This window comes from Lynx rufus, unplaced genomic scaffold (assembly GCF_022079265.1).
Source record: "Lynx rufus isolate CCGP_SWC_20201006 ecotype Redwood Valley unplaced genomic scaffold, mLynRuf1.p SCAF_44, whole genome shotgun sequence".
Taxonomy (NCBI): domain Eukaryota; kingdom Metazoa; phylum Chordata; class Mammalia; order Carnivora; family Felidae; genus Lynx; species Lynx rufus.
Window position 1 is genome coordinate 192,594 of NW_025814861.1, and position 58,434 is coordinate 251,027.

The following is a 58,434-nucleotide window of genomic DNA, read 5'->3' on the forward strand; positions in this document are numbered from 1 at the left end:
GTGATGAAAAAGTTTTGGAACTAGATATGGTGACAGTTGCACAACAGTGTGACCGGCGCTAACATCACTGAATTGTACTCTTCAAAGTAGTTAAATTGGCATATTTTATGTTGTATACATTTTATGCCGATTTTCAAAGAGCGACATTTGCAAAGACCACTTCCTGACCCAGGACGGTGGCTGCCCTTCTACGGTTTTGGAGGAAGAGGGAATATTTTCTGCTTGTTCTATTGGGGTTTCTGTTGACCACCAGTTAGGAACTTACGGATTTCAGGGTTAAATTTGAATTCCATCAGCGCTAAGCGGTGGCGGTGGGGGTGGGGGTGGTTGTAAGCAGATCAAAAATTTGCAATAGGAGTGTATTAGCCAGTGGCCTATGGTCAGACACCTCTCTCTAGGGGCCCGTGGTCAGCCCTTTACCTGGACTGAATTCTTCCTGGGATCCTCGCCTCTGTCCTTCGATTTCCTCCTCCTGCTTGCTTTGAATCTGGGGGAAAGATTTGTAATGCCGCCTGAAGGCTACAGCCGAGCCTTGTTCTGTAAGCATTTCCGCTACCTATGAGCTAGGATTTTCAGCCTCCCTGCAACCCTACATATAACTGATTTTGCCCAGAAACACGCTAAAAATCCCCACCCCACCCCACCCCCCACCTCTCCCTGCCGGGCTCACGGTGGCTGCCCATCCTGGCTGGGGTCTGATGACTCCCGGCTGAATGCTGGTGGGGATAAGCGTCCTGCCGGTGAAAGACCACCACACCCCCCACCCCTGGCCAAGACGAATTCTGGAGCCATGGGGGTCTGAGGTCCAGTATCGGGCCATCGCCAGCATAGAGAGAGACTCAGTCGTGTTGATGCCAAATTGTCCTAAAGGGTAGGTAGGCCAGAGCCCTGAGAGCTCGAAACGCCCTGGATGGCTGGGTTGGTTCTCTGTCCACGTCCGTGCTTTGCTTTGTCAGGGAGGAGATGGGTGCATTGAACCTTTCCTGCGGGGACGGTAGAAAGAGGGCCGCACCTCCGGTAATCATAGTTGACCGTTGAATAGCACGGGTCTGAACGTGCGGGCCCAATTCCTCACAGCTTTTTTTTTCCAATACACAATAGTACTGTGAACGTATTTTCTCTTCTTTACGATTTTCCTTTTTTTTTTTTTTTTTAATGTTTATTCATTTTTGAGAGACAGGCGGAACATGAGCGGGGGAGGGGCAGAGAGAGAGGGAGACACAGAATCCGAAGCAGGCTCCGGGCTCCGAGCTGTCCACACAGAGCCCGACGCGGGGCTTGAACTCACGGACCGCAGGATCACGACCTGAGCCGAAGTCGGACACTCAACCGACGGAGCCACCAGGCACCCCAGGAGACCATTTGAAATACCTATACAAAATACGTGTTAATCGATGACTTACACTATCGGTGAGGCTTCTGGTCGACAGTAAGGCTGTTAAGTTTTGGGCGAGTCAAAAGTTCTATATGGGGGGTCGGCACCCCTAACCCCCACGTTGGTCAAGGGTCAGCTGTACTTTCAACTTCATCCTCTGGATACCGCCTGTAAAGGCAAAAGCCAGATGAATTGTGGGATGACCTTGAGTTGTCACCGACAACTGCAGGTATCACCCAGACATAGTGCAAGGCCGGCCTCTGCCGGAAAGGTCTTCTCCGCCCGGACCTGGACCCCGATGCCCCCACCACTCTGACACGGCCTGGCCATTCAGGGATGCGATTTCCTGAATGACAGGCAGGCACAACTATGCTTCCCCTCCCCCCGCCCCCCACAAACAAGGGCGGGAAGTGCCACATCCCAGGGCCAGTCCAGGGCCGGTCAAAGGCACTGGGGTCCAACGGGTTTCTCCTACTGTGTCAGGAGGCTCCTGAAAGCAGACCCAGCAGGTACAACCACATAGGGAAAGTTGTGTGTGTGCTAATGTGGTGGAGAGACACGTTGTTGTTGCATTCTTGAGTTTCCATTGGCCAAGAGCAGGGACAGTCACCAGTAGAGGCCACAGGGCTGCGAGGGTCGCTCCCCTCAGTCTTGGACGAAGAATCCCCTCTTCACACCTGAGAGCCCTCCACCAAGCCAGAAGCCCAGGGTAGCCAAGGTGGCCACAGGCCGGCCCGAGTGCCCCCTGCTCCTTGACGGGGGACACAGGTTCGCCCCCTGTCCAGCTCAGCCACGTGGGGCCCAGGCCTCAGTCTTCAATCTGTGACTAGAGAGGGAAAGAGTGGCTGGCTGGTCCCCGTGTGCTGCTGTCCCCAGTCCCACCAGGCAGAGCCATCCAGGACTCCAGAATCCGCTCTCCTGTGAGCCCTCACCACCTCCCCACAGAGAAAAGAATGGGTGAGGGGTGGGGAGGCTCCCCAATATCGTCTCAAGCACTAGCTTTGGGGTTCCTGGATTTGAGTCTTTGATGACCTGGGGCACGTGTCCCCCTCTCGGTGCCCACCTCGTGCGGCCATGGTGAGGTCAGGCTACTTAAGCTCTTGGGCACTTGGCACGATGCCCGGGCCCAGACGCCCACATGTGGGAATGGCCCTGACCTCTGCCTCCCGCCCCCCTCCCCCCCTGTCCCCAACCAGCTCTGCCAGAGCCACCCAGGGCCCAGTCCTCTTACACCCTCTTCCTTCTGACCTTCCAGTGTGATGCTTTCTTCCCCTCGACTTGCATCCGGCTGCAAGCAGAGCCGGTTTCTATCCCCGGGCCAGTTCCCCAGACCCCGGCTACAACCCAGGGGTCACTGCCCATGCCCCAGAGGGCTTGGCGTGGCTGGACTCCACCGGTCCGGGGTGGGGGGGCACCGTCTGCAGAGCCCAGCTCCTCTCTCAGCCTCGGCCACCGCCGGCCCTGCCCCCTGGGAACCAGCGGCCCAGGGCAGAGGGACCTGCGCCTGAAGCCCGGTCCTGGCTCTGACATTTCACTTCTTCAAACCCGTGTCCTCCTCTCTCGAGCGAGGGTGGCCCTCCGGACTTCCTGGGGCTTCAGGACTGAGGGAGACCATGGGGAAAGGCGGTGGGCCCAGAGCCTGGGGCTACCACATAACTGAGAGCCCTGCGTTCTGCAGTGGGGACCAAGAGAGCAAAGGAAGATACCAGACAGAGACGGATGAGGCTTTATTCAGGAAGAGCTCTGGAGGGGAGTGGGCCGCTGGGGTCTCACCCTACGGCTTCTTGGAGCCGAAGACATTAGAAGCCAGTGACTGCAGGCATTTGAACCCCTTCAGAGTCGCCCGAGGGGGGCGCGGGGGGCGGCATCGGAGTCCCCGGAGGGGGGCGCGGGGGCGGCATCAGAGTCGCCCGAGGGGGGCGCGGGGGCGCCGTCGGAGTCCCCGGAGGGTGGAGCGGGGGCGGCATCCGAGTCCCCGGAGGGGGGCGCGGGGGCGGCGTCGGAGTCCCCGGAGGGGGGCGCGGGGGCGGCGTCAGAGTCGCCCGAGGGGGGCGCGGGGGCGGCATCCGAGTCCCCGGAGGGTGGAGCGGGGGCGGCGTCGGAGTCCCCGGAGGGGGGCGCGGGGGCGGCATCCGAGTCCCCGGAGGGGGGTGCCGGGGCGGCCCCGTCTCCGGTCATCGTGGGCAGCGCCTGGTAGGTCAGGGTCCAGTAGCGCAGGTAATTCGTCCTCAGGTGCTGCTTCATGGAGCGGCCATCCATCTTCCTGTTGATCTCCAGGTAGTTGTCACTTTCCACAGTGTAGGGATCCCAGTGTGTGGGCACAGCTGAGTGGCCCATGTTGGGGTTCCTGCAGGGAGGAGAAAGGCTGGGTTGGGGGGCTGGGGGCTCACAGGAGTCTGGAGACCTGTGTCCCTAGCCCACCTGGGCCCCGGCTTGCCTGACAGTCCTCTACCCTCTGCACGGACCCCACCATCAGGGTGTACGTTCCTACGTCCTGGGCACTGCTGGGCGTGAGCCCCAAGAGGCACAGGTCTCGGGGCCTAGCAGTACCTCTATCCACACATACGACAGAGGCACCGAGGCTCGGGGAGGTTAAGTGAGGGCACAGGAACCCAGGCCTGCAGGGCAAGGGGGCAGGAGGCCCTGGGCTCAGCCCCGACCCCGCCTTCCTTACCCGCTTCTGGCAAAGTTGGTCCAGTAGGCGATCATGGCCTTGGAGACGGTCCTGTCTTGGGACCGGTAGCCCAGGGGCGTGGCAAAGGGCTTCCCAAAGACGTACTGGATGTCATCGGCGTGGTCAGCCCCCACCCACTTGGGGTAGGTGGGCATCCGAGAGGGGTGTGAAAACAGGTAGGTGTAGGTTTTGGCGCTCCTGAGGAAGGGAGGGGAGACCGGCCGAGTTGCAAGGGGCTCACCCAGAGCCTCAGCCCAGAGATGAGGCCTGGGGGGGGGGGGCTGGGGCAGCAGGGAAGGATCTGGGGAGTCCCCCCAAGATTCATGAAGAATCCTGATCCCTGGGGAAGGGAAAGCCGGGGGCCAAACCCGTGGATCCGTGGGTTCTACGATTTCGGTTGTATTTATAATTCACCTCCACAAAACAAACTGAGGCATCTTCCTGTAATTCGCTATCAAGAAAGATTTCTTTTTTCTCTGCAGGTGAACTTGTATCTTGATGTAACTGGACAAGGTGTATGCCCTTGGATGTTTTCCTTTTTTGCCTTGACTGCCAGGAAGCTCGGAGGTACATTTATCGCTTAATTGCTGCAAAGCTTTGGTTCTAGATTCTAGGTATAATATTATCTTCTTACTTTTGAAACCTTCCTCACTTATTTTTTATTTTCATTGGGTATTATTCTACGGAGGTTTTTTTTTGTTTTTGTTTTTGTTTTTTTTTTTTAATGCGGCCACAGTCTTAAGTTACTTTGAAAGTTGGTAAAGCTGAAACCCATAACAGAGATCCTCACCGCCCCGTGTTCTTTCTTTCTCCACAGCACGAGGGAGGCAGGGGAGACTCAAAGAACTTTTTAGCAGGAAGGACTGTGGGGTGAGGGAGGGCACGCAGCACTGGGCTGGACAGAGGACCGCGGGAGGGTTTGGTAAAGCCCCCCGAGGCTGGGAGGCGAGGAGGGGCTCTCTCAGTTCTTGTCGGGTCCGGGCAAAGAGGTGGTGCGGGCACGGCCTTCCCAGGCCTCACAGACACCCGTGAGCCACCCAGCAGAGAGGCCTCAGGGCGAAGGTGCGTGATTCCCAGGTGGCCCTCCCCAGGGAGCCTCCCTGCCCAGGTCCTCACTTGGCATTGGCTCTGTGCTGGGCCAGGGCAATCTTGGTGGGCATCAGGAAGAGGATGTCCGTCTCAAAGTCCACCACGGTCTTCTTCCTGGTCTCCTGGGACGCGTCGAGGGCCCAGGGCTCGGTGTAGATGCCAAAGGTGGTGTTGGCTCCCCTGAGCCCCTTGGTGATGGTGAGCCCGCTGACCAGCTTGTAGAAATCCTCGCTGCGGGGACCACACCAGCACTGGACCCGCCACCCGGTGCCGGTGGGAGGGTGTCTGTGCCCCCATGGACTGTCCCCCCCCCCCCGCCCCCACTACCTCGGCGGCCCCTGGGCACTGCCCCCCGGGGGCCCCACACCCACTGCTTACTCGGTGACCTCCTGTTTCTGCTTGTTGATGGCTGGCATGTCGATGCTGGCAAAGATGTGGCCGTCCATGTTGTTGGTACCTGCTAGGTAGTCGATGTCGGCCGTGTTGACGTACAGGTTGACGGGGTCATCGGGGAGGAAGTCGCCGTCGACGACGGGGAGAAAGCCCAGGTAGTGCAACATGGGATCTGGGGGGGGAGAGGCAGGATCACACAACTCCGGTACCCACAGGCCCCTCCCCTCAGCCTCTGGGGCAGAGTCAGCTCCGTCCCAGCGAGGCTGCGGTGTAGACCCCTGCCCCCTCTGATCTACACCAGGCTCCCTCGGGTCCAGCACCACCGGCATTTAGGGCCGGATCGTTCTACGTCACGGGGAGGCGGGGCGGCCAGCGCCCTTCGGGACGTTTAACAGCATCCCTGACCCCAAGCCACGGGATACCAGTGTGACAACCAAAACTGTCTCCGAGACTCTGCCGCACGTGCCCTGGGGCCACAACACCCAGAGGGAGAACCACTGATCTAGAGGCCAAGGCTGTCCTCCCACCAGCCTCACTTCTCACTGGGCCTAAATCAGGAAGGGGGAGGATCTGGAATTGAGGGGACCGATGGACAAAGAGGCACCCCTCTCCGGGCTGGGTTCCGGTGTGCCCGCCAGAGACGGTGCCAGGTCCGCATGGTCCCCCAGATCCCTGAACTGGCCCCGAAGGGACTGGAGAGCCGGCTCGGGGCAGGTGGAGGCCCCGGCCTTCAGGAGGCCCAGCCTAGCCTGTTTTCCCTCCAGTTCGTGCCGGAGGAAACAGCTGGTTTGCATTTGGGGCCACGTGTTTGCTTGGCTTTCGGGTTTGCTTAGCACTTACGGTTTTATTTCACGTCCAGCAAAGGTGCAAAGTGAGGGGGTCTCTTACTCAGCATCAAAGGATGAGCGAGAGCGAATGCCAGCCCCCTGGGCTGGGGGGCCCCCCGGCACTCCGGCGACGCTGTGCCGCGGGGGTTCACTGAGCGTTGAATGGGGGGGGGGGGAAGGAACCAGTCGTCTGGTACAGAGGCACTCGGTCTTGGGTCCGTGCATCCCCCCTAAAACCGTGTGCACCGTGGGGGCTGGGACCCAAATGCTCATCAGCTTCTCAAAGGGGTCAGGACCCAGGAGGATAAGAAGAAATCGTGGCCGCCTCCTCCTACAGCCGGGGCCACCCGGCCCGCAGGGGTGGCCGCAAGCTGCCTAGGGATGCCAGCAATCTGGTGACGGGGCCACGCCTCGGACCTGGTAGTTGCTCTCTTCTCCAGGAGCATCGCCCTCCCCCGTCCGGCAGCCCCCACTCACACTCCATGCCTGCCAGGGGCATTTTATAGGCCAGCGTCAGGGCGCGGGGGTCGGTGACCTTCAGACATCTGGCCATCCTGGCGGTGTCGTCCAACGGGCAGCCCACCTTCTCGGCGATCTGGGGGTGGGGGGGGGCAGGCAGGCAGGTGAGGCCAGTGCTCCAGGCAGAGGAGGACGGAGTCAGGACGGAGTGGGAAGGAGGGAGGCCCCTTCCCTGCCTACCACGGCCCCTCTTTACCCTTTTGGCCCAGAAGAGGGGGTTCTTCTGGATGGCCCAGGGGCATAGTGCCACTCCACTCTGGCTGATGGCTCGCCGGATGAGGCCCTTGTTGTAAGGAGAGAGGGTCTGCAACACACAGAGGCCCTGTCACTGAGGCCTCGCCCCCCCCCTGCCCAGCCCGGGCTCAGCCAAGGACGCCCCATGCATCAGTTCCGGCCCCCTCCTCCCTGCCCCCAGAGGCTCCCTCTCACACCGTGGGGGGCGGGTCCCCCCTCCAGGCGTCTCCCGGACCTGCAGAGAAACGCTAGCACCTCCGGCTGACTCTCCAAAGATGGTGATGTTGTCGGGGTCCCCCCCGAAGGCTGCGATGTTCCTTTTCACCCAGGCGATGGCCATGTGCTGATCCCGGAGGCCATAATTACCTGGGGGCAGGGTGGGGGGTGGGCCTTCATCGGGGACCCTTGGCCGGGGCTGGGGGTGCCAGGGCCTGGCCCACACGAGGTGTACGATCCACGTGGGTGGGATGAGAGCGGCCTCGGCAGCAGAGACCCTGGCTGAGCCCCAGGATGTTGAATGGTCCCCCCGGGAGCTGGTCGGGTCAGGTGCCGGGGCAGAGGTGGGGCTCAGGCTGGGGGAGGGCCGGCCTGCTCACTTCTCTCTCCCCCTGCCACAACCCCCCGTGTCTGTCTATCCTGCAGCTTCTGTGTCGCCACCTCGATGTCCTCTCTTCTGTCTCTTTCACTGGCCTCCGTGTCCCTGGCTCCTCTGGGCCTCTCCGGGTCCCACCCTGCCTGTCTGTCTCTCTGTCCGGCAGTCTCTTTCCTTTCACTGCAGCTGCCGAGGGGCTCCCGCATCTCACGGCCCGTTTCCAGCCCCCTGGCTCTGCAAATCGGATTTCCCGGGGGACTGTCAGGAGTTGCTCGAGCACGAGGGGCGTCGAGGGGCATCCCCGCGGGGCTCAGAGCTCACGGGGTCAGGCGCACTTCCTTCCCCTCCCCGTGCCCAAGACGTGTAGCAGACCTGGCAGGTTGGCGTCCCCGGTGCTGAGGAAGCCCAGGGGGCCGACGCGATAGTTGAAGGTGACCACGATGACGTTGCCCCGAGTGGCGATCTCCTCCCCGTCGTACAGGTAGTTGCTGAGGAAGTTGGCCCCGTGGCCGGCCCCCATGAGGAAGGCGCCTCCGTAGATCCAGATCATGACGGGCAGGTTCCTGGAGACTAAGGCGGTGTAGAGCGGGCCCGGTGACCCCGCGTGCCCCCCTCTGGCTCCCCTCCGCGCCCTGTGCTGCTCTCGGGGGCCTCCTGCAGGGTTCGGGGAGGGCGAGCCCACCTTCCTTCTTGCCCTGGGGGACCCAGATGTTGAGGTAGAGGCAGTCCTCCGCCCCGTAGGTGTTGTCCTGGGTGATGGTGGCCTGCAGACAGCGCTTCTTGAAGTCCTTGGCCTTCAGGGTTCCTGTGGGCGGCCGGCGGGGCCCGCGTGAGCACGGCAGCCGCCCCCACCGGCACCCCCGGCGCGGGGCCTCGCCAGCACCTGCCCGCTCCCACCTTGCCAGCCGGGGTGCCGCTCCGGGTTCTCCAGGGGCCTGGGGACGGCGGCGAAGGGGATGCCTCTGAAGACGTCCACATAGTTGCCGAAGAGGCTGAGCTTCTTGTTGACGCCTTCCACGAAGCCTCCTTCCGTGTACACGGCGCCCAGCTGGGGGTGAGGGCCGAGGCTCAGGTGGGCTCGGGCCGCTCTGCCTCCCGAGGGGGGGTGGGGGCCACCTGAGCCGCCCCAGGGTGTCCGGAGGCTCCCGGGAGACAGCTTCGGGGAGGGGCCCGTCCGCACCCGAGACCGAGGCCCCTGCCGCCTGCCCTCGTTCCCCGAGGGGGTCCCGCTCCCACCCTGGGAAGCCTTCCGAGTAGGCCAGGACAGGCGGGTTTGGATCCCGGCTCCGGCCACCTGGCTGTGACCATGAGCCTCCGTTTCCCCATCTCTAAGATTAGACAGCAGCACGGCCCCCCTTGTGCCCCCCACCCCAGTGTCCAGCCGGCCTGGAGTCTGTGGCCCCGTGCCGCGTTCCCACCGCTGGGAAAGACCTCTGCCCCCCCGGGGCCATCGGAACCACTGCTGTGTCCCCAGCCCTGGCACTGAGCCTGCCCCCGCGCGGCCAATGCATCCAATCCTCGCTAGGTGGGGTCCTGGGGGCTGGTGTTCATCTCCCCGTTGTCCCAGGAGGAAACGGAGACTTTCCTGCTGGAAGTCATCCTGAGGGAAACAGCTGTCCGACCTCAAAGCCGGGCTCTCATCCCCTCCTAGGGCCGCCTCCCCATCCGTCTGGTCCGGTGGCAGGTCTCCGCTTCCTGGCTCTCACCTGCACTAGGTTCCTGGTGGGCGAGGGCGGGGCAGCCCCGCAAGCCCAGGCGGGGACCCAGCACCTTGTAAGGTCTAGGCTAACAGGGGAGTGGGGAGGCGGGAGCTGCATTCAGAGGCCGGAGTTCCTGCCCGGTGCCTCGGGTGGGGCAAGGGACCCAGAGGCAGGTGCAGGTCTGCTCCCGGCCCTGTCTCTCCATCTCAGGATAAGCAGCCTTGTTTCAGGCCTCCAGGCATTTGTCCCGGCCGGCTTCGGGCTACTGGGGCACCGAGGTGGGCCAGGTCAGTGCCTGGGGACTGGGAAGTCACTTCTCAGAACGGAGATTGGCCTGAGGCTCCCGGGTGAGGGGTGAGGGCCAGGGCCCCTCGCCGTGGTGGCAAGGTGGGAGGGTGGTGCTGGCTGCTGGAGCGCTGAGGGGCAGTCCCGGTCCTTTCTGCCCTCAGACAAGCCCCTGCCTCCCCCCCCCCCCCCACCAAAAAGACAGCAGCATCCCCTCGGGGCAGCACCTGAACCTCCAAGTCCCGAGGCAGTGGGGACGGGGACGGAAGGGCAGGATAGGGGTGAGAATGACACGGGGGCTGCGTGTCTGGGGGGTTTCGTCCCAAAGCACTTTCCCCGCCTCATTCCTCAGGCTGCAGCAGGGCGGTCTCCCGCGCCCCCCCCCCCACCCGCCCCCTCAAGGAGATCTCCGGACTTTCCCAACTTCCTCTTGGGAGATGGAGGTTATGTTGGGAACCATACTCCGAGTGGGGTTCCAGGTTTCTGCTCAGCCACCGGTGGCTGTGAGACATTGAACAAATAGCTCACCTGCTCTGGGCCCATCTCCCCTTCTATAAAAAGGGGACAGCGACCTCTCTGGAGAGGAAAGAGCCAGACAGACGCTGTGGGTCAGGTTCCCAGACTCAGGAAACAAAAATTCAGGGCTCCCAGTTACGTTTAAATTGCACGTAGATGGATTTTTTTTTTTTTTTTTTTGAGTACAAGTATATCTCAAATATTGTACAGGACATACTCCTACAATAAACTCTCCATGTTTTATATAAGACTCAAATTTGGCAGCTCTTCCTGCCCAGGGGTCCCGTCCCCATGCTTTAATAAAAGCCCCTTTTTGCACCAAAAAAACTCAAATTTAACCTGGCATCCTGGATTTTATCTGGCAGCGTGAGCAAAGCACCAAGTGCCCCGGAAATGCTGTCTTGAGAGTTGAGGTCTCTTTCTCAGGCTGGCTCTTTCTGCCGCGGACTCTGCCCGTCTGCCTTCCCTCCACCGTGCCCTGTGCCCAGCTTCCAGATCTGGCTTAGTGAGGACTGAGGGGCCCCCGCCCCCTCTGCCGGCCTCTCGCTTACCTTGGCCGCACTCGCTGCTGCTAGGCAGCAGGCGAGGCCCAAGACGACCAGCTCCAGGCGCCCCATGGTGTGTGCCCGCCTCTGCGTGGCCCTGGTCTGGCCCCTTGCGTATTTATGGGGCTGGAGCCAGCCTCCGAGTTGCCAGCTGCCCGCAGAGGGCCCCTCTCCCTCCTCCTACCTCCGGCCCTCCCTCCAGGCTGGCCACGCTCCATGCAGCGTACCTGGGGCTGAGACAGCTGTTGTTTCCAGCCAGCCTCAGGCTGGGCCAAGGTCACACAGTAGGGGACACACACACGTGCGCACACACACACACGCACACGGGTGCAGGGACAGTCTGTCTTTCCCAGGGCTGGCTGCTCCGAATGCCCTGGTGCCCACAGCGCACCTGTGCAGGTCACTGCCTACCTGGGAGCAGAGGCAGGTGGTACTGGGTAGACGGCCGCAAGGCCTTCGGCTTGGCCGGGGGCCCACTGCCCTGCATTCTGGCTCATTTCTTCACAAGGGCTTGGTTTCACCCTCGGAGAAATGGGCATGCTTGGTCTCCACGGCCCGCCTGCCCCCCAGCCCCAGCTCAACAGGAGTTTGCAGGGGACCGGGCATGGGACTTCTGGGACACAGGTGGGTGTGGCTGACTCTTGTCACCAAAGGCCCACTGGGGGTGGGGACCCGGAGCAACGTAGGTGATCCTGCCCTTGGGGCGGGGGAGACCCCACATTCAGCACAAGTCCTGGGACGGGAAGACCAGAGGCTCAGGTGGCCCACGGGAAGCGGGAAGTGGGGCTCCAGCCCAGCCTTGAGGACTTCCCTAAGGAAAAGGAAACGCTGGGCTTTCTGGCCCCAGAAATGGGCCAGGCAAAGATCCTGGAGCAAAGCCAAGCAGAGACAGAGACCAACCGACGGACCAGGGAAGGGACAGATCAGAGAGCCGGGGAGGGGGAGAAAACAGAGCAGAGGTAGGTGGCAATAGAAAACACAGCCACTACCGTTTCCTGTGACCGTGTAGGACTTCGGTAGTCAGAGAAGGTTACTAAGTGGGAAGGCCACCATGGACAAGGCCTGAAGACTGTGCCTCTGAGTTTGGCCGCCTGCGGAGTCACCGCTCACGGAGGATGTTCAGCCTCCGCTGCACAACCACCTCCAGCAACGGGGGCCCATTCAGGAGCCAGGGGACAGCCAGAGCCCTGTCCAACAGCCCCTCAGACCGGGCCCCAGCAGGCCCTGTGCCACCCGGGAGCCAGTGCTTCTGACACAGGCCACGGCCCCCCTGACATCATGCCTGCTGCTGTCACCAAGCCTGCCTGTCCACCAGATCCAAACCTTTTGGGACGCAGAGTGGACGACAGGCTGGAGAGGGGTGGGGAGAGGTGGGGGTAGGTGGGCAGCCGCAGGTGGGAGGAGTCAGGACACGGGGAAGGGGCTGTGCGGGCCAGGCCGGGACTAGTGTGGCTTCAGCTGGGCAGCATGAGGACACGGGTGCAAGGGGCTCGGGTGCTGCCCCAGGACAAGGAAACCTATTTGTTAACTTGTGCCTTTTGTCCGGCTATTCCGAGAACGTGTTCCACAGGCAATTATTCCGAGAGGGGGGGAGGGGGCCCCTCCTGGTCCCCAGCAGCAGGGAGTGGGGCCCTCTAGGGCAGTCTGCCTGGCCAGCTTCTCCTCCAGAAGGCAGGTTCCCAGGACTGGCCACTTTAGGCCAACCGTGAGCCACTGGGGCTCGTGATCTGTCATCCGAGGGTGCTGCCCAGGAGCCTGGTCAGCAGACTGAGGCTTACCGGAGGCGCCTGACTTTAGAGTCAAAGTGACTTAGGGACTTGTCACACCAGGTGGCCCGGTCTGCAGGCTGATGGAGGGGGCGACTGGGCGCATCCCTGCAGCACGGTGGCCCGGCCGCCCCACGGCATGGGTGGGAGTGCTCCCCAGGGAGGGCAGCCTCGGCCCCACCAGGAACGCGCACCCCCTCTGGCTACACAGCAGGGAGCTCAGAGGCAACAGGGTCAGTTTCCCCACGAGCCTCTCAAGAACACGCCCGTGAGGAGCAGTAAGGGATCGGCTCGAGGCTGCGGGACCGTCTGCGGCCTGACGCGTACGTACTTGACCGTCTGCGGCCTGACACGTATGTACTTGAGCCGCGCTCACCCGACCTCCAGAGGAAACTCCGCTGTGGCTCCGATCCCCCCCCCCCCCCCCCCCCCCCACTGAGACACCAAGACTCCTTGGGAAAGTGTATTTGATCGGGACGATTCCAGCTGGGCCCCAGGCGGATGGGATCCAAATGCAAGGGCCGTCTTCGCCTGTCTGTGACTGCGGAATAGCTTCCTCACGCCAGGACTGCCATCAGCCATGACCTCCAAGGCAAGAGCAGCGTCTTCAGGCCACATCGTATCCACCGCCAGCTGTTCTCAGCCATAGAGAAGTGGTGGCCATCGGCTCAGCCCATTGGACACCGGGCTGGCTCACGGCTGCAGAGAGCCAGGTCACAACCTCTGGAGGTGTCCCCAGGCACCCCGGGCCAGAGGGCATCCCGGAGCACCAGGTGTCTGGGGCAGATGGGCAGGACCAGGGTCAATGGCGCGCAGTGCCGGGGTCCCAGCTTTCCTCTGAGGGGTCTCCTAGGGCCGTTCTGGTTGCTGTGGGCAACACTGGGGAGCCACGGCTTGTCCTGGCACCGTTACCAGTCTCGTCTGATCAAGGAGGCCCAGCCGTGGCTGTAGGTCTACGTCACACGTAGTCCAGAATCTCGGTCTCCATCTCGTTCTCACTGCCGTCGGATGGCTTGAAGTCCTCCTCCTCCTCCTCCTCGTCCTCGTCTTCCCCAGACTCATACGTCAGCTGTTCTTTCCCGCCATCAGCCTTGGTCGGGCTGGAGAAGAGAGCTGGGGCCGGGAGACAAGGCCGTGTGTGTCCCAGCACAGGCTTCCCCGGTGTCCCCCAGCCCAGCTACTGGTGGTCCCAGCCTCCAGACCAGCAATCAGGCTCCTGGAGGCCTACTGACACTTATGGGCGGCTGGGCTCAAGCCCTGGGGAAGCCGCTCTGGGGGGGCGCGGGGGGCTGGAGGACCGGCACTCTGCAGTTTTACAAGCGCTTCAGGGGAGTATGAGGCCAACGGCTTTGAAAACCACCTCCCCCCGGAGGAGGCTGGGTGGCTTCACGGGTCCAAGGGACCCCGAGAATGCACAGGACATTTTGTGTGAGTGCTTTTCTCTGGGGAGAAGGTCTGCGGCCTCGGGAGGATTCTCCGAGAGGCCGTGTCCCAAACGGGGCTGAGACCCCTGCTCCCATCAGCTCCGTGGAGCACAGATGGTCTGGGAGGAAGCCGTGCTCACTCTCCCCCGCCCCTCATCACACCCGCAGACCAGGAGCACCCACTCCTCTTCCTCACCCCCCCCCACACCCACTGCCCCTGCTCTCCGAGTGCAAGAAGACAGGCCGAACATGCCCACACGTGGCTGGAAGAGGGAGGGTGGTGTCAGGGCACAAAGCGGTGGCTCCGATGGCAGCACCAGCCCTGCTCCAGCCCGGTCCTCCGGGCCTGTCTCCTGCCTTAGCCCCCAGGCTGAGCACCGTGACTCCCACCCGTGGAGACCTGGTGGGCAGGCCGGGGGACCGGCTCCTGGCGGGGGGTGGGACGATTCCACCCGGGTGCAATTTCTTGGGGGATGGGTCCGCTAGGGAGACTTGCTCTGTCCCCAGAGCGGGGCATCCCTTTACCCCGATCGGCTCTCACCAGGCCTCTTGGAGCGGATGGTCTGCCGGATCATGAGGGACATGGTGTCCCTCAGGTTGTCACTGGTCTTGGGGAGGCACCAGCCATCTCGCTCTGTGCAGCAGTTCTCAGCCCCGTCGTTGCGGTGAATGATTCTCTGTAACCTGGGGGTCAGGACACGGCGTCTCGGGTGGGCTTTCTGCCCACAGGTGCCGTAAGGGTTTGGCAGAGGTGGGGCCGTGCCTGGAAAAACAGCACTCGGACGGCCGCGCGGGGGGTGGTGAGCACAGGACCGAACACCCATGGGACACTGGACACCCAGCCAAGGTCCTTAACCGGCGTGGCCCCCGACCCCAAAGTGTGCACAAAGCGGGATGCGGCCGCGCACACTCTCCTGTGAGAACCCCCGGCCCTCACCAGATTTCAGGCCGTGTCTGACGTGCTCCCGTCTCTTCCCATCCCAGCTCCCCCCACCTCTTCTTTAAACACCGTAAGAACTGGGTGAAAGGCTCCTGGGATTCTGGTCCGCTGGGGAGGATCAGGCACCGGGTCCTAGACCTCCACGGGGGCAGAGGAGGGAGAGGCCCAAGACTCAACCACAAGACACATCGGCGCCCAGCCCGGCACCGCAGCTCAGAGGCACAGCCCAGGCGGACCCCGGAAATGGTCCCCGGCGGCCGCCAGGCTGACGCGGGAGCCCCGTGGTGCCCACCACCCTGGGCGGGGCTTCCTGCCGAGACGGGCCGAGCGGAACAGCTTCGGGACACCTTGGTCCCGAGCCCCGCCCTCCTCACCCTGGCGTCTCAGGGCCCCTTCACGTACGTACTCTTCCACATTCAGGTCACATAACTGGTAGAACATCTGGCGATAGGGCGGCAGGGCCCCCTCCCGGAAGACGTAGACCGAGTCCTGGGGAGAGGACAGGGCGGGAAGGTGGGTCGGAGCTCGCCCCGGCCAGTCCACGCCCGGCGGGCCGGCTCTTCCCCTGGACTCAGGCGGCGCAGACAGGCCAGAGGCCGGGAGTAGGCGCGCAGAGTCTCTGACTCCCCAGGAGGAGTCCCCCGGCCCCCGCGACCATGAGCCGCCTGCGTGGCCGGCCGCGGTATGGCGCGGGCTGTCGTGCCAGCTTCGCGGGCCCTCGCGGTGCGCCCTCATTCCTCACCGCCTCCTACCAACCGGTCCCGTTCTGCTGCCCTGCACGCTGCCCGCCCTCTCCCCCTCTGCTGCACGTGCCCCTGGCACGTGTCCCCTACGAGACAGCTGAGCCGCGGCTGGGGGTGCAACTCACAGCAGCCCGAGTGGGCGGGAGGCCCACAGAATCCCACGTCCAGTGAGCCAAGGACCCCGTAAGCCCTTGAGCCCCACAGCGGGGCCAGGTGGTCTGCCGTGGCCCCGCGTGCGTGTGGGCACCCGCCCCACTGGGCCGGTCCAGGTGGCGGCCACGGGCTCACAGAGGGCAGCCACGCACAGCTGCCGGTGTTGCGCTCCCCGCTGACACCGGCCACTTTGCCGGCCTCTTTGCCCAGATGGTCGAGGCCCCCGGGGCTGGGCGGCTCACACCCTGAGCTCTCACTGTGCTCCCCAAGGCCATCCTGGAAGCTGGGAGCTGTGCAGAGGCACCAAGTGGGAAGAGCTGCCTCGGTCAAAGCCCCTCCTGGTGGCCTCGACCCGGGAGATGAGCGTATGTGCGAGTGTGTGTGCGCGCGTCTGGCCTGCACGAGGGGGGGGTGCCTCCTCTCCACGGTCCACCGCACCCCCAACCGGGCAGGCGGATGCTCTCCTTTGGGGCTCAGGGGCACCCACCTTGAGCTTGTACTTGTTAGAGGTCGATTTCCGCGTGCCACCTGTCCCCGACGGGCCCAGGCCCTGCTTCAGGTCGTGCATGGTGACGAGCTGGCTGGCTGCAAGGGGACAGCAACAATACTTTGGAATCCGGGAGGACGTTTCTCCCCACCCCTCCCGAGCACTGGCCCCTTGGGAAGCCCCACCGTACCCCACCCCACCCCAACATGCTGATGCCCACCTCCCTCAGCGTCTCCGTGAGGGCAAATCAGCCTGATCCACAGGGCGAGCCAGGGCACTTACGCATCTTTTTGACAGTGATGGGGAGGCTGTAGTTGTAGGTGCTGCGCTTGGCCTTGACAGGCATATCACTCGGGGCGTAACCTACGGACAAGGAAGGGCGTGTCGGGTGCATGCGGGCGCAGGGCCCTCCTGGCCATCAGAAGTGGCTTTGCGCTAGTCGCGCACCAGGGTTCGCTGGGGCCGGCTCCTGAGAAGGGGACTCCAGGCCCCCAGGCCAGGCCCCCCAGGCCCCAGCGGCCACCCTTACGGCACCAACCACACGGGACTGCGTGCTGGCGCTCTGCGTGCGCTGCCTCACTGCAGGCCTGGGGACCAGGCGGTATTGGGTGCCCGGCCCCCACCGCAGGAACCAGAACAGGTGGAGGGACCGAGTGCACGAATAACGAGTTTAGCGGCTCGAAGGCCAATGGTGGAGCTGGGACCCAGGCTGGGATCCCCATCTCTCTGCTATTCTGCAGAGATCTCACCCAGGAGGAAAAGATTCTTTTATCTTCGCCATAGGGATACATTCCCATTACAGAAGAGAATGCTGTAGAAAAAAGGACAATGAGAGAGAGAAACAAAACCAAGGTGTTAGTAATTTTTACCGTATTTCATTCCACAACGGATTCGGAAGTCAAGGACTTGATAAATTTTGGCATCTGGGTTTTTTCGGGGATCATACCCGTATCGGATCCACAGGCTTCTCCAGGGGCCTGTTATCTGGGGACAAAAGGCGGGAGTGTGGGGTGGGGCCAAGGCTGGTCCCTGGCTCCCTCAGAGATGTAGGCCTGGGGGGACAGGAGTTGGGGACACAGCTCTGGAACCCCACCGCGGCTCTGCCGGGTGCAGCTCTGTCACCTTGGGCAGGCCACTTGGTCTTCCTGTTCGAGAGGACAGGAGCCCCCTTTTCCATTGTTTCTGTGAGGATTAAATGAGATGATGACCCGGGAGCCTTCACCACGGTGCCTGGCACATCGTAAGTGCCCAATAAATGTTACTGCCATCCTAATGGACAGGATATACTGTCCCCAAGCAGTACTCCTGAAGCCCTTATGTCTAGAAAGCCTATGCTGAAAGACAGACAGCCACTCTCTGAAGTCTGGGGTCCAAGCACGGGAGGGATGAGCCTTCTTCGTGCCCCATCTGTCATCGCCGTTATGGTCACATCTCAGGCTTGCCTCCCAGTGCTCCATGTGGGGACCCTCGGCAGGTAGGACGCCTTCCTCCGGCACCTTTGGCAACCTCAGTAATGACACCTCATCTCTGTGCCCTCCTGGACCGAGTCCAAGGTGGGTCTGTCCCACCCCCTGGGTAGAATGAGCCAAGGCTGGGGGCCCTGTGGTTAGGGAGCCTGGTCTCTGCAGCCCAACAGGCTGGGGTCCCAGTGGCTGCGTCACGTGCTGGCTACAGGACCCTGGCACATCGAGGCACCTCTCTGAGCCTTGGCTCTGCCTCAGAGGAAGAAGGGAGTCCTGTTGCCACCCCCCAGGGAAGAACAAAGGATGTAACAAGTACACGGCATTTAACCCAGCGCCTGGTCCTTAGAAGGTTCTCGATGTGAGATCGTTTAAAAGCATACAATCCCTTTATTCAGAAGTTATGCGATTACTCTCTAATCCTAAAATCACCGAGGGCCGGCTAGCATTGCTGAGGAGGCTGTAGGGGACCTGCCTGGGGCTGTAACAGGCCTCCCGGGGGCACCAGGACAGAGTCACCAGCTTTGCCGTGGCTCTGGGAGGTCACAGCAGAGATCAGGGCAATCCTGGCGGGACCCAAGGTGCCAGGCTGGGCAGACACTCACCATGTAATAGGCCACGAAGGGCAGCAGAACCTTGAGCTTGTCAGGGTGGACGCTGATGTTGGCCTTGACAGCGTTACGTGACCAGATGGGACGGATTTCAAACAGCTGGGGGGGGGGGGTGGTCAAGGCAGAGACCGGGATGAGCACCAGCAGCCTCCCGCCCCTCCCCCCCACCGGCTCTGCCTCTCCGGACTGGCCCAGCCCCCAGCAGACCCTTTGGGGGAGGAGCTGGCAGAGAGCGGCTGCTGACAAGCACACGGCAGCCTCTGGGCCCGGCCGCACCCACTCACTGTCCCTGCCTTCACAGGTGGAGCCCCGCACACCCAGCACAGGTCAGGTGTGGCTGCAGGACCTCTGGACTTCCGTGTCCGGAAATGACCACAAAAGCCACGGTCTCTGTCCTCATGCAGCTCACAGGGCAGTGGGGGAGGCAGATGAACAAAGAAGCCAGGGCAGGGCCAAGAGGGGGACACGCCAGGGTTCTGGGACCCCAAGCAGCTCCAGCCTAGAGGGTGGAGCCTGAGCTGGGCTATCGTAAAGGCCGAAGCGGACGGCCGGGCCCAAGAGAGGACCGCAGGAGGCCAGCGTGGCTGGTGCATGGCAGGGCCAGGGCTGGGAGCGCCCTACGCCAGGCTGCGGCCTGGACTGTGTCCAGAGAACACGGAAGGGGCTCGGACAGCGGTCCCCCAGGTACCGCCTCCAGCGACCAGTGACCGCTAGAAAGGTGTCCATACAGTCTCTTTAAGAAAAAAACCCCAAGGGAACAGTCTGCTTCGGCAAGGGGAGAGGTGAGCCTCGGCCAGCAGCGACGTGGTCTCACTGAGAACCTGCCGTCTGTGCCTGTAGAGGCAGGAGTGAGAGGCGCCACGGCTCTCCCAGGACCTGCCAGCCAGGGGACGGGCAGAAGGCCACTCGGTCCCCTCCAGCATGCTGGGGATGAAGCACAGGAGGTGCTCCATGTGGTTTCTTGCTCCAACGATGCATGAACGAAAGCTTCCCAAACCCGGGCTCCACTGTGAAGTCACAAGCAGACGAGGTACCGATTGCTTAGCGCCCCCAAGGGACCGGCTTGTGCCGGCATGGCTTTGACGTGTGACATCTGGAGGTGAAAAGCTCCCACGTGCCGACGAACCGGTTTTAAAAAGTCAGCACAGCCGAAGGCAAAATGATGAGGGACGGGGGGGGGGGGGGGTGGGGGGGCCCGGCCGGGTTCCCGGGGGTGGTCCGTGAGGAGGCCGCCCCGAGCTCACCTTCCTCAGCTCCTCCTCCACCTTCCGGTCCACCGGGTTGGTGGAGATCCTCCTCCACGTCTGCACTGCAGCCTCCAGGGGCCGCACGGGCACCTCGTCCTCCTCAAAGTTGACGAAGATGGCATTGTGGGGGCGCCGGGCCCTGCTCAGGCCGATCAGGTTCTCGCCTGAGACGGGGGGGTTGTTGTAGCCTTCCCTGGGGCAGAGAGAGCTGGCGTGGGCCCGGGTGCCGAGGAGACCCCAGGCACGGGCCTGACCGGACCAGGCAGGGAGCCCCCCGGGCTGTGACGCCAGCCGCCTGTCCGTCAGGCGGAGCAGGGAGGTCAGGGAAAGGCGCGGCCACTCAGGACACGGCTGATCAGCTGTCAGGCAACAGCCACGCTTTTATGATTCGCTTATTTAACCCCAAAACAATTGCACGAGGAAGGAACCAATTTCCTACGAGGTAACCGACAGCAGCCAGAAAGCCGCCTGGAGTCAGAGCTCGTGCGGACAGAGCCGGGACTCCCACCCGGGGAGGCTGGCCAGGGGCCCGGTGACGCCTGTCCTGCCTCCCTCTGAAAGAGCACGTTCGGCCCAGAAGCATCTCTGCAACAGGCAGGTGCAGGGAAGACGGACGTTACCGAACTACCATCATACAGCACAGAGGCTGGAAGCGAGTGAGCATTCTAACGCCACGTCTGCTCAGGTCTCTCGATGGGCACCAGGCCCGGCTGTCGCTGAGGGGGAGGTCACGAATGTCAAGCCTAGGCGAAAGCAGGGAGAACAGCCTCCAGAAGCCCCACAATCCATCACGAGCTCCAACAGTGACTGCCATCGCATCTGTACCTCACCCCAAACCCCGAGATTCTTCTGAGATGCATTTTAAAGTGGGCCTGGACATCATAGGTTTTCATTCAGGTGACTGCTACCTTTTAAATTTGTTTCCATTTTACCTTCATTTTCTACACGAGTACAAACCATCTGTATACTTACAAGGAACAGAGTGATTTTTCACACCGGAAAACACAATTACAAAGACGGGAGCAAGTCTGTGCCTTTTCTTGTAACATGACTCCATTAGGAACCATCCTGAACAGGTACAACATTACCCGCTTTTCAAGGCTACCCCTCGAGACCCCGACCACTCCCAAGAGGGAAGGCACGGGTGGCGGCTCACTCCAGCCCTGGCCGCCCGCCGCCAGAGCACAGCAAGGAGCGGCTGCCCGCCGGGGCCCGTCAGCACAGGGAAAGGACTCCCTGCTAACTTCCTCAAGGACGAGGGACCCCCGTCAGGCCAGCCTTCCTCTGCCCGTCGTCCTGTAGGAAGCCGGACCTCCCTGGACCCACAGAGGGGCCAGCAGGGCAGAAAGATCGATGGGGGCCCTGGGAAGAAAGGCAGGTTCTTTCCATTTGCTGGAAAATCGATAAACCACATGGCGGCCAGCCTTCCTCCCTTATCACCCCGGCAGAAGCTTCAGGGCAGCTGCCTACTGGCCCTAGGGGACAGAGGGTGACTCAGCCACTGCCAGCCAGGGCCAGCAGTGCAGAGGGCCTATCTTCTTCTTCTGTGTATTTTGTCCGTCTCTGACTCGGACAGTAAAATGCTTGTGGGATAAAAATAATCAGAACATTTCAGAAATATGCACATGGTCTCTCCCCTAAAACTCCTGTGCCGAGGACAGCCGACTAGAACACACACACGGAAAACTCCATCATCCCACTTGGAGGGTTGCGGGCCGGGAGGGCGCGGCGGACCCTTTCCGCTTCCACGTTTCTGTCACGTTTTGCCCATCTAACCACCACTTGCTCCTGCGGTCAGGAGGGAGTGGGGGCTACGGATCCAACAGGCCGAGGGCCGCGAAGAGGCTGCCGCGTGGCCCGCTTCTAGCTGGGGAGACTGCGAGCGGACCGGTGCCGGAAGGTGCGGGGGAACATGGAAGGCTCCTCGCTCTGGTGACAGAGCGGCAGGTTCAGCAGGGTCGTGTAAGAAAACAAGCCCTTCCCCGCAGGAGGCACGCAGGGTGCGTTCTCGAGGCCGCGCTGCCGGGCTGGGGCTCGAGCTCGGGCAAGCAGCCGACCGGTGCCAGCCGCTGAAGCTGCTACCGCAGCCCGGCCTCCACGAGACAATTCTCACTACTTTGGGCTATGTCTGGAACTCTCCGTATTTTGTTAAAGGAAGAGAACATACCTTCTCCTTGGGACCAAATCTAGGCCCCTTACCATGGCCCATGAGACTCTCACCCCTACCACGCGCCCAGGCTCACTCTGCGACCACTCTGCATGTGCCAATCCTCTGTTCTAGAACGTTCTCCCCGGATCTTCACCTACCCAGCTGTGTCATCGCCCAGGTCTGTTTCAAATGTCAGCCCCTCTGGGGGCCCCCAGCCCTCAGCCCACTCACTGCCCCTTATGACCCACACCCCTTTGATCTCCTCTGAGACGTGCACCAGGCCACGGGCCCCTTGCTCACTCATCATCTGCTTGTGTTCCATCCAGCTCCCGGCCCCGCCCAGCACAGGACCTCCTATGTGCTGTGCTGTTCTCGGCTGACGCTGACGCAGGCTCCGAGGAGCGCCCCGGGCCACAACAGGCAGTCAGTGCTTGTTGATGGCAAGAGTTAGTGAGGAAAGAACATTCTCTCACCTTCTAGAGATAACTGCTCTGGGCCCAATCTTCCAGATCTTTCTAGATTTCTATGATCATACCACAGCTTACTTTCATGCTGTAGAACGTGCTCCTACGCCTGCTTTCTTCACAGAGCGAGGTACCCTGGGCAAGTGCCACGTCAGTCCGCGAGCCTGCTGTCTGAGGCCACGTGGTGCTCCCTGGCACAGAAGGGCTGTGATTCCATTAGCCACCTCCCTACGAATGGACTGGTCGCTTGCCTATTCTACCAAACTCTGCCAGGCCCTCACCCTTCTAAGTGTTTCATGCTTTTGGGGATGGGACTTCAAGGCTGAGGGTGACATCCTGATTCACTCTCCATGGTGCGGGGAGATCGGAGCGAGGCCTCCAGCTGGGGCACAGTCACCGGCTGCTCTGTGTCTCGAGGCACTGGAGCCACGGGCTTGAGCGGAGCCGGCAGTGCTGGCTGCCTGACCCGCGAGTGGCAGAGGTGAGCCTCAGACCCAGGGCCTGTGACCGCAGGGCCCTGGCTCTGAACCCTGATGCCGTAGTGCGGGTGGGGGTGGGGCTTACCGGTGCTGTGTCTCCGGTCGGTAGAAATAGTCCACCGGGGTGTCCAGCCGAGAGAAGATGGGCGGGGGGATGTAGAGCGGCAGCTCCTGGTGGAAGAAACTCTCCTTCTCAGGCTTTAGCATGAGCACTTTGTCATACATAGACACGCACCTGCCGCCCGCCTCCGTGTGCACAGCCAAGTACTGGAAGTCGGACATTCCTGGAAAGAGAGGGGGCCGGATGGCGGACACCCTCTTACCCCCTCCCAGGAACTGGCAGCTGCTACGCACCCACACCCACGTCTTCTCGGCAGGCGTCGAGGGAGCCGTGCGGTGGGCGTTGCCAGGCAGCGCTGGCGGGAGCCGAAAGGACACCCTTCCGGAAACTTCTGTGCACTTGACTCCGCGCACCTGGACTCACGCGGAGGGGCTGAGGGCTTACGTGGGACGCGAGGCTACGGTCTGGGTCAGTGCTTCCTGAAACGTAACGTGCACACGCCTCACTGGGGACCCTGCCGAACACTGCGGGATGCTGTACCTCCCACGAGCTCCCAGGTGGGGCGGTGCTGCTGTCTGGGACGCGCACTGAGCCGAGGGGTGCTGGCTCAAGTACACAGACCGAAGATGAATCACGGAAGACCCTGCCCCAGGAAGGACGGCCCTCTTCGGTGACTACCACGTTCCACGGGAAAGACTGACGTTCAAAACGCCCAACGCAGGGGTCCCAGGCCCTGGTTTCGTTTCTTGCCACTTTCTAGCCCCCTCTTCCTTCTCAATCTTTATTCTGGTCAGATTCTCTCCTAGAACTGCAGCTGCAACCACACGTTCCTAAGGCTCGGCTGGTAACCTGCCAAGTGCCTCCTGTGTGCGCGAACCAGCCCCTTCACGGCACCCCTGACCCGGACCCTCCACGAGGCCCTGAGGAACCAGGGCCCCACACTGTTCGGACGAGAGCCCGAGGCTGAGGGAAGCCAAGCTACCCACCCAAACAGACTTGCTGTTCCTTACTGGCCCTCCTCATCCCATCCCTTACTGCCTCCTCACTGGGGCTCCCTATGGGTAGCAAACTGGATTGAGGGCCCCACGGGACACACCCAATTGGCCAAGAGTCCAAAGAACATGAGGTCCCGAGGGGCTGAGGTGATCTGGGAAGGCTTCAGACAAGAGGCAAGACCGGCAGGGGGTCAAGCCTTAGGGAAGTCTCCAAAACCCTGAGGGTCAAAAATTGGAGGCCTGCTAACCAGCTTTATTTGGCCCTACATAGTGGCCTTAAAAATTAAAAGATTACTCATGGAATCGAGCTCTTCTTCAGAATGCAGAAGGTGGAACAGCAGTGAGCCCACGGTCCACGGCCCGCACCGTCCCGCTCCGCTCATGCCCCACCCGATTCCTGAGCATATATGGCCCTCTTCACTGTGTGGATGAGCCACAGAGTACCTGCAGGAGTGTGGGCACAGGTCCGGAAATAAGGCCACGCAGTAAGCTGCAGTTACCTTGAAATTTATAAACGGTGGAGATGACGCCAAGCATCTCTATGTCGAATGTGACCTCGGGGTGGGCCCCAGGACCCGGCACCGCCCTCGGTCGCTTCGTCTTCCTCCTGATCCGCAGCAGCAGGCTGCTGGTACTGAAGCGGTTGGCGCACACCGGGTGGCAGTAAGGGTCCTTGGGCCGGAAGTACAGCTCCAGCCTCTTGGTGGGGTCTGCGTAGATCTGTGGCAAAGGCCAAGGAAGACAGCGAAGCGGTGCCCGCCTAAGCAGCTGGCAGGGAGCTGCTCCTGTCTCAACAAAAGCCTGACGGTGACCCAGCTGACGAGGGAAGGGCCAGGAGGCTGATGTTTCGTTCTGAGCTTTTAGTTCTCAGAAGACCCATTTTTCAAAGCCGGGTATCTGTTTTTTACGTAGGAGAGAAAATGAGGATCGTCTCTCCCTTCTGAGAGGCTGGAAAGTTGGAGATAACAACTACCAGTTAAGTGAAGACATCACCTCTCAGATGCCTGTTTGGTGTGGGCAGTCATGCACCTCTCCCAGCAAGACTGCGGCAGGGGGGTGAGGGGGTGTCTCCTCATCCCTGAGTTTACCATGGAGGAACTGAGGTTGGCAGAGGGAGTGGCTTGTCTTGACCTTCCTACTCTAGGAACTACCTGCTCCCAAGGGTCCTGCTATTCAGACTTCCGTGCAAATGTTTCCAGGTCCGAAGGAAATGGAATCGACTAGGAACAAGCACGAGTATGGCTAAGTATCACTCCTCCTTTTGAAGTCTTGGTTCCTTCTCCTTAAAACGAGGTACTAACAGCACCCCCTCGCAGGACTGCTGTATGCAGACGTATGCAGCACACTCAGTCTGCTAAGTCATGGTAACCACTCGGCACGTGTCGCCCACATAGGGTAAGAGTAGTGTCAGCTGTGTGCGTGTGAAAACACCAATGATGCTCACTGAGCCCAGATCATCTGCTCTCTAGTTTGCTGGCTCCCCAACACTAAGGACACAGCCTGGCCCTTAGGAGGTGCTCAGGAAACGTGGAGGGAAAGAAGGTTAAAAGGAGGCCCAACCCTCAGGAATCCCTTCTCGCCAAACACTGGCCTATGAGACCACGAGGCTGGGAATAACCCCAGGCATGGATCTGGCAGGGGACGTGCACAAGGAGCACTGACAGAATGAACCAATGACCAGTGTCTTCTCAAAGGCTCTCACTGTAGTTGGGTACAAATATCCCTGAGGTTACTGACAGTAAGGATTCTGTCAGTACCACACTAAAGTCAATAAATCAGGATCAAACAGCAAAACGTGACTAACAGCCTCTATGGCATCCTGTGCTTAATGACAGGTTTTCAATATTCATTAAGGAGGAGGAAGCAGCAGGTAAGAGTTCAGACTTCAGAGGGCAGAAATGCATGAGTTCAAACCCCCACTGCACCACGAGGGAGTTTTTTGACCCAGCTTTTCTTACCTGGCATCTTTATCTGAAAAGTGGGAATAATGGTACCTAACTCCCTGGATTGTTGTGAGGATTCAATCACGAATCTGACAAGTATTTTGGAAGAAGGCACTGTTATGGATGTTAGGACTATAGAAGTAAACAAGAGAGACCAAGTCCTGCTCTCATGCAGTTTACAGTCTCAGAGCCAAGCGACCAAGACGGACAATAAACGCGTTAAAACACAATTTCAGACTGCAATTAACAGATTGAAGAGGCAGGTAATGAACTACTAAGGCCACTTTAATTAGGGCAGAGAAGGACTCTCTACAGAAGAGACATGTCAATATTTGGTGCACGGAAAAGCACTTCTCCGGAGCCTTGCACAAGGCAAGAATTCATCCCAGCTCCCTTATTTTCCTGCAGACCTTGAACAAATGGCCTCGGTTTCCTTGTAAAATGTGGACGTCAGTGGCTACTGGGCAGGGCTCTAATTTGGATCAGATGTCAGTAAAGCACCTGGAACTGAGCCTGATACCGAAGAAGTTGCTAGCCATCACTATCTTTAACCCTAACCACACACTTCATCCCCTGTCCCGTTGGCCAGCGGTCTTGATCCGCGGCGCTTGGGTCTTCTCTGTGAATGAGAACAGGGCAGCCCAGCACACCGCGGGGGCTGCAGCTGAGCTGCGCTCGGGCTGCGCCGCCGAGGCTGCGGCTCCCGGGAGGAGGGGACGGAAAGGACACCCCGCCCCTCTCGGGGTCTCCCGTCGCTCCCGCCACTCCAAGGCAAGTCCCCGCCCACTGGCCGCCCAGCGCCCTGCTCAAGCGCCGTTACCAAGGAAACCCCACTTCCCTGGGCGGTCCCTCCCGCCGAGGTCCCGCGACTCCGCCCCCCCCCCCGCGCGATTCCCCCTCCCACCCCAGCTTCTCACCCGGGAGACGCCCTCCTCGCCGCCCAGAGTCGGCAGCATCTTGGACACGTCGCGCACCACGCCTGGGTACTCCACGCACACCATGCGTCGCTCGCGCCGCAGGTCCACGGGGACCGCGGTCCCTGGCCCCGCGTCCGCCGCCGCCATCCCTGCACGTCTGGTCCGGCTCGTCGCGGTCCGGCCCTCCACGCGTTCCTAGGGGCCTCTCGCAGTGGTTCCGCCAAAGAATTGTTCCGGGTTCCCTCGCTGCTCGCGTCTCTCTACATCCCTGGGCTTAGCGAGACTCGAGGCCTCTGGGAGCGAAGGCCCGAGGGGAGGCCCCAAGGTTTCGGGGTGATCGACCGCCTGGTCCTCAATTCTGTGTTTAAAATGATGAGGGTACCCCGAGGGGCGGGACGACGGTTTGCCGCTCCCAGCAACCCAAGTGGGACTCGGACTGTAAGACACCGCCCAGTTCTCGCTTTTAGCCAATGAAGCGTCAGGGGGAAGCCAGCTTCCGCCCCTTCTACTAGCTCTTAGGTTTCACCCAATGAAGAGCCAGAACTGGGCCGGGTCCCCGCCCCTTCCTAGGGCTCCTTCCAATGACGGCTAGGGGGCGGGCCCGAGGCAGACTTCCGGCCCGCCTTCCGGCGACGGACAGTCCCTGCGCTGAGTAGATTTCCGGACTGGAGCGCGGAGGGGTTTTCGTGGGGTCCGGGGCCAGCTCCTGCCGGCTGCTCCGGGGAGGAGTCTCCGGCGGCGGGGGCAGGTGGACTTGGAAGTGCCAGCGTGAAGACATTGCGCTTTGAATGCTCTCCTCACGTCCACGCACAGAAAAACCCCGGACCTCGGGTCGGAAAGCGGCGTGAAGTCCCTCGTTTCGTAGTTATTAAGCGCCTACCGTGTGCTGGGAACTACTCAGAACCTAACAGAGGAGCGGAGCATGAAGTGAGCGGCCCTGTGGGAGACCCTGAAGCGAGGGGCATGGCCCATTCCAGGAAGTGGCAGAGGACAAAACTGTAGGGAGCAGACTGGGGGACATTGAGGGAGGGGTCAGAGGTCGACATATGCCAGACAGAGCCTAAAAATGTGTGCGTCCAACCTGTCGGCTCTTTCTGAGTGCGATGTTGAAGCGTTGAAGGGTTTTATACCGGGAGTGGCTTGATCTGACTTGTGCATGTAAAAGACTCTAGCTGTGGTGTAGACAATGGATCAGAGAGGCCAGAAGCCCGCTCAGATAAACCCACTGAGACGCTGCATAATCCAGGCAAGAGATGCTGCCCGGGGCCAGGGAAGTGGCAGTGAGAATGGGAAGAAGGGGCTGGATTTGCGAATATTAGGAGGAATTAAAAAAAAAAAAAAAAAAAGCAGGGGACCCCTTGGATGTGGGTACCCTAGGTTTCTGAAATGATTTTTAAATCAAACGGAGATTTACTTCATTGCTCTAGAGGATGTAAGGAGGCTGCATAAACGGCTGCAAAGGCCATTAAATGTATTTTAAAAAGAAAAACCTGTAAGCTGGGTGTGAAATATATGTCATTATATTATAATTGGAAGACCCAGCCAGGAGTCCCCTAAAATGAAAGAAAGGCCCCCGCATGTGAGGGCTTGGCAGTCCCTGACCTGCCTCTCTGGCAGGAACTGGTGCATTTGCTATCACCAAAGAAGATTCAGCGCAGTGAGGCTGGGACAATCCTCCACATTTGTTCACGCCTTGAGATGCAATTCCCTTCAAGGTTTTCGCGTCCTTTTGTTCTCATTCCGTGCTCACCAAGCAGTTTTCTGGTGGTTTGTTCCATTTTCCAGAAGGGAGACGCTAAATGGCATATGGATTGAACCCCTCCCTACAATTGTAAATCAATAAATTGTTGTGTTATATCAGACTCCCATGCGTTTGGTACCCATGAGTCAATACTGAGTCCTGGCTGGGGAGCCCCTTCTCCGGGGAGCCCTGGGCTTGGGAGGTTATTGATTCTGTGTTAGCGAAGGGCATGGAGGGCTTTGGAAAATGTCTTCTGTGGGCCCCCGAATCAATATTCCTTTCCGGGCCGCTGGGTCAGTCTGGGAAGCGCACAGGTGTTTAAACTCCTCTCCAGCGGGGGCTGGATTCTCCCTACGCCCTTAGAATTGGAGAGAAGGAGTAGTGTTCGCTTTTGACCACCCGATGGCGACAGAGCGTCCTCGCAGGCAACGTCGCCACCTGGTGGTCATCGGTGCCCATGACACCCGGAAGAAGGGGAAGTGGCCGCCGAAGGAGGAGAGATGGGCTGTGAGCGCAGGGAACAGAGCTTCCCAGGAGTCCTGTGCTGAGCCGGGTTCAGCAGCTTCCGATCACGCCCGACCGCAGGGAGGCCACGCCCCTTCTACACCCTTGCACGCGCTCCCCAGTCCAGGAATTTCCCCGCACAATCCCACCGCTGCAACCGATGGGGACCCGGGAAGTGGGGTTTATTCAGAGGCTTCAGTTTTCTTTTCAGCTGAAAGTGGGACCCACTGTCGCCAGGAGCCTTCCCCTCCCTAGGCAGCTGGTCATCCCAAAGCAAAGTTAAATACAGGACTGAACTTCAAAGGTCGTTCATAAATGGAGTTTAGGTTGCCAAGTTAAATAGTTTCACAAACGTGCCAGGCAGAGGCAAATTTACAATGACACTAATAAAATTTAAATATCAGGGTCTATGGCCATACCACCCTGAACGGGCGGGATCAGGTCTGATCTTGGAAGCTAAGCAAGGTCGGGCCTGGTTAGCACCCGGATGGGAGACATCAGGGCCCCTCGATTGCAGGTACCTTTTCGCAAGGCTCTGGGAGGTGCCTTATCATTGTGTTCACGTGGGCGTTTGTTTTTATAAAAATTAAAACAGTAAGATATTTTAACTGCAATCGGTTAAGACTACTGGCTCTTTCTACCTACCCTGCCCTCCATCCCACTTGCCCTTGTGTTGGGAGGCATTGAAGTGGTCACAGGTACTTAAGGGACTTGACAAAGGGGAAGTCCCGTTGGGAGTACGTTCAGTGGGGATTGCGTGGAATACATATGTGTGGTCCGTAGTCGCATCTGGGTACAGTTCATCTGTCGCCGGCCGTCCTATGTAGGAATGGCTTCCAGGCATACACACTCTAGCACCTTCCGTGACACCTACCTGGTGTGTTGTGATATGAAGGTCCAGGGCCAAAGGTAGTCTAGCAGTCAGAGCCAGAAGCCAGTCTGGAAGGTTCCAGCAGAGGAATGGAAAATGTGCAGCCACTGTGGGCGAAAGTATGGCAGGGTCTCAAAAAATTAAATGTCAAATGACCATATAATCCACAATCCCACTTCTGAGTAAATATCCGAAGGAATTCAGTTTTTTAAAGTTGTATTTCTTTTTGAGGCAGGCAGGGGCACAGAGAGAGGAAGACACAGAATCCGAAGGCTCCAGGCTCTGAGTTGTCAGCACAGAGCCTGATGTGGGGCTCGAACTCATGAACTGTGAGATCATGACCTGAGCTGAAGTCAGATGCCTAAGTGACTGAGTCATCCAGGTGCCCCCAAAGGAATTAAAAGCAGAGTCTTGAATGGGGCACCAGGGTGGCTCAGTCAGTTAAGTGTCCGCCTCTTGATTTCGGCTTAGGTCATGATCTCACGGTTCATGAGTTTGAGCCTTGAATCAGGCTCCGCGCTGACAGAATCCCTCGTTGGGATTCTCTCTCTCCCTCTCTCTCTCTGTTCCTCCCCTGCGCGTGCTCTCTGCCTCTCAAAATAAATAAATAACCTTTAAAGAAAAAAAAAAAAAGCAGAGGGGCTCCTGGGTGGCTCAGTCGGTTGAGCGTCCGACTTTGGCTCAGGTCATAATCTCGCGGTCTGTGGGTTCGAGCCCCGCGTCGGGCTCTGGGCTGATGGCTCGGAGCCTGGAGCCTGCTTCCGATTCTGTGTCTCCCTCTCTCTCTGCCCCTCCCCCGTTCATGCTCTGTATCTCTCTGTCCCAAAAATAAATAAACGTTGAAAAAAGAAATTAAAAAAAAAATTCTTTTTAAACGTCCGAAATGCAGAAGCAATCCGAGTGTCCATCAACAGATGATGGGTGAGCAAAATGTGGTCCACCCCTACGATGGAACATTAGCCTTAAAAAAGCACGGAAATTCTGACACGTGCTACAACATAAACGAACCCTGGGAATGTTCTGCCATGTGAAAGAAGCCAGTGACAAAAAAGACCAAAGCTGTCTAATTCCACTGACCTGAAGTACCTAGAACAGTCGAGTTCATAGATCCAGAGAGTAGATCATTGGCCTTCAGGGGCTGTGGGAGGAGAGCGAGTGGGGAGCCAGTGTTTCATGGATCTAGGGTTTCAGTTTGCAAGATGAAAAGGTTCTGACGGTGGTGATGGCTGCACAACGCTGTGCGTGTACTTAACGCTACCGAACTGTGCCCTTAAAAATGGTTAAGATGGGGGCATCTGGGTGGGTAAGCGTCCAACTTCAGCTCAGGTCGTGATCTCGTGGTTCCTGAGTGCGAGCCCCGCATCGGGCTGTGCACTGACAGTGTAGAGCACTACTCGGGATGCTCTCTCCCTCTCTCTCTCTCTCTTCCTCCCCAACTCGCACTTTCTCTCTCTGGAAATCAGTAAATAAACAAAAACATTTTTTTTCAGTGGTGAAGATGGTAACTTTTATGTCATGTGTGTTTCACCACATTTTAAAAATGATGGGAGGCAGAGAAGTTGGTTCTCGTCAACACTTAGAGTGGAAGTTCTTTATCAAAATGTGATAATACAGGGGCACCTGGGTGGTGGCTCAGTGGGTTAAGCGCCCAACTTTTGATTTGGGCTCGGGCCATGATGTCACAGTTCATAGGTTCGAGCCCCACATCGGGCTCTCTGCCATCAGCACGGATTCCACTTCAGATCCTCTGTTTCCCCCTCTCTCTGCCCCTTCTCCCCAGAATAAATAATAAAATAAATCTTCTAAAATGAAATTTATTGGGACTTGTTTTATAGTCAGCCTTGTGAAGTGTTCCAGGTACATCCAAAAAGAACGTGTCAGGTACGATGTCCTCGATCCTTCCTGGGGCGCATGCGTGCACACGTGTGTGTGAGTCTGCTCAGTCTATAAGGGAAGCGTTACCACCTCCCACTGCAGTCGTGACCTCGCCTGTTCTCCTCTCAGATTTGTCAATCTTGCTTTATTTCTTTCTTTTTCTATTCTTTTTAAGCAGGCTCCACACCCAGCATGTGAGTTGAACTCACAACTCTGAGATCAAGACCCGAGCTGAGATCAGGAGTCTGGCACTCAACTGACCGAGCCACCCAGGCGCCCCGATTTTGTTTCTAATTGAGGTCCGCGCTGCAGTGTGTATACCAACTTAGCAACGGCCCTGCAGTCCTCCCGAAATGTTTCTCTTCCTCTCTAGGAAGGTCTGAATCGTGTGATACTGACATCACTACGGGAGATGTGTTTTGGTTAGTGTTTCCCTGGTATATATCATTTTCTATCACTTCCGGTCTCTCTGCTTGCTTAGATTTTGTGTGCCTTTGTAAACAGGATATAGCTCTGGTCTTCCTCCCAGTATCCTTGGTCTTTGGACTGGAGTGTTTAATGGTTTTATATTTAATGCAATGCTGATCAATTTGGGTGTACATCTTTTATATTCCTATTTTTTTTATTTGTCCTGCCTGTTCCGTGTCTTCCCGTCCCCTTTCACTTCCTCTTTTATACTCATTATAGTTTATTATTCTGTTTTCCCTCTATTAAATAGTTGGGCACACTTTTCCTGGTCACCGTAGAGACTGTGGTGTGAATCCTTGTTCTATGAAAGCCAAGTGTAAATTGATACTTTTCCCACTGCCTTAGGAACGCAAAGACCCATTCAGACCCCTCTTGCCTTTTACACTATTGTCATCCTGTCATAATATGCACATATTTTTAATATATTGCATATAAAAATATATAATGTGTAAGTATTCTCTATTAAAAACACATATGTACTTTTAAATCAGCTGTCTGGGGGTATAATTTATATGCAATGAAACAGACCCGGTTTAAGTAGTTCAGTATAGTCACAAATATGCGAATGCAATCACCACCCCAGTCGCGACAGAGAATATTCCAATCACCCACCCCAAGAATTTTCTGGTTCTCTTTGTAGTGAGTCACCCCACCAACGGGACAGGGAAACCAGACCGGGGCCCAAGGGCTCCGGGAGGTAGGCAAGCCCAGGGTGGTGCTCGAAACTGCCCTCCCCCCAGACCACCCACGGGGGGAAATTTCTCCACGAAAGAGGTGGAGGGGGTCCTGGACAGTCAAGGAGAGAAGAGACAGATGATACCCAAATTGGATTCCTCTGTCTCTCCACAAACCTTTCCCCCCAACTTCCTCCTTCAGGATTCCCTCCTCAGGAATGGAAACACCAGCAATTTGGGCGTCACCGTGGGTTCCCCACACTCCCTGGTCCCCCAGTCCATCCACTGCCACGTGGTCCACTCCATCCCCAAAATCAGGGGTCCATCGTCTCCCACTGCTTCTATCACCCCATTTAGCTCACATCATCTCTCAGCGTTAGCCCTGTGAACAGCTTCTAACTGGCCCCTGACATTTTTCCTCCAGGGGGTTGGGCAATAATACGCATCGTTCAAACTCCGAGACACCAAAACCTACAAGGTAAAGCCAGCTCCCCACTCCTTTCTCCAATCACTAAGATCATCTTTTCTCTCGAGGTGACTAATATTATCAGTTTCTTGTTTATCTCTCTGGAAATAATCTGCACGGTCGTAAGCAAAACCGTATATGCATATGTGTATATGTATATACATATATATACGTAGTCTCCACCCCCTTTAAAATGTGAACAGCTAACCCACAAATGGGCTATTATTCTGTTTTCCCCCCTAATAAATAGTTGCACATACTTTTACTGGCTTCCCTGGAGAGATAATAGGACTCCTCGATCTGTTAAAGTCAACTATAAATTAGTTGACCACAAATGGTAGCTCGCTCTACACTCCCCTCCGTATCTTCCTTTTTCACTTGGCAATATATCATGGAAATGACTCCACATCAATTCACACAGCGCTTCCTCATTTTTCTGAACAGACGCCCACTATTCCACTGTAAGGTTGGCCCATGATTTATTCCACTGACCCTCTTTGAGGGATACTTAGGTTGTTTCCAACCTTTTGCAAATAACAGCGTAGCAATGAATCACTGCTGTGTGTCGTTTCTCACACACGGGCTGGAGGTCTGTAAGAGATTGCTGGGTCAAAGGGCACGTGCACCTGTGATTTTGTGGGACGTCACCAAACGGTTCCCCATCAGGGCCTGCGCCCTTTGTAATCTGTCTCCGGGTGAGGCCAGGAGGCTGTGTCCGGGTCACGGGGCACTCCCCAGCACCCGCCTGCCAGGGTTCCCTAGACCTGGAGGCTGCTTCATCTTGAGGGGCTGCGGGGACCCCCCCTTGGACAGCCTCACCTCCCTCAGCCTCAGGGCGACACCACCTTCTCCCTGCAGAAGCCAGGGGGCGCTGTTTCCCCTGGATCGCAAATCCAGTCCCTCCCCGCCGGCCGCCTCAGTACCTGGCGTGGCTCCCTATTGACGGAGCGTCTGGGGGTCCAGCTCCCCCTGGCTCTCCTGCCTCCTTCCAACCACACACATTTTGCCCACCCCAACCCCCCAATTCCTGGCCCCCGTCCCCGGGCCTCATTGCCTTTGCTCTCCCTTCCCCTTCAGCTGGGGGTGACCTCTGAGAAGGGGTGTCTGCCTCACACTTTGAAAAGCCCCCCACGTGCGGTACCCCGGCCTGACTGTTGGGGGCTGGGTCTCCTTGGCCAGCTTCACGGGCAGACAGACACCTAATCGGGTGAGGACGAGCGGAGGAACACCTCAGCAAGTGAAGGGGGTCCACCCCGAGCCTGGCCAGTCTAGGGGGTCAGGGACCCTGAGAAGCAGGGAGGGATGACCCATGCGGTCACGTACATACAGGGAGGAAAGAAGAAGGTGGGGAGCGAGGAGAGCAGGGCAAGAAAGGGCGAGGGGGCGCAGGGAGGTGAAGGGGGAGACACAAAAGCCAGACCTGCGCGTCCCAGGAGAGAGCAGCAGAATCAGGACGCCCCTCAATTCCGTGGGCGGGGCTTGCCTTCAGCTTAGAAAGACGGGGAAGAGGTTCTTTAAAGTTCTGCTTTGGACAAGCCTGTGCCTCAGTGCCACTGCCGGGAGGGATATGTGGCCCCCTTACGCTATCTACGCGCGAAGTGCTTGGCGTGGACAAAGGGTGCCATTTGGCCGATCAGATCAGCTGGTGGGTTGAGAGGGTTCTTCCGTCTTCCCCAAGGGTGGAGATGCTGCCCTGGGCTGGGTCTCCCGTATCCTCTCGTTGACATGGGGGCGGGAGGGATAGGTCCACAACCCACACAGGCTCAGGTTGAGGGGCAAAGGATTAGGAAGTGTCCCTTCACCCCCAGCCTTACCTGTCTCAAGCTTTGAGCACTCACCGTGCATCAGCCCCTTTGGGGGGGGGGTGGAAGGCCAGGCCCATTAATTTGTTTGCCCACCCATCCACCCACCCACTGAAAGTATTTCTTTGCTAAGTGCTGGGACGCTATGAGACCTGCATAGACTGTGCTCGGTCAGTGGCACAAGCAGCTATTTACTGACAGTTGTGATCGGCATCCAGATGGGGCCGTTGCTGGGTGTCTGTAACTATGAGGCATGTCTCTTACAGGGTACAATGGGGGTAGAATGAAGAAAGCGCGAGTCTGGTGAAGAACTGAGGGGACCCCCTCCCGGCCAGCGGGAACAGCGCTCCAGGAGGCCCAGAGGCAGGCAAACCAGTCTGGCAGAAAGAGGAGAAGGGCGAGGGGATTCCGGTGTTGCTCCCTGCTCAGTACTCAGCTGCTGACCCCCAGGAGAAGCTGGTCCCCCCGCAGCTTCTCCCGCAGCCCCGCAGCTCCCTCCCGGCTCCAGCCCAGAGCAGGGCCCCCTTGCTCTGTTGGCCCGCCTGGAGGGGCCTCTCCACGGACTGCGAGCCATTTGGGGCCGGGCTCTGGTTCCCGAGCCTCTGTTCAGCAAATACCAAGGCCACCCTGCAACCACCAGCTTTGTTTCTGGCGTTAAAATATACGTAACGGGGGCCCCTGGGTGGCTCCGTCGGTTGAGCGTCCGACTTCGGCTCAGGTCATGATCTCGCGGTTCATGAGTTCAAGCCCCGCGTTGGGCTCTGTGCTGACGGCTCGGAGCCTGGAGCCTGCTTCGGATTCTGTGTCTCCCTCTCTCTGCTCCTCCCCTGCTCACGTTCTGTCTCTTCCTGTCTCTCAAAAATCAATAAGCGTTTAAAAAAAAAAAAAAAATAGGCAGAGGGCCCTGGGGATCAGGCCTGCACCTGGAAAGCTCTCCGTGTCACAGATGCCCACTAGCCAGCCTCGCCGTCCCCTGACAAATGACCTCCGCAAACTTCCCCAGATAAAGCGGGGGAGGTAGCCAGACGCTTGGATAGCTGGACACTTGGCCCTGTGTGGCAAGCACCGTGTGAGCACTTGTCCCCGAGTCATTCCTATTCCAACCAGATGCTGATCCCCCAGCCGTGGAAACAGACACCCGAGACTGGCTGGGGCCACTCGTGCTGGACGTGTGCCCACGGACTCCCCGGGACAGCTCTGCCGGTGAATTTTATTATCGTTCTCATTTTACAGACAAGCAATGGGCCCAGAGCCGAGAAGGGACTCGCCTTGGGTGACAGAGCCCTGCACGAGGCCTAACTGCAAACCCATTGTCTAGCCCGCTGTCTGTGCTGGTGGAGGGAGGCCGGGTGGCCTCACTTTCCCCAGCCTCCTCCCCACGTCCAGAGGTCTCTGGATGTGGAGTTGAGGCCCCAGGGAGGCCCCGTCTGGCCCGACTCCAGCCTGGAGGGCCAGGACTGCCCCTGAAGAGGTCTCCAAGGCTGACGTGGCCGAGCCGACTTTGGCCTTGCCCTGCCCTCCCCAGAGGAGGCTCCGGGCCTGTCAATGGCAACCCAGCTGCCCTAGGCTCCCGTGAGGCCTGGTGCCTCCATTTCCTCAGCACAGCTGGGCCCTGCATGTAGCATGTTTTGCAGGCCGCACTGGCAGAGGGCCACCCGGGGTGGAGGGCATTTGTGGGTACCCTCCCAGTGAACTTTCTGAGAAAGCCCCCGCCCTTCTCTTTCTCCCTTCCAGGCGAGGGGCGTGATGGCAACACCAGTCGTGGGTGCTTCCTCTTTGTCCGGGGCCCGGGGCCCTGGGCCCTGGGCCCTGCAGGGCCACCCAGCGACCTGTCTCTCTCAGCCACGCGGCTGCTGCTTTAGAAGGTTTATCTACCCGAGGGGCTTTGAGGGCGGGAGCAGGGGACCCTTATCTCCCTGCCAGGGGCCTGCCCTACGGTTGGGGCTTTGTAATCTGACATTGTGATTTTTTTCACCCTTGTTTTCCCCCCAGGGAGGGAAGATTTGCTGAATCATCTGGGGGAGGTGGTTGGAGGGGGCTTGGGGGCGAGACAGCTGGAGGGCAGTGATAAGTCTGAGGCTGAGCTGAGGGGCACTGGGGAGCCGGCCAGGAGGAAACCCCGAACCCTGACGGTTTCCAGCTAAGATTGTTGGCCTCTGCAGAGTGCCTTGGGGACACTCAGCTCTGGAAGCCTGAATCTCCCCCCCAAAGGAGTCCAGAGGGGGACTGGGCCGCAGGGGGGGGGGGCACTCTGTGAGCCACTGGGGACTGGATGTCAGGGACCACGAGTGCCAACGGTGAGGCAGGGCGAATGTGGCTGGGTGCTGAGCCCCCACAGGACGGCTCCCGGGACCCTCTAAGTCACCCTGGCTTTACGCATTGGCCTCTGGCGGCCCAAGGGGGGCACTGGGTGGCCCCCAGGCCCCCAGCAGGTTGAGAGTGTCGCTAGGGGCCAAGCTGAGGCCTTTGTCTCCCCAGGGCCTTTGTACTACTGTTTCCTTGGCTTGGGGCAGCTCTTTTCACTTTTGACAGATCAAATTCCTTTTGTCTCTCACAGGTCTGCTTCCTCCAAGAAGACTTCTCTGGCCCCAGGGCTGGGCTTGGTGGCCCCTGAGCCTCTGACCGTCCCCTAGTTGCCTTTTCTCTTGCCCCACCAGGGCCCAGCCCGGAGTGGACACCCTACAAATGCTTGTGGAACGGAGTCTTGGGGTTCGCTCCTCAGGACCCTGAGAGTTGCCCTCTACTGGGACTGAAAGTCTGAGACCTGCAGTGGGGAGGAGATCCCCCGAGGGTGTGGGCGGGCCCCTGGCCCCTCTCTCTGCCGCACAGCCTACCCGGTGGCAGGGAGAGGTGGCCCCAGCCTGGGCCTACCTGGTCCCTCCACCTTGCCCCTCACTCTTCCTGCAGGGAGGGGCCGATCTTCAGGTGCCCACAGGGGCTGGCAGTCTAGTGGAGACAGATGTGCCACCAGCATTGATGCTGGGCCATAGACAGAGACAGGGAGGCCAGGCTGGATGTGCTGGAACTTCCCCAGAATGCTCTCTGCTCCCTGATTTCTGATTCCCCTCAGAGTCTGGTGGGCAACCGCAGGCCGGGGCAGAGGGGTGATTGACGCCCCTGAGTCAGTGGCCACATCCCCCGCTGCTCCCAAAAGGGGCTTCTGGGGCAGGAAGAGCTGCCCGCGGTGGTCGCCTCCCTCCCTTCCTGCTGCCCAACTGAGCTCAGAGATAAGTCCTCGCTGGGCCGAGGGAGGCCCGGGGGCTCAGGCCTTCCCCAGAAATCATGTCAGGGTTCACTCGTGTGGAGGAAGGAGCCTGAGGGCCACGATAACCCCTTTATTTTTAAGAGATCTGGGAGGAAGTCCCAAGTCACCCTTTGCAGAAATAGCTCCGAGCTTCGCTCTGGTGTCTGTGGCTCCAGCTGTCCGCAGGGGCGGCCCCGTGAGCCCAGGTCAGCCCGCCATGCGACGGCAGGGAGGACGCCGGGCCCCGGGTGCCAGCCTGGAAGCCCGGGCTCCAAAGTCAGAGCCTTCAGCAAGGACAGCAACTGTATTTGTGCACAGCGGCGGCTCAGGGCTGAGAGGGGTCCCCGAGGGCTGGCCCCGGTGATGGCCGGGGTGCCTGCGCGTCGCTTCGCCTCTCCGGCCTCGCCTCTGTTTCCTCCCCAGGAACTCAGGGATGATGACGCCTTCCTCGAAGGGTTCGTTCCTGTAAAGTGCTTGCACTTCTGAGTTCAGTAAGTGTGAGACACTCGCGGCAGAGGCCTAAGTCGCAGGACCGTGTCAGGAACCACTTCCCAGGCCTCCTCCGTCTGGAGCCGCGCCCCGCGTGCGGACGCTCGCCCTGCGCCCGTGCACACCGCAGGCCCCCCAAGCCGCCGGGTACCACCCCCGGCTCTCTCTCCCGGCATTCAAGAGTTGATGACGTGACATCTGGGACCCTGGAGCCTGCAGACGGGATCTAGAGAGTTCTAAAGACCACAGGTGTCGTTGTTACAGACAAGAGAAACAGAGGCCCAGAGGGCAGTGCCTGAAAGTTACCTGGCCAAGCAGGGGCCAGACTGATGCCCCAGCCTCCCTGTTCTGTTTCTCCTCCGCGTCCCCACTGAGGGCGGGCCTTGTGTCAGCTTCCCCGCCGGCCTAGATGGTGCCTGGCCTGTGGCACGTGCCTCTGGAAGGTCACGGGCCTGGGCTGTCATGTGGGCTCTCGGGAACACAGCCTTCCGCTCTTTTCTTTCACGGAAAACGCAGAAAGAAAAAGTCTAGAAAAGGGAATTTTTAAATCTACTGTGATGCCACGCCCCCCCCCATTATAGCCCTGTGGACCTCGGGGTGTCCCTGGTCCCCGACAGGTGCTTTCACAGCCGAAGTCAGTCTGTCTGCGCCCCTGTGCCGTGGCCCGGAGCAGCACCAGCTGGAGAGCGACTTCCCCTTAGTGGCCACGAGCGTTTCTTCCCTCCCAACATGGCGGGGGGGGGGGGTCACCAGGCCTCAGCCTCTCGTCCCTCCCGTCCCCCAGTCCTGGTCCCCCTGCCCCTCGTCTGCACTCACTGAGACCCCGTTTCCTCATTCGCGAGAGGCAGGGATGATGAGGCATTTGAGTCCTGAGTGGTGGTTCCAGGGGGGTGACCGGTCCCCAGGCTGGGCGTTCGGGGGGCTAGACTGAGTCTGACTCTCACTCTCAAGAATGGTGGAGAAATAACCCCCCCCCCCCGGTTCCCTCACGTGTTCGGGGGTGAAGAACCTTCCAGAAAAGGAGACTTTTTCTTGAGGCCTTGCAGAAGGGCCGCCGGCAGCATCCGTGACGAGGGAGAAGTGGGGTTGTCCAGCCTGCACGAGGCTAATTCCTAACTGTGTTTGCTGGCGTAGCTGGGATGTCGAGCCCCCCCCCCCCAGGCACCTCGGGGGCCCTCTCCCTCCCTGGCTCTTGTCGTTGGGGTGAAATGGTTGCAAGTCTCTTTCTCCCTCCGTCCCGCTCCGCTTCTCCCGCTCCCTGGGCCACCGGGCCTTTGATAACACTTGGAAGGCGCTATCGGCTGGGAGCGCGCTCCTGCCCAGGCCCGCTGGCCTGCTCCGAGCCGACGGTTGGCAGCCGGCACCGCGTGATAAACTTATCAGGCTAAACCTGAGCCCCGGCCGCTCGGCACATGCCCCTGCCTCAGATTTCCCTCCTCCTGCTTTCCTGCAGCTGGTCCCCAGCGTCGGAACCCCCGGGGCCCGCCTGGCTCCCGGCTGGGGCCCATTCAGAGCTGCACGCCAGGGAGGCGCGTGGGAGGGTCCGGCCCATCGCCAAGGCCAAGAGGAAGCGCTGCGCGTCCAGGGTCCGCCCCACCACTCCCAAGCCAGGGGCCTCCCCTTAGGGGTCCCACCCCGCCTGCCACAGGGGAGCCTCAACTCGAGACCTTGTGGGGGGCCGGGACGCAAAGGACTGGACCCAGTGCCTGCTGGGAGGGGGCTCCCAGGGCTGCGGAGCGGGGGCCAGCCCTCCCACACTCGTAAAGGAGAAAAGGACCTGTCCGGCGACGGGGAGCCTGCGGGGTGGGCAGCAGGGTGGGGGGCAGAGGTGCAACAAGGCAAACCTCAAAGCAGGGAAACGATGTTTGAGCGATGGAAGCGCCTTTCTTAACGCCAGCGATAATGTTATCATGCGCGCCCACTGCCGAGAAATGAAACGCACACGCCGAAAAATACAGGGAGAAAATATCCACAGCTCCCTTTGCTCAGCAAGAGCGGCCGTCGATAACGCCGTCCCCTATCCTCCCCAGCTTCCTTCCGTGCGTGTGAGGGACAAAATGGAATCGGAGGGCGCATACTGATTTTCAAACCGCTCTCTCACTTCAGGGATCATGACCGGCTTCCTGCGTCGACACCTCCATTCCGCAAAATCGATCTCCTCCTCAAGCTGGAAAAGTCCACACGCACAACCAGTCCAAGTCTCCTTGCTTTTAGAGGCAGCGCCGAGAGGGCGGGCGGTCCAGCCGTCCTTCCCAGCCCCCGGAAAGAGCTGTCACCAGTGGTGGGGCGGGTTTTCTTCAGCTCCGTGTCTTTGAGGATCCCCAGGTGCACGCTGTGCTGTTTTCACGGAGCCGGCAGGCTATGCTAGAACAGGCTTTCCATTCCGCCGCAGCCCCGAGGACCCTTCTGGTCAGGCCTCGCGGGGCACGCGGGGGCTCCTTCTAATGGCCGTACGACGTCCATTGTCTGGGTGCCCTGCTGCTCACTTAGCCCATCTCCTCTCGTCGGAGATTAGGACACTGCGACTAATCCGACTAAGGAAGCTTCACCTTGTTTTTCTTTTCTATCACCAGTGGGCTTCAGAAGATGCTCTGGGAGCTAATCTGTGTGACCATCCACAACTAATTTTTTTTTTCATTTTTTAAAGCTTATTTATTTATTTTGAGAGAGAGAGAAAGAGAGCAGGGGCAGGGCAGAGAGAGAGGGGGAGAGAGAGAATCCCAAGCAGGCTCTGGGCTGTCAGCGCGGAGCCCGACGTGGGGCTCGAACCCAGGAAACCTTGTGAGACCAAACCAAGAGTTGGACGCTTAACTGACCGAGCCCCCCGGGCGCCCCCACAACCATTTCTTTAACATAAACTCCTGGGAGTGAAATGGAAGGTCCTGGGGTGAGCACACGTGGCTGATAGCTTTAATGCACTTGAGCCAGGTTTCAGGCTGAGAGACGGTTCCCGGGAGGGAAGTGGGTGTTCCAGGCAGAGGTGTGGGCAAAGGCTCGTGTGCAAGGCGTCAAGAATTCTCTAAAGGCCTTTTTGGGGGAAAGACCTTGCTGCTTGTCTAGAATTCCAGGAAGGTGGCTTGGAATGCCCTGGCTATTCTTCCGTGTGTCCTTCCTTCCTTCTCGGGGAGCCCTCTCCTCCCTGACCAGCCTGGGCATCAGCACCCCACTGATGAGCTCCCCAGGCCACTCCCCAGGCCACTGATGAGCTCCCCAGACACCCACTGGATCGTCTTATTTTTTTTTTTAATTTTTAATGTTTATTGATTTTTGAGAGAGAGAGAGAGAGAGAGTGCAAGCCGGTGAAGGGGCAGAGAGAGAAAGAGACACAGAATCGGAAGCAGGCTCTAAGCTCCGAGCTGTCAGCACGGAGCCCGATGCGGGGCTCGAACCCACAAACCGCGAGATCATGACCTGAGCCGAAGTCGGATGCTTAACCGACTGAGCCACCCAGGCGCCCCCCACTGAATCCTCTTTCTAAAGCTCAGCTGAGCTGTCTTGAGCTCCTGCCCTGGTCTCCTGAGCAGTCAAGGGCTCTCGTGCCTTTAGAAGATTCTTGTGGGTCTTGGGTCCCTTACACTGTCCCTAGCCCACACCAGGCTCTGTCCTACTGCTGGTGACCAGCTGGCTTCATATGCTTCTGGCCAGCCCAGATCTTCTTTCTCTGATCCTGTCTCCTCAATTCCCTGCCCACTCCTTTCCCTTTATTGGTCCTGCCCCTTCCCTCTGGGGTAGTATGTGCCCACACTGAGTGGGAGCCCATCTAGGGCGGCGAAGGTTAGGTCATGATGGTGAGGGGCTGGGGGTTGATTCTTGAGGGGCTGGAGGGAAGTCCCTTTGGTTTCTTGGGAATGTTCGGAATAGGTCCTATTCTTCTAGATCCTTCCACTTTCTCCACTGCCCCAGCACCCTGCCTCCTCACCTCGGCCCATCTGTTCCTTCCAGGCCAGTGCACTTCACCCTGGGCGGGGGCAGGTGGGGACCAGCCGGGACAGGTTGGGGCCAAGTCAGCCACACAAGAATTCTGGGCTGACACTGGGAGACACATTTACATCCTTATCAGTAATTTCCATGGAGGGCTCCGTTGGGCATCTCCCAGTTTGTCCTTCTGGGGCCCTGGTCCCAGGGCTGGCAGGGCCTGGCTGCCGTGTGGGATGTGGCCACGTCCACGGGAACTGCCCAGCGTAGGGGCTAGATGTGGCCCGAAGTTACCATCGCTAACACGACATTTTATCCGAAAATTAATCCTGGTGTTGCATTCTGTTCCCTAACGTGGCTGGTTTGTTTCAATATTAAAATATTTTAATATCGTTGGGGCTCCTGGAGAGCTCCGTCGGTTAAGCGTCCGACTTCGGCTCGGGTGGCGATCTCGCGGTTCGTGGGTTCGAGCCCCGCGTCGGGCTCTGTGCTGACGGCTCGGAGCCTGGAGCCTGCTTCGGAGTCTGTGTCTCCCTCTCTCTCTGTTCCTCCCCCACCTGTGCTCTCTCTGTCTCTCAAAAATAAATAACCACTTAAAAAAGTAAAAAAGTAAAAAAAATAAACTATGCTAACACTAATTTTGTTACTTACTGTCGAGTAGATCGGCGCTCTGTGTGGAGTTGCTGAGGGCGTCCTGAAGTGTCCCGTGCCCCTGGCCACGCCCACCCGCCTTTCAGCAGCGGGGCCAGGGCAGCGGTCACCAAATAACTTCAGAGGCCACGATGTGCACAGTATCCTACGTAAACAGAGCCCCCCTAGGGTTGTGTAATCAATCCCACGGCCCCGGGGGCCACTAGGCTGGATTTTGTGCGCCATCGCGGCTAATAGACTTGGGCCGTGGCCTCCCCTCTCTGGGCTCCTGTCCCCGTAGGTGGCAAAGGGAAGCCGTGGGCGGTCTTCACAGGGCTGGACAGTGTCCTCCAGTTCACACGCTGTGACTCAGGCGTGGAAATTTCCGAGCGGGTAGGCGGCAGAAGAGGATGGCAGGTGGAGGATGGGCCCGGGGGGGGGGGGGCTCCCCTGCAGGCACAGGCGGTGAGGGGGGTGCCCCCTGCGCCAGCTGAGCGGCCCCCAGCCCAGTGCGAGGAGCGCAGCCCGGGTCCCGAAGGAGACAGGACTTCGACGGGGAGCTTACGGCGGGCAAAGTGCTGGTTCCTGAGCCTTCTCCGGGGAACGCGGCCCTGCCTGCGACAGCCCTGGGCTTGTGCGAGGGTGCGGATTTTGGAAGGGGCAGCGGCATGGCTCTTAGGCTCAGCGCATCTGCGGAGCAGCCCCCAACCCCCCAACGACCCCCAGGCCCCTCCACACGGGGCTGAATCTCTCTCCCCTGGGACAGGAAGCAAGTTTCACCTGCCCGCGCTGGCCCCCTTTCTCAGCAACGTGCAAACGGGGTTCCGGCCTCCACTGTCCCCCAGCCCCCACACCACAGGGGACTCGGTGGAAGGGAGCTCTGGAACCCCCGCGGATGAAGAAACGTGTGTGTGTGTGTCTGTCGTCGAGCCCGGCTTCTCTTTCTCACCCCGCCCGGCTGCAGAAGTGGCCAAATTCCTAATATTGGTGTGGCTTTGTTTAGCAAACAAAGAACATGCAAAGCAGCTCCCCATCCGTGTGTGTGTGTGTGTGTGTGTGTGTGTGTGTGTGTGTCCCCAGCACCCTCCCTGGCCCCTGACACGGATCCGTTCCAGGCCCGGCCCCCATGTGTGGCTTTGGGCATGCCCATCTGCCTCTGTGGGTCCCTCTGTGTCCATGGACCGGGGGAGAGGAGGAAGCAGGTGGTGTTCAAGACTTTGTTGGGAAACCCCACAAACTGGGAGCCTGATGGGGAGGCCAGACGACCCTCCCATGCAAATCTCAACCCCTTACCTCACTTCTGGCTACAGTAAACAGAAAACGCCTCTGGAATGAAGTGTGGAGGGGTCCTGCCTGGCCAGACCCAGAGCCTAGGAGGAGGGATTGCCATCCTCCAGGAGGCCTCAGGACCCCACAGGTTCAAGCAGATGGGAGGTCTGGGGGAAGCCTCTGCCGGCGTCATTGGGAGGAAGGGTCAACAGAGACTTGAAGAACGCTGCCATCTTGCCCCTGAATCAGATTGGAATCCCAGCTCTGCACTTGCCTGCTGTGTAGGATAATGACACCTCCTTTGCAGAGGGTTGTGCGGGTTAGACTCGATGTGTGGGAACCCTGGGTCCCACTCGGTACCTGGAGGAGACTCATTCCAAAGTGTCCCCTTGCTGTGGGCCAGGCGTGGGCTTGCTGCTGAGGGCTGGAGCCCAGAGAATACTTTCTGGCAGAGGGGAAAGTGACCCACATACAACCATTGCAGGTTCAGTGGGTCCTGAGCTGGGAAGCCCAAAGAGCTCAGCCTTCAGAGGTGGGAGAGCTCCTGGCTGGAATAACCAAGGGAGGCTTCATGGAGGAGGCAGCATTTGAGCGGGCCTCAGAGGATGGGCAGGACATTCATGGCCCTGCTCACTGCTGCACGGCCTCAGGGAATCCTCCCAATGGACAAGGACCCTCTGTCACATTCTACAGCTAGTGAAGGGCCGCGTCAAGCTTCACTGGACCACATCTGCAAAGTCCCTTTTGCCATATAAGGTTCCAGGGATTAGGACGCGGGTCATCCTTGGGGGCCATTATTCAGCACACGGCAAGGCGACGACGTCGAGAACCTTGAGATGGGAAGATTATGCCGGATCATCCAGGTGAACCCCATGTGATCACAAGCGTCCTTACAAGAGGGAGGCCAGGCAGAAGAATAACGCAGGAGATGGAAACAAGGGTCAGAGAGGCCTGCTTTCGAGACGGATGAAGCGGCCGCAAGCTGAGGGCGGCCCCCGGCCTCTCCCCTGGAGGCTCCAGCCCTGGGAACTCCTTGGGTGTAGCCCCGTAAGAGTCATTTGGGGCTCCTGACCTCCAGGACCGCACAAGGATAACTCGTATTGCTTTAAGCCACTAACGTCACGGTAATTCGTTAACAGCAGCCAGAGAACAGATACCTGCTCGCACGGCATTAGCCTCCCCCTTCCCCGGCAACCTTGCCCCAAGGGCCTCTTACACTTTATTCCAGTGCTCACCAGTTTGGCCTGAGCACACGTCCCCCAACCTGTCTGCCAGCAACTCCACAGCTTTCTGTGTGTGTGTGTTTTGTTTTTTTAGCTTTTGACTTTTTTTTTTAGTAATTTCCACACCCAACGTGGTGCTCGAACTCACAACCCCGAGATCAAGAGGCACATCCTATTCGGACTGAGCCAGACAGGCGCCCCAGCCTTCTCTGCCTTTTAAAGCTCCCTACTATCCCTTCCCAAAGCCAGCTCGCACCCACTAGGCACTTGTTAGACGCGGGTCAAATGTAAATAAACCTGTGTCTTTATTTGGATTTACAGCAGTTGAGAGGGACAGGCTTTTGATGGCGGTAACTGCTGTTTTCTCCAGCCCCATGGCCTCAAAGCAGAACTGGAACCCCCATGGCCAGCTGGGTGCCAGCAGCACTGCCTGAGGCAGAGGGGTGTCGGGCCTCCCTCTGGGGCAGGAGAAGGCTCTGGCCATCCGTGGCAGCCAGAAAGAGGCCCGCTGAAAACCAGATCTCAGCACGAAGGGCAGCGGGCGGGGGGAAGATTTCTCTGTGGATCCCAGTTCCGGTCTATTCTCGGCCTCCCCCTGTCCACAGCGGGCTACGCTGGCCTTCTGGGCTCCGCCCTGGGGAAGGCGCCCAAGCTCTTAGATCTCTAGACAACTTCAGCTCAGAAAAGACCCGACCCAGTCCCCACCCTTTGCCGCAGGAACATGTCGGTCCAGAGAGGGAAAGCCACTTGCTCGAGGTCACACAGCAATTTCGTGAGTCTCAAAACAGGCTGCAAGATTCCCGTCCGGTGCTGACTCCAGGGGACTGGGGGTGGGGGGGGGGTGGGGGGGTGGGTGCACGAGGCCGGCCTCCCTCTGGGTCTCGGGACCTCAGGGCGGGCTGGCCCGGAGCCGGGGGCGGGTGCAGCCTCACTTGAGATTGTGCTGGCTTTCCCGGTGCCGCCGCAGGTCTACCTTGCGCTGAAAGCCTTTGGTGCACAGCTCACAGCTGAAGGGCTTGAAGCCAGTGTGCTTCCGGCTGTGGGTGATGAGGTTGGAGCTCTGGCTGAAGGCCTTCCCGCACACCTGGCACTTGTGTGGCTTCTCACCTGCGGGGCATCAAGGACGGGGTCAAGGGCCTTGGTGCCAGGCCACCCCCACCGCCCCCCCCCCCCCGCCCCGGTGCCCTGCATTTGCTCTCCGAACTTCACCATGTATTATCTCACGGCCCGCCTACGTTCGCTTTCGAAAGGAGCTACACAAGGGAGACAGGAGGGGCGCCCGGGCGGCTCAGTGGGTTAAGCTTCCGACTTCGGCTCAGGTCACGGTCTGGCAGTTTGTGAGTTCGAGCCCCGCGTCGGGCTCCGTGCTGTCTCCCTCTCTCTCTCTGCCCCTACCTTGCTCGTGTGCGCGCTCTCTCTCTCTCTCTCTCAAAAATAAATAAACATTAAAAAAAACAAGAGGGAGACGGGAATACTACAATTCTGTCACCCCCTGCACCCCCCGACCGGAATACTGTAACTCTGTCCCCCCCCACGCCCCCTGAGATCAGGCAGGGCCTGGGTCCATCCTGTTTGTTTTGTCAACGTGCCCAGCACCTGGTGCAAAAGAGGCACTCGCTTCGCAGCCAGGGAGCGAATGGCTGGAGGAACGAAGGAATGAAAGACAAAGTCGCCTGCCCTTCTCACTTCTACCCAGAGAGCACACGTTTGCTGTTTCTTTCCTGGTGTTTTTCCCAGGCGCTAAATGTGTGCTTGAATAGCACCGTGCGTCCGGCCCTCCGCGAGGAGGGGAGCGCCCCCTCACTGTGTAACTTGCGGGGCTGAACCGGGGCGGGGGGGACCTTTTAACAGAGGAGGGTGGGGGCGCCCAGAGGCTGCGCCTGGGCAGGGGCGGGCTTGGCGGGGGAAGCCGGGGCGCCTCACCGGTGTGGATGTAGGTGTGCTTCTTCATGTCCGACTTCTGGTGGAAACGCTTCCCGCAGAACTGGCAGGGGTAGGGCCGCGTGTCCGAGTGGATGAGCAGGTGCGTGGACAGGGTGGACGAGCGCTTGAAGGCTTTGCCGCACATCCGGCACTCGAAGCTGCGCTCCTGCCGGAGGAAACGAGGCCCCGGGGGGTCAGGCGCAGGCGGGGCCTCGAGACCCGGGACTGCCACGCTGGGTGCAGGACCGGGCCCTGCCGGGATCCCCTGAGGGAACAGGACACTCGTTGGGGTGGCCTCGAGAACGGGGCCTGGAGGAGAGGCCCCAGAGACCCCCATTTCTGCATCTCCAACGGGGGCCGAGACATGGGGCCTGAGTGGCCTCCTGTGGGTTTTTCCCTGGAACCTTTACAGTATCCCATGCAAAATAAGCCTCGACGTGCGTTTGTTGACTGACTGATAGACCGACTGATCTGGGGCATCGTCGTGGACTGTGGTTAAGGGTCTGTATTATTGGGGCCCAATTCTGGCTTCTGCCCCTCATAGGCCAACATGACCTCAGGCAAGTCATTAACCGCCCCCCCCCCCCCCGAGACTCAGTTTCCTCATCTGGACATTACAACAGCAGTCATGACCTCGAAGGGTGGAGAGCTGAGCACATGTTGCATTCACAAGCTCTCATGACCATATCCTGCCTTTCCTGCCTCAGCTTCTATTTACTCCGGTGTTAGCAACTCAGGTCATTTCGGGTGCTTTCCCTGGAATGGAATGTTCAAGAAGGGCTACGTGGGACAAGACGGACATTGAAGCCTGACCCCAAGACTCTCGAAGTCGAGAGCGTCAAAGCTGAGGACACCTGCACTGATCACCCAGAGGGCAGGACCATTTCTCCGTGTCACGGACATCTCTCTGTCCCCCGAAATCCCACTGGGCCAGGAGCCTCTTCCAACATCACGTGAGGTTGATTTGGTCCATCAGGGAGTGAAGTTTGTTATAATTGTATATATTATATACAGTTTTGGGGAAACTGTAACATAACTAGCACTACAGAACAAACATTCTCTATAAAGAACAACTTTTAAAATATATATCATGTAATCATTTTTAGGAAGAGCAGGTTTGGGGGACCCAGATGGGGGAGGGAAGGACCCCTGGTCTGTGTCACCCTCAGGGGCAGGGCGAGAGGCCCAGGCACAGCTCCCAGGCTTCCTGGGGACAGCACAGAGCAGGACGGGGGTGGGGGGGCGGTGCTTGGCGAGCTGCCTACCTGGGAGTGGACGTGCGTGTGCTGCTCCAGGCTCACGGCGTGGCCGAACGTTTTGCCACAGATGTCACAGGCGAAGGGCCGGGTCCCGCTGTGGGAGCGTCGGACGTGCACTTCGAGCCCGTGTGGGGTGGAGAACACCTGAGGGCAGGGCAGAGCGTGAGGCCACGGCGGGGGGGGGGGGGCGGTGCTGCGGACGGGGAGCCGGGCCTGGGGTCCCAAGGCCGCCCCCACCCCTCCACCTCCGTGCCCAGGCACAGACGGGCATAAAGGGGGGGAAGCACGGGGTTGCCGATTCTGCTGGCTTTCGCTCTGTGTCCTGGGAAGGTCCCTTTCCCTCTCTGTGGCTCGGTTTCCTGTCTCTAAAACGGGGGCTGTGGGGGCATGTAAAAGGTCCCTCCCGGCCCTCTCTAGAGGCCGAATAGTCAGCCCGCTGGTACTGACGTCTACTTACTGTGTGTTCTGGGGCAAGTGATTCAACCTCTCTGAACCTTAGCCTTTCATCCACGTCCCAGGGCTCAGGCGCGTCAAGTGCTTCGCACAGGCCTGGCGCGCAGTCAGGGCTCAAACACCGTGACGGGGACGAGCATTTTGAAGCCCTGACCCCGCCAAAGGACCCGAGATTCGCGGCACAGGGGACCCCCGGCTGTGAACGCCTGCCCCTGCCAGGGACCTGCAGAGGGGATGCAGGGCAGGGCCCGTGAGCTCCCCCCGCCCCCCGCCGCCCCTCCCCAGCTGCTTACCTTGTTGCACTTGATACAGTGGTACGCGTCCATGCCCGGGGAGCAGCGGAGGCTGAAGTCCAAGGGCGGCTCAGTGCTGGGCACCAGAGGGCTCCCATACAGGCTGACGGAGCGCTCCAGGAAGGCAGACTGCATGGTGGAGGGGGCCTGCCGGTAGCTGTGGCCATAGGAGGAGGCCAGGGCATCCCAGGAGAAGCTGGGCTTGTAGAACGGGGGTGAGTCGGAGTCCCTGTCCTGGGATCGGGGCATCACAGCGGGGCCCTCTGTGGAGAGCGGGACGCGTGTCTACACATGTATGGTGGCGATTCATTTATTTATCATTAGGGCGCCACTCCCCACCCCTCCCCACCTAGCGACCTCACAATGAGGGTCTGGGTCTGCAACCCAAATATTTACTGTGGGAGCGGGCCTGGGTCCTCACTGTGGCTCCTCACCTTTTCACCCCGGAAACACGCCCTCAGCACCCGCAGAGTGCCCACCTCACCCCCTGTACCAGCCCGCCCACCACACAGAAGCTCTCAGCTGGGTATGAGCGCCCCGTCCGAGAGGGGGCCAGGCAGAAGCTGGAGAGCTCAGATCGCATCCGGGTGACCTCGTCGCTCTTTCCTGACTCCAGAGTCCGTCCACCCTTCCTTCCACTTGCACTGGTTGGGGGGGGGAGGGGGTGGGGGTTGTGGATGGCCGGGGGTCCCAGCCCACCTACCTGGCACCAAGGCCGTCCTGGTCAGGCTCTGGTCCAGTTCCAGCTCTGTTTCCCGTTTGAGGTCAGTCCAGGCCAGGCGCTGGTTCGGGAACAGGGTGCTGAGGACGGGATCGTTGCTCAGGACCTGGTCCCTGGCCCCTGTGGGGAGACAAGACCATCAGAGCCACCGGCCACAGCTCTGGGCAGTCCAGAGGGAGCAGGGGGTGGGGTGGGAGACACCCTTCCCAAGATGATGGGGACCCAGAGACCCATTTGCTGCTGTCCCCATCTGCTCATGCGCACGGGCCCTGCCTGACCGGGCCCCAGGATGGGGGGAGCAGGGCTGCGGCCAAAGGGGACCCAGAAGGAGAACTCCTGGACCAGGCTTAGTTTTCTGAGCACCTGAGCTCAGCCCTAGATCTTTTCTGACTCTGGTTAGGACCCACATGTCAGCTGCGGAGGGCCAGCTCCAATCTGGAAGCTTCCGTCATCCCAAGGGGCCAGAAGGGACGGGTGCATTCATTCATTCGTTCAACCAACATATGCCGCGCCCCCCCTGCTTGCAGACTTCCCAACACGGGGGACAGGGAGCCCCGGGTGGGCACAGCAGGGGGGCTCTGACTCACCAGGGCTAAAGGCAGGAGGCCAGATGGGTTCATCTTCCTGGAGGCGGGGCTGGTGGTAGGTGTGAGCTTTCTTGCTCTTTACCAGGAAGGAGCGTGGCATTGTGAGCGCACACCCCACACCTGCACGGAGAGAGGGCGAGGACGGTTGGGAAGGACAAGAGGACAACATTCTCTGTATTTTGGAGCCGCCCCTGTAGTCAGAACCCACTGTCCTGAGTTGAATAGTGTCGCCCGGAAGCTCATGACCCCTGGGGCACCTGGGTGGCTCAGTCGGTTGAGCGACCGACTTGGGCTCAGGTCATGATCTCACGGTTCGTGGGTTCAAGCCCCGCGTCGGGCTCTGTGCTGACGGCTCAGAGCCCGGAGCCTGCTTGGGATTCTGTGTCTCCCTCTCTCTCTGCCCCTCCTCCGCTCACGCTCTGTCTCAGAAATAAATAAACATTAAAAAAAAAATTAAAAAAAAAAGAAGTTCATGACTCCCCGGAACCTGTGAACGTGACCTCATTTGGAAATAGGGTCTTGGCGGATAAAAATTTTTTTCTAATTTTTTTTTTTACATTTATTCATTTTTGAGAGACAGAGAGAGACAGAGCACAAGCGGGGGAGGGGCAGAGAGAGAGGGAGACCCAGAATCCGAAGCAGGCTCCAGGCTCGGAGCCGTCAGCACAGACCCCGACGTGGGGCTCGAACCCACGAACCGTGAGATCATGACCTGAGCCGAAGTCGGACGCTTCACCGACTGAGCCACCCAGGGCACCCCCCCCCATTTTTTGTAATGTCTATTTATTTTTGAGAGGGAGAGAGAGAAACAGAGAGAGTGGGGGAGGGGCAGAGAGAGAAGGAGGCACAGAATCTCAAGTGGGTTCCAGACTCCATGCTGTCAGCTCAGACCCTGACGTGGGGCTCGCATCCACGAATCAGAATCTGGAGATTCCTTCCTCCAGAAGGCAACTGCCCTTGTTGAAATGTGTGTTTAAGCCACCCGGTTTCTAGTACTTTCCTAAGGCAGAAATCCTAACCTTCCCTCCCCTACTGCTCCCTTGCAGTAATACACCCACCTTCTAGAAACCCCCGGGGTCAGCCTGCTCCTGTCCACACGCCCTGAGTTGCACTGGGAGCAGAGGAGGAAGGGCAGGGGTGCCTCCCCCGTGGGCCCCGCAGCCAGAACGCTGAATTTCACCCCTGCGGCGTCTGCACTTGGAGGCCACGGAAAGGGGTGGTCCGAGTGCAGATTTTGGAGTCAGATGCTCATGGGTTAGAATCTCGGCTCACCCGCTGTGTGCTTTGGGCGCAGATGCTTAACCTCTCTGGGCCTACTGCCTTTTCTGTAAGGCATGGCATCCAGGTGCCTGGCACTGGGTCTCTCGTGTGCTCAGTGCTTACCACGGAGGGGACGGGGGGCGGGCAGGTTGCATCAGGGCCACCCCAATAGCAAATCCGCGTTACCCTGGTGCCGATGCAGCCAGAGCAGGGCCGCCCCTTGTCCGTGGCCCCGGCCCGGAGTCCAGGGCCCAGAGAGGGAGGAGCCTTCTCTCTGCATGGGGGTGGAGGGGAGGCTAGGAGCTGCGTGTGGGGCTCAAGGCCGGAGAAGACCACCAGTGCACCCTACTGGGAGGCCGGACGTGGAGAAGGAGGCCAATGTCCGCCAACTGCAGGAACCGAGCAGCGGGCAGCGGCCAGGGGGGTGGGGAAGACACGAGGCCCAAATCAGTAAGGGACCTGTACTTGGCCCCGGGCGGGGGTCGGGGAGCGGCAGAGCCAGAACACCTTGATGTTCCCGGCTTCCCTTGAGGGCTCCTGGGAGACGGAGAGCATCTGGGTGGTGCTCCTTCCTCCTCACCCCCATGCCATGCCCAGGCAGGGGCGCAGGAAATACTTTGCCAATGCCGTTCCCGGTGGCTCCTCTGCTGGTCCCTTTCCCGGGCACTGGAGCAGGAACCCCCTTCCCCAGGCCAGCAGCCACGGAGGGCTGCAGGGACCACAGGGCCAAGCGCGGGAAAAGGATTATAGCCGCTCCAACAACAGCCAGGGCTGGGTGATAAGGCCAAGGCAAGGAACCGGCTGGGAGGAGGGAGATTAGAGAGAGCAGCTTGGAGCCCTGCCTTTGGAGCAGGCCCAGGGAGGAACTCCTTCCCCCAGGGAGGACCCCGAACGAGGCAGGAGACGGACCCCCCCCAGCTGTGCCCAGGCCTGCCTGCCCCTCACCAGAGCCCCCAGGGCATCGGGAGTCTGGAGAGACCCCTCTGCTCCCGGGTCATCCTAGGACCTGCCCTCCTCGCTGTAGGTCTCAGTGTGCAGATCTGCTAAATGGGGATCGCAACCCACCTTCCCGCGACTGTTGGAGCAGAAAGGACCTCCTTGCAAACAAATGTGCACAGTGCTTGGCGTGGGGCCTGGGCTGCAGGAGCACAGAGCAGGTGGTGGCGTCTCAGCCCATGGGAGAAGAAGCTTCGGGAAGGCAGGCACAGCCCACATCCTGTCCTGGCCTGTCCATTTGCATTCCCAGTACCCCGCCCAAAGCAGGTGCACTCTGAGGACAGGGCTGAGCCCTGGACCGGGACCAGGGACATGCTCCAGGCCCTTCCCCTCTGGGATCTGAAATGAGGAGGTGGGGCTTGAAGGCCCTGGGGTCCCGTCCAGCTGTCAGATTTTGCCTTCACGAGGCTTGCCTGGCCTGTTGGCCCCCCCCAGGTTTGTCGGGCAGCCTGCGGTGGCCTTATCTCCCGGGGACAGTCTTCTTCCTCCTGCCCCTCCCCCTCCCCCACCCGGGCTCCTCACAGCCCCCTTCCTTCCCCTTCTAACTCTTGGCCCCAGGAACCCCCTGGGGAGGCCAGACCCTAGGCAGAGCCAGTGGGGGTCCCCCCCCAACACACACACAGGGGGAGGTGGGGACTGGGTTTTGGTTTGGTTTTTTTTGCTTTTTGTTCTGGGGTGGTGGGGGGGCAGGGAGAGGCCTCCAAGGGACCATGGTCTCTCCATCAAAAGATGATTTATTATTTTTATATAGTATCTTATTAGGAAGTCAGAACCAAAGGCAGGCCTTAAAGCTTCAGTGCTGGAATCCCAGGAGATCCTTCTTGCGGCCAGCATCTGCGTGGCCTTAGCTCGGTTAATTCTGACCTGGGGGCTGAGTTGCTACTGCCCCATTTTACGGAGGAGGAACAGAGGCTTAGAGACTGGCTCATGATCCCCAGCAGATCCCAGGCCGCCCCCCCAGGCCTCTATGCTCCTGACCGTCAGACCACCGGGCGGGCGCTTACTCTGTGCAGAGGGAACTCCTTCCACACGCTAAGGAAGGCACTTGAAGCTCCCTGGTGTGCATGATGTCACCAAACTGACACCCACTGGGGACAAAGTTGTCTTCCAGGCTCACAGGGGGAAACTGAGGCTGAGAGGGGAAAGTGGCTTGTCCAGGCCCGGTGTTCCTGTTCTGCTGGGACTTGAACTCCTGGCCCAGGGCTCTGCCCGTGGGCATCTGTGGTTCTGCCCGCCTGGAGCAGGGAGGGAAGGCTGGTAGGTGGGGCGAGATGGGGGGGGGAATCCAATTCTTTTGATCCCTCTGTTTTTTTTCAGAACCCAGAAGTTCCACGTGGGTTCCTGAAGAGCTTTGAGTGGAGAAGCAGGTGAGAAAGACTTCCTTCAGGAAGCTTTGGTGTTCCCTTGGGCTCAGAGCCTGAGGACCCCATAGAGGTCAACCGGTTAGAACTCAGGACAGCACAAGTGCATGAGCAAGGGGGCCCAGATTGCAGGGTCCCCGGCTGGAGGAAGGCGACCCTCAGGGCCCATTCTGGTGATCCCCTCAGAGTCCCCAGCTTCCTCCCCTTCCCTCCCCAGAAAGTTCTCTCAGCTCAGCCCGGCAGGGAGGCACAGCCAGCCTCATGGCCCAGCCTTTAAGCGCCCGTGGGGGCAAACACACCGCGAGAACTTCCTTTTGGCCCCTGTTAGCTGAGTTTAAAAGAAAAAAAAAAAAAAACAGGAACCAATCACCTATACTGTAGTTAATTAACAACCACACCGTTTTGATTCACTCGACGGTTCTGAGAAAGGGCTCGGAGCAGAGATTGTGAAAGAACCCTAAGATTTCTTCATGAAACAGAGGTCTTGATGGTATCGGCCTCCGGAAAGAGACTTGGTGTTAACATCTCGTCCAAAACCCTCGATCCCGATAGAGGGTGCCCCGACCCCGGGGTCAGAATCTCAGCCCCACACCCCTACTTCCAGGCGGACGCAGAGCCGCAGCCTTGTGACTTCCCCACGACGAGGCACCTCGGGCCTCCCGTGGGGCTGGGTCTGATTTTGCGACCTTGGGCTTGACCACGTCAGCCTCCAACCTGGGGCTTGGTTTTCCTATCTCTCAAAAGGGACCGTTGGACTAAGAGATTTCTAAACTTCCCTTTTGCTCTAAAATCCCATGCACAATTTGTTGACCTTCAACGCGGGACTGACCTACCTTGACTGAGAAACTCATCACCCGGGTTCCCTTTTTGGGAGGGTTGGGTAAGACTCCGTTGTTTCTCAGAGTCAGTGATAGAGGACGCTTCAGACTTCCTTTCTGTTTAAAGACGTGACTCAAGGGGGAACACAAACAAAAATTAAAAACCCTTTTCCAGGTAAGAGTCAGGGGAAATGGGTCCGGGGCGGTGTTAGGGGCCCCGCGCGGAGAGCGGTCCTTATTCTTATTTGAAATTTGCAAGCACTTCTCCCGTCTTCCTCTTACGTTGAGAGACTGCAATTATCCTGAGTGAACCAACTTCTGAGCTTACACCCGAAAGAACGGAAGGCAGGGACTCAAACAGATGCCTGTCTACCCAAATTGATCGCAGCGCTGTTCGCAATAACCGAAAGATGGAAGGAAACAACCCAACTGTCCATCAGCAGGGGGTAGACAAACAAAATATGGCTGTTCCATACAACAGACCATTATTCAGCCGTATCGAGGAAGGAGGTCCTGACACCTTCCACAACACGATGGGTCTCGAGGGCACGTGTAAGCGAAATAAGACAGTCACGAAAGGACCAATGTCATAGGACTCGGCTTATACGACGTCTCCAGAGAAGTCAGATTCATAGACGCAGAAAGGGCAGTTTCAGTTTGAGAAGATGAAGAGAGTTCTTGAGATGGACGGTGGTGATGGTTGCACAACATTGTGAATGCATTTAATGCCACAGAACTGCACACTCAAAAAATGGTGAAAACGGTCACTTTCCCGTGACGTGTATTTTACCACAATGAGAACACAAATGAGCGAACAACACGTTTCCCCAACATCTCTGAACTGGAGCAGCTCCCATCGGTCTGAATGCCTGAGAACAAATGAACAAAAAAACCTCCCTCTAAATTAAGGAGGGTGAGGTTTTCTGTTGTTGCCGAAAAGGGTCGAGATCACATGTGATCAGGCTATTTTCCTGGTGGCGATCTGGCCCCAGACATGTCGGGAGTCCTTGTGGTTCTCCAAGAGGACCCCCACCCCACCCACCCTCCTGAAAACCTCGAGAAAATGTTCTGGATTGGTTTTGACTAACTCCATCCATCAAACGCAACCCAGATGGGGGTCTCTGATGCTCTCCAGGAACGTTCTGCAGGGAAACCAGCATACCGACCCCCAGATCTTGAGCTGGAAGGCCATCTCACACATCTCCGTACATAAAGCGTCCCCTGTGTACCACCTCCGAGGACGAGAAACTTGCCAGCTCACTAAGACTGAAATCTTCTCCCCGTCCGTTGCTTACGAAGAAATATTAGGAGGCGTGAGCCCCGCGGGCAGGTGCAGCTCAGTTAGCTCGTGCCAGAACCAAGTTCGGAGCCTGCAAATTCATTAGCCCCCTCTAGGCGACTCGTGAAAACTTCAGACTCTCTCAGAAAAATGTACACAAGCAGCTACCCACAGCGATTCTAGGGACCACCTTCCCCCTTAACAAACCCTGTCGTAGAGCGGGGACCTCACCCCAGACGCCCAGACTCTCATCTTGGGTTTTTCTCCAAAGTTAGGTAGAAAAGACTGAGACGACATGTGCCCTTCTACAGCCCTCTCGTTCCTGGAGGCTGGGGGCCAGGGCAGTGGACAAGGCACTCTCCCTTCTCCCCTCACGAGGCTCTGGATGAGAGGGCGCTCACTCTCAAAGTGTCCCAGGAACTGGGGTTCACTCCTGTTTTATAGACAAGCCAAGTTCAGAGGGCTGGGTGGGGGACACAGCCAGTCGGTGCCCCAGGCTCCCCACCACCCAAGCCAGGCACCTCAAGGAGTGTCGCCCCACGCTCTGGCCAGGTCCCTGGGAGATCCGGGGTGTGGGTATGACCTCGCACACGCAGGTGATCCTTGGCAGACCCGATGGGGTTTTGGAAAGGGTACTTATGCACGGTTGGCAGAGGGCGTAATTCCCACACGGGCTCTGCCTCTCACTGCCTTCTCCCCGGCCGGGTTCAAACACTGAAAGCTGTGCCCCATGGAAGAGATCTCCGAGCCCACCTCATTCTCCCCATGACTGCAGAAGGGCCCCGGGAACCTGCCTGGAAACAACCTAAGTCACACATGCAAATTTAAAAAGAAAAGGACGGGATGGAGCCCTCACCTGGCGTCCGGATCGGTGGCGGGTCTTGGTGGGAACCTCACTCAGCCTCTCTGGGGACCGGCTCCACTCTGTCAACCTCGGACTCTGCTCCAATAGATACTTCTCCTTTTTTTTTTCCCTTTCCCTCTCTCACTCTCTCTCTCTGTTTTTTTTTTTTTTTTTCCCTCTTCTGTTCCCCTCCTTGATTTTCAATCTGATTATTTGTGTCAAAATCTGGCGGTGAAGGAGCAGCCAATAGAGAGCGCCCCGGCATTTGCTTATCAAAGCTTCCCGGCCCGACGGGCGCTCCCGCCCGCCAGCCCTCCGCCCTGGGAGCGGTGCTCTGCGCCCCTCCGCGCCCCAGACCTGCTGGAAGAGAAAGGAGCGGCTAAATCATCCCATTAAAAAGAAATTAAAGTGAAAATAAAGTGCTGCCTCGTACACCTGATTTTGTACAAACTCGTCACTTTCCCCCTTCCTTCCTTCGTCTCTGTCTCTCTCCCTCCATCCCAAGCCAGGAGCGCGGGGCTCCAAAGCCGCCCAGACGGTCCCTAGAGAGGCTCCACTCGTCCTTGCAGAGGTGACCTTTGAGAAGAAAGGTCAAATTCACGCTTCCCCGGACTTGACCCCAGCACAGGGGAAGGAGCAGCCCGGGGCGCTTGCCCCGAGAGCCAGCCCGTCTGCCACCTGCAGGTTGCACTCTGGGCCCCAGGCCCTGCGCGTGCCGCCATCTGGCGGCCTCGAGGAGACCCGGGGGTAGGCTGGGGCCCCATCCCCTGCTCCCCCACCTTCTCCCTCCTGTGCCCCTCAAGCCTCCCACGGCTTAGGGATGACTGATTTATTTCAGGAGGTTTTGCATAAGAGGAGAACTCACAAAACCGAGCACTGTT

At 59.1% G+C, this 58,434-nt stretch overlaps 4 protein-coding genes across 12 annotated transcripts; all 4 read right to left on the reverse strand.

Annotated features, from left to right (window-relative positions):
- Positions 1-3,208: 3,208 nt before the first annotated feature.
- Positions 3,209-12,861, reverse strand: CEL (carboxyl ester lipase). Its single transcript, XM_047098193.1, has 11 exons — positions 10,756-12,861; positions 8,601-8,751; positions 8,386-8,508; positions 8,076-8,273; positions 7,347-7,477; positions 7,074-7,181; positions 6,836-6,953; positions 5,517-5,703; positions 5,166-5,369; positions 4,050-4,247; positions 3,209-3,722 (listed from the first exon to the last, which is right to left on the reverse strand). The coding sequence occupies exons 1-11, from the start codon at positions 10,819-10,821 to the stop codon at positions 3,209-3,211; spliced, it is 1,998 nt and encodes a 665-aa protein (XP_046954149.1). The 5' UTR covers positions 10,822-12,861.
- Positions 12,862-12,965: 104 nt separating this feature from the next.
- On the reverse strand, positions 12,966-26,971 carry GTF3C5 (general transcription factor IIIC subunit 5). Of its 3 annotated transcripts, none has more exons than XM_047098165.1 (11): positions 26,589-26,968; positions 24,229-24,448; positions 22,758-22,956; positions 19,578-19,773; positions 18,328-18,432; positions 17,132-17,246; positions 16,545-16,625; positions 16,263-16,360; positions 15,286-15,368; positions 14,481-14,623; positions 12,966-13,628 (listed from the first exon to the last, which is right to left on the reverse strand). In XM_047098165.1, the coding sequence occupies exons 1-11, from the start codon at positions 26,733-26,735 to the stop codon at positions 13,474-13,476; spliced, it is 1,542 nt and encodes a 513-aa protein (XP_046954121.1). In that variant the 5' UTR covers positions 26,736-26,968; the 3' UTR covers positions 12,966-13,473. The 3 variants fall into 3 exon arrangements, with proteins under 3 accessions (XP_046954121.1, XP_046954123.1, XP_046954122.1); XM_047098166.1 differs by lacking the exon at positions 12,966-13,628 and adding an exon at positions 14,877-15,011 and having other exon boundaries at positions 14,535-14,623; positions 15,282-15,368; positions 26,589-26,971; XM_047098167.1 differs by lacking the exon at positions 12,966-13,628 and having other exon boundaries at positions 14,490-14,623; positions 15,282-15,368; positions 26,589-26,970.
- An 11,319-nt stretch (positions 26,972-38,290) lies between these two features.
- On the reverse strand, positions 38,291-43,513 carry LOC124525621 (translation initiation factor IF-2-like). The gene is made up of 3 exons (XM_047098122.1): positions 43,477-43,513; positions 39,539-40,566; positions 38,291-39,249 (listed from the first exon to the last, which is right to left on the reverse strand). Exons 1-2 carry the CDS (start codon positions 43,511-43,513, stop codon positions 39,554-39,556), a joined length of 1,050 nt encoding a protein of 349 aa, XP_046954078.1. The 3' UTR covers positions 38,291-39,249; positions 39,539-39,553.
- Positions 43,514-46,040: 2,527 nt separating this feature from the next.
- Positions 46,041-58,186, reverse strand: GFI1B (growth factor independent 1B transcriptional repressor). 7 transcript variants are annotated; one of them, XM_047098135.1, is made up of 8 exons: positions 57,566-58,186; positions 50,996-51,115; positions 50,391-50,528; positions 49,688-49,950; positions 48,948-49,085; positions 47,683-47,947; positions 46,692-46,866; positions 46,041-46,393 (listed from the first exon to the last, which is right to left on the reverse strand). In XM_047098135.1, exons 2-8 carry the CDS (start codon positions 51,093-51,095, stop codon positions 46,369-46,371), a joined length of 1,104 nt encoding a protein of 367 aa, XP_046954091.1. In that variant the 5' UTR covers positions 51,096-51,115; positions 57,566-58,186; the 3' UTR covers positions 46,041-46,368. The 7 variants fall into 7 exon arrangements, with proteins under 7 accessions (XP_046954091.1, XP_046954096.1, XP_046954094.1 ...); XM_047098140.1 differs by having other exon boundaries at positions 47,683-47,848; positions 57,566-58,183; XM_047098138.1 differs by lacking the exon at positions 57,566-58,186 and adding an exon at positions 56,941-57,491.
- Positions 58,187-58,434: the final 248 nt, after the last annotated feature.

What these genes read in the sequence shown, in the direction of transcription:
- GTF3C5 (XM_047098165.1), bottom strand. Translation starts at nt 26,735, where the DNA reads ATGGCGGCGGCGGACGCGGGGCCAGGGACCGCGGTCCCCGTGGACCTG. An exon ending in CCGTTGTGGAATGAAATACG is followed by an intron (nt 16,626 to 17,131) that starts GTAAAAATTACT and finishes CCTTGTCCGTAG; the next exon opens with GTTACGCCCCGAGTGATATG. An exon ending in TGTGACCTGAATGTGGAAGA is followed by an intron (nt 14,624 to 15,285) that starts GTACGTACGTGA and finishes CCTGACCCCCAG; the next exon opens with GTTACAGAGAATCATTCACC.
- LOC124525621 (XM_047098122.1), bottom strand. Translation starts at nt 43,513, where the DNA reads ATGGCGCACAAAATCCAGCCTAGTGGCCCCCGGGGCC. An exon ending in GCCTAGTGGCCCCCGGGGCC is followed by an intron (nt 40,567 to 43,476) that starts GTGGGATTGATT and finishes CCCTGCTTTGAG; the next exon opens with GTTTGCCTTGTTGCACCTCT.
- GFI1B (XM_047098135.1), bottom strand. Translation starts at nt 51,095, where the DNA reads ATGCCACGCTCCTTCCTGGTAAAGAGCAAGAAAGCTCACACCTACCAC. An exon ending in ACTGTATCAAGTGCAACAAG is followed by an intron (nt 49,086 to 49,687) that starts GTAAGCAGCTGG and finishes CCCTGCCCTCAG; the next exon opens with GTGTTCTCCACCCCACACGG. An exon ending in GCACACCTACATCCACACCG is followed by an intron (nt 46,867 to 47,682) that starts GTGAGGCGCCCC and finishes GATGCCCCGCAG; the next exon opens with GTGAGAAGCCACACAAGTGC.
- CEL (XM_047098193.1), bottom strand. Translation starts at nt 10,821, where the DNA reads ATGGGGCGCCTGGAGCTGGTCGTCTTGGGCCTCGCCTGCTGCCTAGCA. An exon ending in CAGCAGCGAGTGCGGCCAAG is followed by an intron (nt 8,752 to 10,755) that starts GTAAGCGAGAGG and finishes CCTCACCCCCAG; the next exon opens with CTGGGCGCCGTGTACACGGA. An exon ending in GCCCCTGGCAGGCATGGAGT is followed by an intron (nt 5,704 to 6,835) that starts GTGAGTGGGGGC and finishes CTCCCCCCCCAG; the next exon opens with ATCCCATGTTGCACTACCTG.